Source organism: Malaclemys terrapin, chromosome 9 (assembly GCF_027887155.1).
Source record: "Malaclemys terrapin pileata isolate rMalTer1 chromosome 9, rMalTer1.hap1, whole genome shotgun sequence".
Lineage (NCBI taxonomy): Eukaryota > Metazoa > Chordata > Testudines > Emydidae > Malaclemys > Malaclemys terrapin.
In genome coordinates this window covers 38,656,157-38,717,104 of record NC_071513.1, presented here as the reverse complement: position 1 = coordinate 38,717,104, position 60,948 = coordinate 38,656,157, and the positions used below count along the sequence as shown (strand labels likewise).

General features: G+C 44.6%; 2 protein-coding genes across 4 annotated transcripts; both read right to left on the bottom strand.

Moving 5' to 3' along the window:
• Positions 1-425: 425 nt before the first annotated feature.
• On the bottom strand, positions 426-4,916 carry TMEM35A (transmembrane protein 35A). The gene is made up of 2 exons (XM_054040118.1): positions 4,797-4,916; positions 426-1,615 (listed from the first exon to the last, which is right to left on the bottom strand). The coding sequence occupies exons 1-2, from the start codon at positions 4,914-4,916 to the stop codon at positions 1,229-1,231; spliced, it is 507 nt and encodes a 168-aa protein (XP_053896093.1). The 3' UTR covers positions 426-1,228.
• Positions 4,917-4,926: 10 nt separating this feature from the next.
• On the bottom strand, positions 4,927-31,627 carry TRMT2B (tRNA methyltransferase 2 homolog B). Of its 3 annotated transcripts, none has more exons than XM_054040117.1 (13): positions 31,530-31,627; positions 30,396-30,624; positions 27,378-27,432; positions 26,498-26,629; positions 25,849-25,948; positions 23,579-23,649; positions 22,869-23,015; positions 22,354-22,448; positions 16,684-16,898; positions 16,410-16,511; positions 15,565-15,684; positions 13,499-13,598; positions 4,927-5,007 (listed from the first exon to the last, which is right to left on the bottom strand). In XM_054040117.1, exons 2-13 carry the CDS (start codon positions 30,599-30,601, stop codon positions 4,980-4,982), a joined length of 1,371 nt encoding a protein of 456 aa, XP_053896092.1. In that variant the 5' UTR covers positions 30,602-30,624; positions 31,530-31,627; the 3' UTR covers positions 4,927-4,979. The 3 variants fall into 3 exon arrangements, 2 of the variants coding, with proteins under 2 accessions (XP_053896092.1, XP_053896091.1); XM_054040116.1 differs by lacking the exon at positions 4,927-5,007 and adding an exon at positions 11,615-12,539; XR_008446225.1 differs by lacking the exon at positions 4,927-5,007 and having other exon boundaries at positions 13,508-13,598; positions 16,408-16,511.
• Positions 31,628-60,948: the final 29,321 nt, after the last annotated feature.

Here is a 60,948-nt window from a genome sequence, read left to right as displayed (position 1 = left end):
TCTGAATCTGTAAAAAGCAACAGAGGGTCCTGTGGCACCTTTAAGACTAACAGAAGTATTGGGAACATAAGCTTATATGCAAGTCTTGCATCTGAAGAAGTGAGGTTCTTACCCACGAAAGCTTATGTTCCCAATACTTCTGTTAGTCTTAAAGGTGCCACAGGACCCTCTGTTGCTTTTTAAATGGTTATAGTAAATTTAGAACACAATGATGTAGTTCAGATTGTTCTTTCCAATGTGCATTATCTAGCACTTTTCAGCACTACATTTTCCTTTCCTTGATAGAAATGGTCATACTCAACCAGGAAGGGACTTTTAGGCAGATGTCATTCTAGGAAGACATTCAACTCTGCCAAGACATTTTCCTTCAAACTTCAAAAAGTTTATTTTCATGAGTAATTAAAAAAAACCACACAAATACCAAGAAAAGTAACAAAATTTAAATGCATCTCCCAAATTTTCAGATATAACACAGAGAATCAGGCTCTTTGTGACAAGACTGCTCCCCTGCTTGCTCCGTGACCTCCTGTGTGAATGTGGAATGAGGATCCTGGGCACCCATAACAATAGCTGGCAATTCCGTAAAGTCTGGATGAGCAATTGGCAGGAAAGGGGATTTATTTATTTACTTATTTATTTTTGGAGGGAGACACTGACCATGGCTGCTCTTTTTGCCAGCAACAGGTACGTGGGTTTATTACTGGGCAAATACCAACCTTTGGACAGTTTTAATGCATAATCCTTACTCTCCACTGAGAGAGGTGGAAGGGATGCAACAACTGGCTCACGGGAAGCAGGAAAAACAGTTTCTCTGTCCAGTTCATTGCTCTAGTGTTAAACTCTGTGCAAAAGGGAAAACCCAGGCAGGTGAGGTATAAAGGGATCACAGATCTTTTTCCCCATAACCAGTCCACACAGAAGATTTGTCACAGAGGTGGTTCTGAGTAGGGGCTCCCTCCCATGAACACACATTCAACAAGGTACATTTTTCCTCCATGGACTAATTAAAAGACAATGTGTATGGATATGGTTAGGGAAGAGGGTAGTTCTATGGTGTTTGGGTTGCACAAGCCATCATGTGGTGATTGGCTGACAGAATGTGTTTCCTAAGCCCCCAATGCAACCTTTTAAACAAACAAACAAAACAAAAAATAATAAAAAAACTGAATTTTTTTTTTTTTTTTGGAGAGAGCTGCCTGGAGGGTCCATGTCCCTCAAATGCATTCCTCTAAGACACCTTTACTTTGCCTTTCTCAGGAGCTGCCTCGTGGGCAAGTGGCTGCTCATCACCATTCACCAACAGGATCCTCTTCTCAGGTGGCTGCTCCTCAGGCTGGCGAGTGATCAGTAGGCGGCAAGTGAGCAGGATCCCAAAGACAAGGGCATGGGCATAGCGCTTGAGTGGGTCACCCACTAACTGGTGAAAAAAGAGTACAGCGAGCACAAGCAGCAGGAGGAAAAAGTTGGCCACGTCCTTGGGGCGTCCAGGCACCAGTGTCATGACAATTCCACATGCCACCTCCAGGGCACCAATGCTCTTGCGGAGAAGGATTGAGCTGACTCCCATCTTCTTCAATATGGGAAGGGCCCGGACATAACTTTTGTAGGCTCGTTTCTGGAATCAAACAATTGTACATGTACAGCACTCATTAACGGAGAACAGTAAAGGGTGGAGAAGGATAGACTATATCTGACATTTCATCCCACAGGATTGCTCAATGTTTTATTGAGTTAACCTCATATATAAACTGTACATAAAGATCACTTCACTCATCACTGTTGTATAGATAGATATCTCTGGGGTGTTATACAGCAAATGTTTGGCATCCCCACTAGGGAATCTGTTGGAACAATATTCCCACTCACCCCAACTCTCAGTATCTACTTTCATGGTCTCTTCTTTCCTAACTGGAAAACATAATTATTTGAGATGGGAATACAAGGCAGTACCTGTTAGGCTAGGAACTGGCTAAGACACAGTGTAGTGGGCACACATTCTATATGTTCTTGGGAAATGAATTACTAAAATCTGAAGATGCTATTTATTGTTAAAATTAACAATGCAGAAAAGGGTTGTCAAAAAAAAAATCTCTCCCCCAAACTGACATGCCTTTTTAATTAAAAGGAAGATCCTAAATAATGCATCTTAGTCCCTGCAGAGCCAAGGGACAGAAAATAAAAACAAGATGCATGGTGAATCTCTAAGTGGCCTAGAAACTCCCAGGTTTCTAAACTTCACATACAGTGGAGACTTAGCTGAGGGCTGTACATCAAAGGTAGGATTTGCTAGATCAGTTTGTTTCTCTCCACATACCCTTTTATGATCTTTTCTTTCCTGTACAGAAAGCAGGTTGGCATTTGTCATCCTGGTTCTGAGGGTTATGCTGGATTTACAAACAGCCTTATTAATAACAACCTTGTTCCACCCCCCCACCGACTCCAATTTGCCAAGGGGAGAAAAGTAGGTATTGTACAAAACAATCTAACTTACCTCCCCACGAATATTCAAGCTCTTGCATTCTAGCATCACCCAGTGAGAATTTTTTTCTCTTTGAACACACTTTCAATTTTTCTGGGTTTTAAAGAAGCCCCTGGTTTACTAACAATGCCTAACACTATTTTCACTTCCACTGGAGTGTACCGGTCACCACAGATATTCCTGACATACTGGATTTACACCCCATTTTCATCTTTCTTAGGAGGAGAAAAATAGTAGACTTAGATATTCCAATCAGTTCTGATCTAATACGAGATCAGCAAAGCTGACCGGTAAGAATCAGTGACTTAGCCAATTTCTCTGTACAAATGCTCTCAATGTCATTATGGAAACGTGGTCAGAACATGCAGTCAGATGCATGCAGACAGCTTTGCTTTTTCAGCTTTGTAAAGTTGACACTCCCTCCCAAGAGCAGTTGGTGATGTGTTATATATATATATATATATATATATATATATATATATACACACACACACACACACACACACACACACACACACACACACACACACACACACACACACAAAGTCACAGCATTCTTGTTGCTATAAAGATGTTAGCATTTATGTTCCAAACCTACATTTTCAGGCTTTAAAAATATGCTTTGAAGCAAAGCTTCTTCCCAAAGCAGCAATCTTTGTAATCAGATGTATAAAAAATACTGGTTTAAAAATGAAATTTGGCAGTAGTATTCCCTAATCACTAGATATTTTTAATGCTGTAATGAACTGATTCATGAGTATGTTCTTTGGGTGGACTTAGAACTTCTCAGCTCAGTGTTAGGTCCTATGCTGTAAACTGTTAACAGAGGTTCTTCCCTTAGCTCAGTTGCAGGGGCCTGTGCTTTTTGGAGCATCAGGATCTGAGTTCGAACTCCATTTTCCCCATGGAGTTACAAGAAACCATGGGGTTCTATTGGGCCACGGCTATGTTGCAATACAGTATAGTACAGATAATGGTGATTGTGTCTAATCTGTGTGCCTCAGTTTCCTGATTTATAAAAGGGGGATAATTTTTACCTACCCACACAGAGCTGTTGTGTGGCCTAATTCACTAAGTCTGCAAAACAGAAAGGAGCAAAGAATTATAATCATAATGATCAAGGATTTTGTAGTGTGTTTAAATTTAAAATCTTGTTTGTTAAATCTTATTTATTTACATTTATTTATCATAGCTTGGGAGCTGTGGCTTCTGGATATTCTCTCCTTACTTTCACCCGGTCACACAAGTCATCTCTTCACACCCTCCCCCTACTGAGAGACCCATTCTGTGGGCACCGGCAAGGCCACTGAGACTCAAATGTTGTTTGGGAGGTAGGAGAAGGCAGCTGAGCAGGTGCACTGAAGAGAGAGAACAGAATGTGCTGGAAGCTTCCACCATTGTTTCCCGGGGATCCAAAGAACCTCAGTATGCAACACCTTCTAGCCATGTTAGTAAATAAGAAGAGAGAATGAAACATAAAACCACAGAAGAGGGAATTAAGCACAATTGCATTGACAGCCTGCAGCTCGCAGCAGGTCAATTTCTGCAGCAGGTTCGGCCCCAGCAGAAAGAGTGAAGGAAACTCACTGACTGACAGACATATGCGTATGCTGATCCCTGCTCTCCTTCCAACCCCTCTCCGGTGTTACAGAGAGGCAGGCAGGCTCATTGCTTGGTGCTGAGGAGAATGATAATATCTAGTCCTTCTCTAGCACCTTCTGCAAGGATCTCAAAGTGCTTTACAGTCATTAATTAGTCCTCACAACCCCTGCGAGATAGGGTCATTCAGTGTCATCACCTCCATTTTGAGGCACAGATAGTTTAAGGATCTTTGAGTATCTGGTTTTCAAAACAGGCACATTCCCCTTCTCCACCCCAAGTCCTTTTCTTGTAAGGGGAATGGAAATACTCCTTACTGTGTGACTGACTGGTCCTGGTCTCCCCCCCTTTCCACAGGGGCACCAGACTGGCTTTAGGTTTCATCCTCCTTGCACTGCCCTCCCTCTTTTTATTCATCAGAGATTACCTGCAAAATCAGCTCAAACAATACCAGACCAAGGGCTGTCGGCAAGATTTGATTCTCAGCAGCTGGGTTTTATCTTTTTCTTTGTTTAACACCAAAAAGGGAGGAGTATGAGCTTCCTGCTGCCCGCCCCCCCGATCCAGAATTCAAGGCTCCAAAGCATTGCTGCCTGTATATCCTCCAGCAGAAATTCCTTCTGCATGGCTGCTCCTGTTGCAAGGTTGTGGGGAAGAGAAGAACATGCAGCCCTGCTAGCAGTATGTCTCCCATCACTGCCACTGCTGCTGTACTCACCATCTCATTGTAGGCATCTTTGCTGAGCCTTGGGGTCAATTTGATCGTCCCCATGAAGACAAAGAAAAGCCCCAGAGCCACCGAGAGAGCCACAATGGTTACAGTTCTGGGAGATGCCATTGGGCCAGTGAGAGGATGTCCTAATGAGGCCTCTTGCTCTCTGTCCGTGCAGGAGGTGGTCAGTCACCATGGAAGGAGATCAGGAGCAAAGCTGCAGAGGCAGTGAGAATGACAGACACTGAGAGAGGGATTCTACCTCTTCCACCCAGCAACCTCTGGGTCCTAATGCCCCACCAGTCATGCTACCTCTTAGTTGCATTGTGCTGCCACTTGCCCTATAACAAAATAAATAATAGTAAATAAATATGATTTATAACAGGGTTACATTTATGTAGCACCTTGCCTCTCCAAAGATCCAAAAGTACTTTATAAATCACCCACCTCTGGGGTTGAGAGAATCAGCCAGGTGCATAGCACAATCCACCCCATTGGGAGGGTGAGGCTATTTTGGCTAACAGGACTGGAGCTGGAGCAAGCCCCTATTCTTAGGAAAGGCGCTCTATGATTGTTAATGCCCAGGCAGAGGAGTCTGCACTTCAGTTTGCAGAAGCTCATTCAAATGTTACAAACAGAAAATTGCATGGTGCTCAATTTATCTACATCAGAAGGATAAAAGACAGAGTCATCCCTGCTGGAATTTGAGTCTGTGCTTCCAGTGGAGTCTAGTGAAACTCAGCCCGCTAACTTGTACCCCCAGCTCAGAGACAAGATATATAGCTCTTTGCTCCATATGTTTAATACAAGGACTAAATACACAGATGAAGTGTCTCTCTAAATCCTTTATTACCCATTGATTTACATTCATCATCTCTTCTCCAATTTACAATGCAAACAATGTCACTTTCTTTTTGACAAAAACATACCCTGGCTGAGAGAAATTTATTCAAATCCTACCAAGAGAAGCCAAGTTATGGATTCCTAGGGGTGTTTCAAGCTCCTGGAGCCTGAATGGAGTCCAGCCACTGCCCCAATTTCAGGATCCCGAAGCATATGCTCAGGATGCTGACATTCTATCTGGCACCCCCCCCCCAAGTGTTGGAACCTGCTGTCCAGCTGTCTAGCCCTTTGGGTGCAACTGACGTTTCAGACTTCCCAGGACTCAAACATACCCCTGTGACGTTGCAGTCTATATGATTTTATAAAAATATTAATGAGTGAATATAATGTAACTGGGATATGCTTCATGAAAAAGGTCTCTTGTAAGGTATCATTACAAAGCTTATAATCTACTGAGTGTGATCATCCTATTTGTATAAATGTACCACTCTTGTATCTGAAACTAGAAATATGAAATATAACTCTGAGGGCCTATTGTCATTATGCAAAGTGTGGGCCATTAATGGTGGTTTGGAATCTTGATGACTCCCATTAACCAGTGACATGTGATCATGTCACCTGAACTGGAATCCATCTTTAACCTGGTGTCTTTCCATTGAGAAGGAGGGGGTGGGAACCCAGAGAAGGACAAAGGATTCCCGCCTTATGCAAAAGACATATAAAGGGGTAGAACAGAACAAAGCAGGAGGAGCCATCATGAAGAATCCCCTAGCTACCACCTGAGCTGGAATAAGAGCTGTACCAGGGGAAAGAATTATGCCCAGGCCTGGAAGGTGTCCAGTCTGAGAAAAAACTTACTGAAGCATTTCTAAGGGTGAGATTATCTGTATTCAGTTTGATTAGACATAGATTTGCGCGTTTTAGTTTATTTTGCTTGGTAACTTTGTTCTGTCTGTTACCACTTGGAACCACTTAAATCCTACTTTCTGTATTTAATAAAATCACCTTTTACTTATTAACTCAGAGTATGTATTAATACCTGGGGGAGCAAACAACTGTGCATATCTCTCTATCAGTGTTATAGAGGGCGAACAATTTTTGAGTTTACCCTGTATAAGTTTTATATAGGGTAAAATGGATTTATTTGGGTTTAGACCCCACTGGGAGTTGGGCATCTGAATGTTAAAGACCGGAACACTTCTGTTAGCTGCTTTCAGGTAAACCTGCAGCTTTGGGGCAAGTAATTCAGACCCTGGGTCTTTGTTGGAGCAGACGGGAGTGTCTGGCTCAGCAAGACAGAGTGCTGGGGTCCTGAGCTGGCAGGGAAAGCAGGGGCAGAAGTAGTCTGGGCACATCAGGTGGCAGCTTCAAGGGGGGGTTCTGTGATCTAACCCATCCCAACCCCTCTCCCAAAATTCCACCTCAAAAGGTGAGAAGCTTATGGTTTACAGTTTAACTCCCTGGGGTATGCAGTAGCTGTGCAGCAGTCAACACACACACACTTTGTTCAGTCTATCAACTTTATGCTCTTTATATATAGATCACACAAAACAATAAAGCATCCTAAATGCAGTGTCCGTCCTAGCTCGCTGTTCCCTTGGGGGATCATCTGTGTTCTGGCAGGCAGAGTCCTCCAGCCTCCTGCCTACCCTGCCCTGTAGCAGACTTTCTCATCTTAATCTGCTGCACGATGGCTCCCTCCCCCCAGTACTTCTCACCCCACCCAGTCCCTTTATGGACTCCTGCTGGGGTCACTTGCTTCTTTTGTTCCATCTTGTGATAATTTTCCATTACTCCCAAACCCCCTTCCTTTCAGACAAGAGGAGGAAGTGTCTTCTCCCAGGCAGAGCAAACCAATTGTCCCAAAGTGTTTTACTCTGAATAGAGGATAGTTGAGTGCTCATCAATCACCATTGTCTCTGGCCTGGCAGCGACATGACCCAACCCTTCTAACTCATGGTAGAGTCACATAGATATAGGCTTTCCATGACAGAGTAAATTCATGATACAATTTCATAAAATCATCCAAAACTCAGAAGTGGTACAGACAGAACCCCAATTCATCACAGTGCTACCCTGTATCAGTGGACTAGCAGAAAACAAAAAAAATTAGTCAGGTTTCCACTGCCTAAGAAGGGTGTCAGACACTATCTGCATCTGTAATAACTTGCCTTGCCCCCCCTTCTGAATGGGCCCCAGCCTGTTGTAAATGGACCCAACTCCTGGGGCCACTTGCTCCAAAGCCTGCTGCGTCTGGGTAGTGACTGGTCACTGTTCCTAGTTCTTGGTCTCTTAGGCCTTGGCTACAATCGGGACTTCACAGCGCTGCCACGGCAGCGCTGTGAAGCGCAAGTGTAGTCGCGCCGCCAGCTCTCGCAGCGCTGTATGCACTCCACCTCTCCGAGGGGAGGAGCTTGCAGCGCTGCAAGCAAGTGTGCAGTGCTGCAGGCTCTGATTACACGGGCGCTTTACAGTGCTGTACTCGCTGCGCTCGGGGAGGGGGGTGTTTTTTCACACCCCTGAGCGCAGCAAGTTGCAGTGCTGTACACCGCCAGTGTAGCCAAGGCCTTAGGCACACTCCGCGGTGTAGACCTTGTGTCTGACACCCTTCTTAGGCAGTGGAAACCTGTAGTTCCTCTGCCTAAACCATGGAATCACTGCACAGCCTTCCCAAGCCCCAGTGGCTTAGACATGTTTTTCCACAGAGTGCACCTGTCCGTGGGAAATTTGGTTTCCTAGTTGCCCCTTTAGAGATAATGTGGCAGTTCAGTAAGGAACACAGACTTAGCAAAGGAATTTCTTGTCCACAGACACTTTACTATTAAACAACCCTAGAGAGATACATATCTATGGAAAAAAAACTGAATTCAATTCCTCTGGTCTGAATCTGATCTCATCCCTCCTGTGAGTCATGGGACTGGTCCAAGTCATTAGGCCAGGCAGCCCTTCCTTCCTTCTTGGCTGGGCTCTTTGCATGTCACCGTCGCTCTAAAATAATGTCTGTCCCTCTTTTACCCATATGCTAACTATGGGGGAGTTCTGGGTTCCAGTCCTCTTTGGGGGTCCCTCCCTGTCAACATCAGCTTCTGTATAGAGAGTTATTCAAAAGTCAATAGCCCAACAAGTAGAAAACCATTGTTCAAGTCATTCAACACCAAGGGCTCTGCCATAATTTCTCAGCCATAGTGTTTCCACAGGGTATCACAATTTGACAAATGTATGTCCCCAATCTGTCACAACATCATCCTTTGAAGAATTGGGCAGAGCTATTAATCAGCAAAGCATAAGGGTATAATGGAGTGATACACAACGTCAGAGTGAGGAATGCAGTACAAATGCGAGAAAGGCCAGATTTCTGAATGGGACAGTGCGGCCTACTTTATAGTGAATGCAATAAGAAAATGGCAGCTTGCTGCTGACACCTTGCAGGGACAGTTCATGTTGCAGGGATCAGCAATATACAGGAGAGGAATTTATGTGCAGAGGGGAGATACTCTGAAATCTGTTTTCGCCTCATTTTGGTCCATATACATAGCCATTTCCAACAGCGGTCAGTGCTAGATTCTGCCCTTTGTAGTTGGGGTTTATATGAGAAATATCTTCCTGACCCTAGCAGGTGATCAGATTCTGCCATGAAGCATGAGGATTAATAGTCCCTGCAATTTTATCCTACTTAATGTCACCATAGACTTCTTTCATATTAATTATCTAATTGGTTCAATGTAGGGCTGTCAAGCGATTAAAAAAATTAATCACGCGATTAATCACACTGTTAAACAATAATAGAATACTATTTATTTACATCTTTTTGTACTTTTCTACATTTTCAAATATATTGATTTCAATTACAACACAGAATACAAAGTGTACAGTGCTCACTTTATACAGACACTCCCCAGATTACGCAAGACCCGACTTACACAAATTCGCACTTATGGAAAAAGTTCCAAAAACCAGAAATAGGATTTTCAAGTTGCGGAAATTTTTGCGTAACGTACAGGTATACCTTTCCGACTTATGCAAAATTCGAGTTACATAAGGCTTTCCGGAACGGAACGATTGCGTAAGTTGGGGGGCGTCTGTATTTATTTTTGATTACAAATATTTGCATTGTAAAAAACAAAAGAAATAGTATTTTTCAATTCACCTACTATAAGTACTGTAGTGCAATCCTTTTATCATTAAAGTTGAACTTACAAATGTAGAATTATGTACAATAAAAACTGCATTCAAAAATAAAACAATGTAAAACTTTAGAGCAGTGGTCCCCAACCTTTTTCGTGGGGCGGGCGCTGGACAACTAGCCGCCGAGGACCGTGGCCGCTGGACAAGCAGCTGCCGAAATGCCGCCGTGAAGTGGCGACGTCAAGAGATGTCGCCGCCGAAATGCCACCGTGAAGAAACATCATCAAGAGGCGTCGCCGCCAAAATGCCGGCGGTAGCACTTCTTGATGTTGCCGCTTCTTGGCGGCTGCTTTTCTGGCAGCCAGTAGGCAGGTGCACATGGATGCCTTGGCAGGCGCCATGGCACCCGCGGGCACTGCGCTGGGGACTCCTGCTTTAGAGCCTACAAGTCCTTGTTCAGACAATCTGCTCAGACAAACAAGTTTGTTTACATTTGCAGAAGATAATGCTGCCTGCTTCTTGTTTACAATGTCACTTGAAAGTGAGAACAGGCGTTTGCATGGCACTGTTGTAGCCGGTGCACAAGATATTTACATGCCAGATACACTAAAGATTCTTATGTCCCTTGATGCTTCAACCACTATTCCAGAGGACATGCATCCATGCGGACGATGCATTCTGCTCGATAACGATCCAAAGCAGTGCAGACTGATGCATGTTCATTTTCATCATCTGAGTCAGATGCCACCAGAAGAAGGTTGATTTTCTTTTTTGGTGGTTTGGGTTCTGTAATTTCCGCATCAGAGTGTTGCTCTTTTAAGACTTCTGAAAGCATGCTCCATGTCTCATCTCTCTCAGATTTTGGAAGACACTTCAGATTCTTAAATTTTGGGTTGAGTGCTCTAGCTATCTTTACAAATTTCACATTGGTATCTTCTTTGCTTTTTGTCAAATTTGCTGTGAAAGTGTTCTTAAAAACAAACAACATGTGCTGGGTTATCATTCGAGCAGGGCCGGCTCCAGGCACCAGTCTGGCAAGCAGGTGCTTGGGGCGGCTGCTCCGGAGAGGGGCGGCACGTCCAGGCATTCGGCGGCAATTCGACGGACGGTCCCTCACTCCTGCTGGGAGCAAAGGACCTGCTGCCGCAGATCGCGATCGCGGCTTTTTTTTTTTTTTTTTTTTTGGGCTGCTTGGGGCGGCCAAAACCCTGGAGCCAGCCCTGCATTCAAGACTGCTATAACATGAAATATATGGCAGAATGCGGGTAAAAAGAGAGCAGGAGACATACAATTCTCCCCCAAGGAGTTCAGTCACTAATTTAATTAACGCATTATTTTTTTAATGAGCATCATCAGTATGGAAGCATGTCCTCTGGAATGATGGCCAAAGCAAGAAGAGGCATATGAATCTTTAGCGCATCTGGCACGTAAATATCTTGCGACGCCAGGTACAACAGTACCATGCAAACGCCTGGTCTCACTTTCAGGTGACATTGTAATTAAGAAGTGGGTAGTATTATCTCCTGTAAATATAAAAAAAAAACTTGTTTCTCTTAGCAATAGGCTGAACAAGAAGTAGGACTGAGTGGACTTGTAGGCTCTAAAGTTTTACATTGTTTTGTTTGAGTGCAGTTATGTAACAAAAAATCCCTACATTTGTAAGTTGGACTTTCATGATAAAGAGATTGCACTACAATACTTGTATGAGGTGAATTGAAAAATACTATTTATTTTATCATTTTCACAGTGCAAATATTTATAATAAAAAATAATATAATGTGAGCACTGTACACTTCGTATTCTGTGTTGTAATTGAAATCGATATATTTGAAAATGAAGAAAAACATCCGAAAATATTTAATAAATTTCAGTTGGTATTCTATTGTTTAACAGTGCAATTAATTGCGATTTTTTTGAGTTAATCGCGTGAGTTAACTGTTAATAGCTCATCTTAATTAATTAGCCTCTTACAGTTGGTATGGCTACTTCCACTTTTTCATGTTCTCTGTATCTATCTATCTATCTATCTATCTACATCTTCTTACTATATGTTCCATTCTATGCATCTGATGAAGTGGGCTGTAGCCCACGAAAGCTTATGATCAAATAAATTTGTTAGTCTCGTGCCACAAGTACTCCTGTTCTTTTTGTGGATACAGACTAACACGGCTGCTACTCTGAAACCTTTGATTAATTGACAGCCCTAGTTCAATGATATCTAAATAACATGGCAATAGTACTGAAAGTACAAAGGATTTGACTTGTATTTAGTATATTTAAAGCAGTTTCACCAAATCCTGCCCATGAAAACCCAGAACAGTAGAGTAGTGGTTAAGAAGTGTCTAAACCATTTTGATAGCCTGGCAAAAGGGATAGGGTTTGAGTGGGAAAGAGAAACTACAATAGAGGATCTTTTCACACAGAAAATCTCAGTGCACACTGGCTTCATACTTCATAGGATATGCAAGGGACAGCACAGCGAGGCAGGCTGAGAATTCCCAAAAGAGTTTTAATTTACAACTTTCAAAAGAATAAATTAAATCAGAGCCATGACCATTCCAGCTTTCTGAATATTTGTAGTTCTTTCTCACCCTCAACTTTTAAAGCTATAAAGTCCTGTTTTTTTAGGAAAACACATAAACCAGGATGGCCTCTCAGCGAGTTAAGAGCATCACCAGCTCACAGTGAATAGTGTGGGGAAACATGTCAACCGGGAGAGCCAATAGAGGGGCAAAAGGCTTTCCCACAAGCTTCTTCCCAGAGTCTGGTGGGCAGCAAAACCTATAAAAAAAAGAAGGATCAAAAGGCATCAGTTTCCCCATTAATCCAGAGCTAGAGGAGCATTGTCCGTGTTTCTAAAATCCTTCCCCTCTCCATTTCCTTTTCTTTAGTAATACCTGACTCCTCCCCACCCATGAAGAATCAGAAGATGTATTAAAGATACTTATTATTTGGGAAAGAACAACCACTCAGACTGAAACTGGTTTGAGGTCTGGAACCTGCTCTCTTCAGTCCTGGACCAATTCCAATAAAGCATGGCTAATCTGAATGACCAGGGACAAATTTAAGATTTGATTTCTCACAAAACACCAGAGCTAGGAAAGGCTTTATATGGTTAGAAAATAATCCCAGATTTTGCATTATCTAACCATCTTCATTGTTCTTCTGTAGACCTTTCATTATCTGCTCTATGGCCCTGACACCTCAAAATACTTAACCATGTGATTAACTATAAGCATATGAATGGTCCCATTGACTTCATTTGCCAGATGGGAGCCTATTTTCTTTACGGTGAATATATTGGATACTGTAACCCAGATGAAGGCACGCTGCTTTTTTGATTCAGTGCCATTACAATAAGTTTTACATCATTTTCTATCCCTTTATGAATGCATTTAAGCATCACGCTCACTTTCCCCCCTCCCCTTTTTTTAAACAGCAGTTACCCACTAAGCCCACATCCTCACTGAATTCTTTACAGTGACACAGAAGTCTTTTATCACAATGTTTAACTTGTGAATAGACACACCAGTAGGCACACAGGTGTAGTAACTGCTGGCCATATGCTAGGTGGGCAGGCCTGAGCCCTACAAGACCAACCCCAGTAAGGTTCAGACCAAATTAAAACCTCCCCAAGCAATTTCACTCCTTTGTTGTGCTCTTTTCCTCTGGGCATGGCACTTCTCCCTCATAACAACAGAGACAAAACCAAAAAAAAAAAAAAAAAGGCTCCTTCTCACTCAAGGAAGTTCCTCATGGCTTCTCCTTCAGGCTTGCAGGAAACATAGATCAATGTACGGATGGCCTCGCAGTTTCGAATGGCCCGCACCACACGATAATCTGAGAGCAGAAAAACATCAGGCATTTACATAGAGAAACACCCCCAGAATAGCGATTTCTCTAAGGACTGGTCAACATTTTCCTATAAGGCCAACATCACAGAACTATATTTGGATGACCAAAACCAATCACCCTTAACAAGGAAAATAGAAAGGCAGCAGGTGGAACAGGGAGTGCTCAGGCGCAAGGGAGTTCAAATTGTTAGGATCCAAGGTGGCAGGTTAGTGTCACTGTTGCCAGGCAAACCACACTAGCAGGATCCAAGCTGGTTCAGGCAGAGCACTGACGTGAAGGAGCTTATCTCATCTTCCTAAGGAAGTGAAGGATGACAGATGAACTCTCTCACCAAATTGATGAGAAGCATGCACAAACTTCCATATCAAGACGGATTTAAAAGATTACAACTGTTTAAAGAGGAAAACTGATAAAAGGCATAGAAAAATAATGAATGGTATAGAAAACGTAGACAGGGCACTGCTACTCAATCTAGGGTTACCATTCGTCCGGATTCCGCCGGACATGTCCGGCTTTTAGAGTTAAAAATAGCGTCCGGGGGGAATTTGTAAATGTCCGGACTTCACCCCCCTCCATGCAGAGCGCGCGCGGCTGACAGGGCAGCCGGCCGGATGGTGCCACTTACATGGGGCTCCAACAGCCAGAGAGAGCCCCTCCTCCGCTTACCCTTCCTCTCCCCTGCAGCTGAGAGCACTCCCTCCCTCCCTGCATTCGCAGATCACCAGCCGGCCGTTCGCACCGGCAGTCTGGAGCTCCTCCCCCTGCTCCTCCTCCCCAGCCCGCTGGTCTGAGCGGCAGGGTAAGGGGCCAGGGGTCGGAGAAGGGGCAGGGAGGTTCTGGAGGGGGCAGTCAAGAGACAGGGAACGGGGGGGGGGGGTCGGGAGTTCAGGGGGGGGCCTTCTGGGGGGGGGTGTGGATAAGGTTTTGGGCAGTCAGGGTACAGGTAGGGGGTAGGGTCCGGGGGGGGCAGTTAGGGTGGGGGGGTCTCAGGAGGGGGCAGTTAGGGGACAAGGAACATGGAGGCTTAGGTAGGGGGTGGGGTTCTGGAGGGCAGTTAAGAGCAGGGGTCCCAGGAGGGGTGGTCAGGGGACAAGGAGCGGGAGGGGGGCTTGGGAGTTCTGAGGGGGGGCTGGCAGGGGGCAGGGGTGAGGAGAGGGATCGGAGCAGTCAGGGGACAGGGAGCAGAGGGGTTTAGATGGGTTGGGAGTTCTGGGGGGGGCTGTCAGGGGGTGGGGAGTGGTTGGATGGGGCGTGAGAGTCCCAGGGGTCTGTCTGGGGGTGTGGATAAGGGTTGGGGCAGTCAAGGGACACCGGTAGGGGGTAGGGTCCTAGGGGGCCAGTTAGGATGGGGGGAGGGTCTCAGGAGGGGGCAGTCAGGGGACAAGAGGCAGGGAGGCTTAGGTAGGGGGTAGAGTCCTGGGGGGCAGTTAGGGGCAGGGGTCCCAGGAGGGGTCAGTCAGGGGAGAAGGAGCGGGGGGAGGGTTGGGGGTTCTGAGGGGGCCGGGAAGTGGGAGGGGCAGGGGCGGGGCTAGGGCAGGACAGGGGCGGGGCTCTTCCCGTCCTCTTTTTTGCTTGCTGAAATATGGTAACCCTAACTCAATCTCTCTCAAAACTATAGCAAGAGGGACATTCAATGAAATTGAAAGGCATCATATTTTAATCCAATTAAAGGAAATACTCTTTCATACACAGTTAGCCTGTAGAACTCATTGCCACAACACATAATTGAGGCCAAGGTTATTCTGTAAGTGTCTACTGCAGAGTTTCTTGCACTTTCCTCTGAAACAGCTGGTGTTGGCCATTTTGATGCCAGCATGCTGAACTAAATGGGCTATGACAATATGACATTTCTTACGTTTCCATTTAAAGTTTTTTTTCTTTTCTGTATTTTTTCCCTTCAAAACAAGAGAGATATTGTCAGGTCTTAAAAAGAAAAAATACGTTCTCTTACGGAGTCCAGCCCGGGATGGGTTTACCACTGCAACAAGGAGCCGGTCATCCTCTCGCGACATCAGGAACTGCGGTAACACCGTCTCCGCCTTTCCACTGTGAAACTCACAGTTTGAGATCCCTGTGCAGAAAAATCATTCACCCAAATGCTCCCTGCAGGCAGAGAATCAACCCAACTGGAAGATGAAGAGAGAGTACCCCTCAGGCAGAGCAAACCTCAGGGTCTCTCATCCCAAGAGTGTGTCTCCCTGAGAAATGCATACCTGGCATAGGGATGCTTTCCATGTCAACATAGAACATCTTACGGATTTTCCCTGCCTGCACCCTCCCAGATCATCTCCTTCCCTTGCCACATTCCCCCAATTTTCATCTAAAGGTAAGTCTACATTGCTGACTTCCCATGCGGGGAGCCGCAAGTTCTTGCCCATACCCCCCCGTCATCTAGCCCTGAGGTGCGTGTGGAACCCAAGATGGCATGCTCATCTGGGCGTGTGGGTCAGAGCACATGTTAACCTTTGCCCATTTTATAATGTGGAGGTAGAAAAGGCACTGGGACCTGACATCAAGTCTAGATAGTCCTCCACTGCCATTCCCACAGCCATTCTCTCATCAACCTCCATTCTCTTTAGCCACCAAGACCATTTCATGCCCCTTTCGTCACAGAGTTAATAGAAAGGGGGGAGGAGCATTGTTGTGAAGTAGAAAAGGAAGGAGTGAGGTGGTTATAGCATGAAGCTTCTCCCTTTTACTGGAACATCTGCAGCCCATCTTGGGACTATTAGGAGCCCTCCACTTAGGAGATACTTTGTATTTTGCAGCAATGGATTTTAAACTCCTTCCTCACACCATTGAATGCTGCATTCCATCTGGCATCCTCTACAGCCTGCTCCACCACCTCGACACCAACAACCTTAGATGCTTGGTGAGCCAGAGAGAGACCAATGGCACCTGGAAAAAAAGAGAAAGAGAAAGGGAAAGAAATTCAAGGTTTTAACATGAAGAAATAGGGAGCAAGGGAGTGGTTAAATTCTGGAGAGACCACATGCTTCACACCCAAAATAAAAATGTGCCCTTGTCAAACACAGAATTGTGTCGACCCCACTGCATTGTCAGTTCTCACCAGTTCCACAGCAGACATCAAGAAGGACAGTGTTCTTATCAGCCCGGCTTAATTTCCCAACTGTCTGGTACAGAACTTCTGCCCCAGCTGTGTTGATTTGGAAAAAGGCATCTGGAGAGATGCGGAACTTCAAGCCCAGGACCTCCTCAAAGATATATGGTTCTCCATAGAGGAGCTGATAGGGGGATTGCTGGTGGGAACTTCGAGTCATGATGCTTGAAGGGGATATAAGAAGAGAATCCATTAGAGAACAGGATTTTCAACAAAGAGCCAGTTTATTTCACTTCCTTTTAGTACAGTGTTAAAATACAGGGAGAACAAACCTCTCACCCCCCAACATCCATTGATCTAGAACAAATCTCCATCTATAGCAATTCTCTGACTGATTTCTTCTCTAATCTAAAGCACCACCTTTGAGTTATTATTTTCTGTGAACCCTTCAGCAAGTTGAAGTGATCATTTACAAAAATTCTGTCACTTTCAAAATCTGGAATTAATTATTGTGGTCAAAACAGAAGACTGGGCGTGAGCTCTTCTATTTGTAATCTTGGAAAGTCACTTCAGCTTTGTTCTTTGGTTTCCCAATCTGTAAAACAGGGGTAAAAATATTTATTTACCTGCTTCTTAGGAGTTTTGCAAAGCATAATGTATTAATGTTTCCAGAGTGCTTTGAAATACTTAAATGAAGACATAGCCATCCTAAAATGGTGTCTGTAGAAGGGCTGCCCAAACAAATATCACTATTATTTGTCAGTCTCTAGGGCCTGGTCTACACTAGGAGGTTATGTCAAATTTAGCAGTGTTAAATCAAATTAACTCTGCACCCGTCCACACAACAAAGCTATTTAGTTCGACATAGAGGTCTCTTAAATTCGACTTCTGTACTCCTCCCCAACGAGGGGAGTAGCGCTAAATTCGACATGGCCATGTCGAATTAGGGTAGGTGTGGATGGAAATCGATGCTAATAGCTCCAGGAGCTATCCCACAGTGCACCACTCTGTTGACGCTCTGGACAGCAGTCCGAGCTCGGATGCTCTGACCAGCCACACAGGAAAAGCCCCGGGAAAATTTGAATTCCTTTCCTGTCTGGGCAATTTGAATCTCATTTCCTGTTTGGACATCGTGGCGAGCTCAGCAGCACTGGCAACGATGCAGAGCTCTCCAGCAGAGATGGCCATGCAATCTCAGAATAGAAAGAGGGCCCCAGCATGGACTGATCGGGAAGTCTTGGATCTGATCGCTGTGTGGGGCGATGAGTCCATGCTTTCGGAGCTGCGATCGAAAAGACGGAATGCAAAGATCTACGAGAAGATCTCCAAAGCCATGACAGAGAGAGGATACAGCCAGGATGCAACGCAGTGCCGCGTGAAAATCAAGGAGCTGACACAAGGGTACCAGAAGACCAAAGAGGCAAACGGACGCTCCGGATCCCAGCCCCAGACATGCCGTTTCTACGAGGCACTGCATTCCATCCTAGGTGCGGCCGCCACCACTACCCCATCACTGACCGTGAACTCTGAGGATGGGATATTGTCGACGCCCACTTCCTCGGAGATGTTAGCGGACGGGGAAGATGAGGAAGGAGATGAGGAGGACAAGGCAGTTGACAGCACTTACAACGCTGATTTCCCAGACAGCCAGGATCTCTTCATCACCCTCACCGAGATCCCCTACCAACTGTCCCCAGGTGTTAACCCGGACCCAGAATCAGGGGAAGGATCAGTCGGTAAGTGTTATAAACATGTAAAGATTTATTTTGAACAGAACATTAATATTAACAGTGAGTTTTTCATGATTACTTTGCCCTAGGTGCTTAAAGTTTTAGTCTTTGGCAGTGCAACTACTGCCAAAAAAAATCTAACAATGTCCGGTTTATCATGATTGGTTTGCCCTAGGCGCTCTACTGTTTAGTCCTTGCCAGTGCAGCTACAGTAAAATTCGGTCTATATGTCCGGGGATAGAGCTCAAATCCTCATGGGACATCTCCATGAAGCTCTCCTGGAGGTAATTGGAAAGCCTTTGCATGAGGTTCCTTGGGAGAGCGGCCTTGTTGTGTCCTCCGTAGTAGGAAATGTTCCAGCGCCAGGTTAGCAGCAAGTACTCCAGGATCATTGCCTTGCAGAGCATGGCAGTATACGGCCCTGGTCTTTGCAGGCTTTCATGAAGCATGCGTTCTTTGTCACTCTCTGAAATCCTCATCAGAGTGATGTCGTTCATGGTGACCTGCTTTGAATTAGGGGAACGTTAGTATTGGGACTGCTTGCCTGTTCCTTTACAGAACTGTAACCGGCGGTTTACAGCCATGCGGTGGAGGTGGGAGAGGGGCAGCATACGGGGATCTTTTCCGGGGACAGCCGCGAGGGGGTGAGACAGGGGCAGAGTTCATGCTTGCCGGATTGCTGGCAGCAGGAACTGGCCAACGCTAGGAGCATTGCTTTGAACATGAAAGTAGGGCAGTGCTATTATTAAAGTTTTAAGCTGCCACAAGTCTACGGCTTACCATGTCAGCCTGCTACCCAAATTCCGCTGTCCGGCCGCGCTTGTCTGATCGGCACTGCAAGACCCCAGGCACTGAATGCGAAGGTCAAAAATTCGACCTTGTCCTGAGTGTGCATGTGATAGGTGCTGTGCATGGTCTTGTTCACAGAGAAAGACTATGTTCTTTGTTCACCAAAAAATTTATCTGTCTGAGGAATTCACTCCCTTTTTCCCATCCCACAGCTGAGACTGTCTCCCGACTTACCCTGGCATCCCCCTCGCAGAGGCTGGCGCAGATTAGGCGGAGAAAGAAAAGGACACGGGACGACATGTTCTCAGAACTTATGGGCTGCTCCCGAGCCGATGCGGCCCAGCAGACCCAGTGGAGGGAGAACATGTCGCAATACCAGCGAGCACACGGCGAACGGGAGGAGAGGTGGCGGCAGGAAGACCAGCAGGCGACTCAAATGCTGCTTGGACTAATGAGGGAGCAAACGGACACGCTCCGGCACCTTGTGGATGTTCTGCAGGACCAGAGGCAGGAGGACAGAGCCCCGCTGCAGTCTATCTGTAACCACCCTCCCCCGCCACAAAGTCCTATACCCAAAGTACCAAGAAGGAGGAGCGGCAGAGTCTGTGAAAACTGTCACTCCACCCCTCCAGACTGCTCAAGTACCAGAAGGCTGTCATTCCCCAAAATTTGATAAGTCCTTTCCTTCCCGCCTCACCCAAGCCCCCATCCCAGTTTCATCCCCTAACTGTGTAGTTGCTAATAAAAAATACGTTTCTGTTAATTACTGTTTCCATCATGTTTTTTTTAGAGGACAGTCTGTTTGAAGGGGGGGAAGGGGGTTGGTAATTGGACAGGACAGTCACCTTTACTAGGGTACAGACACGAGGGGGGGGGGGCTATGTGACTTTGTGGCGGGGGAGGGCGGTTAGAGATCTTATGCAGCGGTCCTTATCCTGGATCACAGAGCCACGCAGCAGGGGATCTGTAACCATCCTCCCCCTGTCAGAAAGTCACATAGCCCCCACACAAAGAGTCCCGAACAGGAGGGGTGGCAGGCTCCGTTGAAACAACCAATCCACCAGCGCGGACCACTCTAGAAGCAGGAGCATGTCATTCCTCGAGTTTAGAAACGTCCTTTGCATCACTACACTACACTCGCTCCCCACAACAGTCTGCGTCCCAGTTTCAACACTTTACGGCGAAAACAGTAATAAAGAACACGGTGTTAATTAACAAATTTCCAGTGATTTTATTTTTAAACGTGTGTTGGAAGGGGGGGGGAAGGGGGTGAACGGGGTATGAAATTGGAGAGGATAGTGAACATTCACTGGGTAAAGAAACAGGGGCAGGTTCAGCTTCTCTGTAAACAAATATAATAGTCACAGGTTACCCTGCTCACTCAGGAACCTAGCTTTCAAAGCCTCCCGGATGCACAGCGCGTCCCGCTGGGCTCTTCTAATCGCACGGCTGTCTGGCTGGGCGTAATCAGCGGCCAGGCTATTCGCCTCAACCTCCCACCCCGCCATAAAGGTCTCCCCCTTGCTCTCACAGAGATTGTGGAGCACACAGCAAGCTGCAATAACAATGGGGACATTGGTTTTGCTGAGATCAAGCGAGTCAGTAAGCTTCTCCATCTCCCCTTGAGATGTCCAAAAGCACACTCCACCACCATTCTGCACTTGCTCAGACGATAGTTGAAGAGTTCTTTTTCACTGTCCAGGGCGCCTGTATAGGGCTTCATGAGCCACGGCATTAGCGGGTAGGATCACCATAGGCATCTCCACATCCCCAACAGTTATTTTGTGGTCCGGGAAGTAAATACCTTCCTGCAGCCGCCTAAACAGACCAGAGTTCCTGAAAACACGAGCGTCATGAACCTTGCCCGGCCATCTGACATTGATGTTTGTAAAACGTCCCCTATGGTCCACCAGTGCTTGCAGCATCATTGAAAAGTAGCCCTTTCGGTTAATGTACTGGCTGGCCTGGTGGTCCGGTCCCAGGATAGGGATGTGAGTTCCATCTATAGCCCCACCGCAGTTTGGGAATCCCATCGCGGCGAAGCCATCTATGATGACCTCCACGTTTCCCAGGGTCACTACCTTTGACAGCAGTACCTCAACGATTGCGTTGGCTACTTGCATCACAATAACCCCCATGGTAGATTTGCCCACACCAAAGTGGTTCGCGACTGACCGGTAGCTGTCTGGCGTTGCAAGCTTCCAGAGGGCTATGGCCACTCGCTTCTGGACAGTCAGGGCTGCTCACATCCGGGTGTCCTTGCGCTTCAGGGCAGGAGACAGCAACTCACAAAGTTCCATGAAAGTTCCCTTCCGCATGCGAAAGTTTCGCAGCCACTGTGATTCATCCCAGACCTGCAGCACTATGCGGTCCCACCAGTCCGTGCTTGTTTCCCGTGCCCAGAATCGCTGTTCCACAGCATCAACATGACCCATTGCCACCATGTTGTCCACGGCGCGGGGTCCCGTGCTTTGTGACAGGTCTGTGCCACTCTCAGACTTCATGTCCTCACCGCGCTGCCGTAGCTTCCTCGCCCGATTTCTCAGCATCTGCCTCTGGAAAAGGTGGATGATAAGGTGCGAGGTGTTGACAATGGCCATAACTGCAGTGATGGTCGCAGTGGGCTCCATGCTCGCAGTGCTGTGGCGTCTGCGCTGTCACTCACCAGAAAAGTGCGCGAACTGATTGCCCGCCGGCACTTTCAGGGAGGGAGGGCGGGAGTGACGGTTGGATGACGACAGTTACCCAAAACCACGCTCAACACATTTTTTTCCTCAGCAGGCATTGGGGGCTCGACCCAGAATTCCAATGGGCAGCGGGGACTGCGGGAACTGTGGGATAGCTGCCCGCAGTGCACCGCTTCCAATGTCGATGCTTGCCCCGTTAGTGTGGACTCACACAGTTGAATTACTGTCCTTAGTGTGGATACACACGTTCGACTTTGTAATATCGATTCCACATATTCGATTTAAGTACAATCGAACTACTCTTGTAGTGTAGACATAAGAATTGTCCTGATGGGAGAGTAGTTGGATTGCAGGTTTGAGGATATGGGTAAGAAATAGGGGGTAGCAGTGGAGTTTCATTTTCAGTATTCCTGTTGCCTCTCCCTCCACTTTCTGACACGATGCAAGTTTTATCAGATGTCGAAAAAATTTACCTCTCTTGGAAATAGAGTGAGGTCAGGTTGCAGACTGCTCCAGGCCCACAAGTAAAAAAGTCCTTAAGCAATGCTTTCTGAGTACACAGTTCCTCCTGCCAAGAGCAAAAGAAAAAGATCCATCTGGTTATGCTGATTTTTATAATACCTATCCTCAGCTATACACCATAGCTATCTCATATGAACGAGCAGGTCTGGCACTGCCATGGTTATATCTACCATAAACATGGTAGACCTTGTACTGGCATTACTGTAAAATGGCATTTGGTTGGTTTCTGATATCAGCACTGCTATAACTCTCATGAGCAGCATAGTTTTGATATTATCTTTGATATGCTCCCACAGGGTTAGTAGTTCTTGTATTGATACTGCCAATATTCCCTTTCTTCTATAAGCCCCATCAACTAGATGTTCTGGTACTGCCACCACTTTGATTCACATTGCTTGGTACTGGCAACGTCCCTGGGTTCAGAACAGTGGTGGAGGGTAGCTGTCATTGTCACTAACATATTCACCTGACTGAGATCCTGGGGGTGGAAGGTGATGATGGCCATGGTGTGTCCACTGCTATTGGTGCGTACTATGAGCTCGCGCCAGTGGCCACCCTGGTGAAACAGGAGGCAGGGATCCAGTGGGGACTGATGAAGAAATTCCTCATAGTACTAAGTATAAATAAAGTACAGATGAATACCACTGATATTAGATTAAAGAGAATTCCTATAGTCCTATACATAGTATCATAATTCTAACCTTATTAGAAAGTTTACACTGCACATGTACAAAACTAATTTTTCTATTGCTTATAACTTCACTTAAATGTATCTATAAAAAGCTATCTTGAAGATTAGTTCCCAATGAAAACAAGCCACTTCGAAAGTTTCAACTTGTAAAATTCAGCTATTTGAGCATTACTGTCCTGGAATCTTAACATTTCCTCTGCCCTGCAGAAAGAGAGTGACTTTACAGGAATTCAGCCGTAGGGCAGTTTTAAGGCTCCAGGATTCAATGCATGTGCAAGAATGGCCAAATTAACTGCACTCAGTTTTCAGAAATATTTACTTTTTAGTCAGGACCGAGCTTGGACAATTTTCATTTTGTTACAAAGCATGTGAATATGGATTTATCGTGAAAACTCAGCGTAATCTCAACTATAGCGTTTCCTACCAAATAAACATTGTCACGTCCTTTCTTTACTCTGTCTACATGCACACATGCTCTTTATTACCTGGGCCACTTGTTTGTGTTTTTCGGGTATGTTTTCCAGGTGGTTGGCTCGCACACAGACAATATTCCTTGCTGTGGAAAGACAGATGGGTGTTTAATCTCTCATTGTGGTCTTGTAACAGTACCCTGAAACAGGGAATAGTAAATCGTTGTACTAATGCCAGGTACTGCACAGTAGATAGATAGGAAGGTCTATCCCTAGATCTCTGGGAACTCCACTACACTGGAATAACAGACACACTTGTGTCTCAATTCCCCCTACTCCATCTAATTTGAGTCAGGGTCTAAGGCAGCCTCCACGAAGTATCAGGTTTGTCCTTGCCCAATTATGTAATTTCAGTATTTTGCAAGAAATGTTTAATGCTTTGACAGCTTCTTTAAATCCATTTTAATGCAACTGCTTCCTTTGAGCAAGATGTTTTTAATAATAGCTATCAAAACCAATTCACTCTGCTTCTGCTAACTGGGAAGTAATGGAATGGGCCCAGAGCGGTGACACAGTTTAGACTGACATGGCATTGCTCAGACAGGCTTATAGTGGGATGACCAAACCCTGTAGTTCAGCAATCAGAAGGCAAAGCCAAATGAACCCATGAGATTTATTTCCAAATGAAAATGCTCACGATCACTGTCCCCAGTGCATGAGTCTGCATCAGGCACATGTGTAGCATGGCACCATTGCTAGAAAAGGGCTGAAAATATAAAGGAAAATAGACTGGGTTTGGTTGGCTGAGGCTGTGCTCCCTCTTTAATCTAGCCTCTCACCCATGATCCACTTGCATCTAAGCTACCTCAGAGCTCTGGTTTTTGGCTATATCCAGGGCCCCCTATATTCCATGGCTGTGAACTTTGCCATGGAATTCACCCCTTGCCACAGAATTTTGATCTGGAATTTAAGTTTTCTGTTAAAAAAAATTGTGGCTAGTTCTCATAGTTACAAAGAAAAGCTTAAAAACTTGAACTGAGGGCTAGTCTACACGGTGGAGTAATGCACCCTACAAGGGTGTGATTTCTGAAGCACACTAATGTGTTGTGCATTAATTGTTTGATGTAGACCCTGCTGGTGTGTATTAAAGGTTCCTTAGTATGCTTTAATTTAGTGCTGTTCCTAATGATGTTTGGGACAGTACTACGTTTAAAGCACACTAGGGATCCATTAAAAGAAGAACAGGAGTACTTGTGGCACCTTAGAGACTAACAAATTTATTAGAGCATAAGCTTTCGTGGACTACAGCCCACTTCTTCGGATGCATATAGAATGGAACATATATTGAGGAGATATATATACACACATACAGAGAGCATAAACAGGTGGGAGTTGTCTTACCAACTCTGAGAGGCCAATTAATTAAGAGAAAAAAAAAAAAACTTTTGAAGTGATAATCAAGATAGCCCAGTACAGACAGTTTGATAAGAAGTGTGAGAATACTTACAAGGGGAGATAGATTCAATGTTTGTAATGGCTCAGCCATTCCCAGTCCTTATTCAAACCGGAGTTGATTGTGTCTAGTTTGCATATCAATTCCAGCTCAGCAGTCTAATAGGGATCCATTAGTGCTCACCAGCAGGGTCTACACAAATCAATTAATGCACCAACACACTAGTGTGCTTTAGAAATCATACCCTCATAGGGCGCATTACCCCACCACATAGAGAAGCCCTGGGTACAAACAAAACATCAGTGCCTTCCTGAGCCTGCAGACAGCTGGAAACAACATCTCAGACAGGTATGAACTGGACCATTCAATTTATGAAGTGTTAATCATGGCCAAATATGACAATTGAAATGTCAACGTTGCTAATGATTTTACTACCAAACTTTTAGAAGGAAGAGCCAGCTAATGTGCTTATCCCACAATCCCAAATGGTCTCCCATGACTGCTCAGGTGCCCAAGCCACAACTGCCACCTACCCAACTGCCAAAACCTCCAGCTTCCCCCTTGATGTGCTTCTGTAACATGGTTAGCCTTAGTCAATACACACATCTGCAGAGCTGAAAATGTGGGCTCAGCATAAAATCAGTATAACAATATAAACAGAAAGAACAGGGGCTACTATCTTGATTGTGGTGTTTACTTCCGAATTTATTAGAAACCTATTTTTTTTCCAATTTATCCATAGCCACCACAGAACTGCTAACATTTCCACCAAAGTTACGCAGAATTCAGGGACCTTGCTACACGATTAGATCCAAAGTAGAAGGCCGTGACTATGCCTATGAACCAGTATGATCTAAGTAGCTTTCAGCCTTGTGCTTTGTCGTGCACTGACCTCTGCCAGTTCCCACATAGAGCCCCACAGTTTTCGGGTTCCCATCAGGTCCTTTGTTCACAGAAAATGTGGATTTGTTTCGGTAGCCATTAATGACGGGCTGGGGGAGAGAAGAGGAAAGGGTAAAGCCAGGAAGCAAGAAATGATGGGGGATGGGAATCAATTCTAGGCATTTTATTAGCAGCATGAGACGTAGCACATGACTGTCAAAGAGTATACCATGGAAGGGTGTGTAAGTACCTAGACCCCAGAGTGTTTGCCAGGGGAGCAGTTTAGCCACCCCCTCTTTTCCAGTCGTGCTCTGTGAATACAGGGCAGGAGGTTTATTGGGGACTGGGATCCCTGGGATACTTAAGGTGGTGGAGTGATGGGGGTGATGATTGGAGCTTTTCATGGGCTATAGCCAGTGGATGCACACAGGAGGCTGGGTTGGATCCAGGGCAGGGGTTTCTAGTGGGTAGAACTGCCTCACAGCCCAGGGCTCTCATTAGATGTAGAGTAGACAGTTTGGCAGGAGCTGGACTCACTGTGGTTGTTCTGAGTGCGTAGCAGTTTTCCCCACCATGGCACTCAGCAGAAGCAGGGGAAGAGATTTGTCAGGGCTTACCTCTCCTGACATTCCCATGAAAGATTTCTCTCCAGTACTCACAGAGGGGACAACAGAATGGAGGGGACAGCAAAGCCCATCTGGCCTTTGTGTGATTTCCAGCTTGTCTGTACCAAGCTCCCTCAGACAAGAAGCCAGTGTCTGCAACACCTTCTTCTGACTCTCAGACTTCACCTGCAGAAAAGTTCCAAGGCACTAACATTTACACTGGAGGAAGCTTGCTCATCACAACTGGAGAGAGAGTGCACCCCACTGAGCCGGAGAAAATACTGTAACCAAGCCACAGCCCTATAAGAGCTTCATACTTGTCCTTAAGTTATACTCCCTGGCCACTCAGAGCTTCACAGCAACAGCAGGGAGAGAACCTGGATCCTCATGTTCTTAAAGCACAGGCCTCTACCACTTGAGCTAATGGAGAGTCTCAATATAACACCATAGGGCCTATAACACACTGGTTCTGATTCCATCTAGTAGAGGAAGTAGTACACGCATATACTTCTATCCAGTTAATATAGTATAAATCTATCTATGAGGTTACTCTAAAACAGGGGTAGACAACATTTGGCACGCGGCTCGCCAGGGTAAGCACCCAGGGAAGCCGCGGCCGGCACATCCCTCGCCCGCACCACTTCTTGCCGCCCCCATTGGCCCGGGACAGCGAATCGCGGCGAGTGGGGGCTGCGATCGGCCGAACCTGCCGCGTCAGCAGGTAAATAAACTGGCCCGGCCCGCCAGGGTGCTTACCCTGGCGAGCCGCGTGCCAAACGTTCCCAACCCCTGCTCTAAAAGAATGAAACTGAAAGTAAATGGGATCTGAACAGTACTAGAGGATTACAAGAGGATGAAAGATTCTAAGGAAGTTTCCTGGAGGAGGTGGGGAGGGAATGGTTGGTGGAGGAAACTCCTTGTGAGCACATCTTACCTTCAGCTGTTCTTCATAGGGGAATCTCCACAATGGAGTTGCCACATTGGTTAGCCTGAAAAGCACAAGACAGCTGTAAACCCAAGAATCACCTGCTTCCCAAACACAGCCAATCTCAGGCCCAGGTAACACATGGAGTGGCATGGTGCACTGCACCACACACCTAAATAAATTGATTCCTGGTTACCTCATGGCCAAAGCAGGTAATTCTTACACACACTTCAGAAACTTGTAAAACCAGCTGTGCCCCAATTTTAAATCCCAAGTGGTCGTCTTCACTATTCCTCTTTGGTGACTTATACTTTGAGCAAAGGAACCTTAAATGATTGTTCCCCTTCGCCCCAGAGGATTGGTCCAGACTTTTGCATAGCACTGGCTAGTGAAAGCCAGTTGTCCTGCAGATCCTGGCTACCATTTTGAGTCACACTGAGTTGACAGTGCCAGAAGAAATGCTTCCTCTCAAACAGACCAGGAGAGGTCCACCTGAGCCCAGCATGAGGACTGACTCCAGGTTGTGAGGTAGGGGAACAGAGTGGTCATCTAATATTGTGTTTGGGGGAAAAGACTTTTAAAATGTTATGCTTATAAGAAGCACACGGGATCTTTTTCAGGGGAAAAGGCAATACGCCGCATTTATTGGAAATACAATTAGTATATGCATTCAATCTCTCTCTCTCTCCCCCCCACTTCCTCCCTGCTGCCAGTCAATGTTACAGCTACCGTCCAGAGTCTGGATCAATCTAGTGGCCAGCTAGGTTGATCACAGGTAGGTAGGAGCTGGGTTCTATCGGTCGCGACACGATGGTCCGAAGAAGTCTTGGCAGGACAAACCCAAAGTTTCATGGCAAAACACCCTGTTTATATAGTGATTTTTCTTCATTGAGACCAATGAGTTTTGCACCGTCATGCTGTAATCAATTGTTGTTTGATGAGTGCTTGTTTTCTTACATTGTTTTTCACATTTTTTATTTTGTTCTTTCATTAGTCTCTCAGGGAGTTACCCCATGCTGGTTTTGATCACAGCTATTTTGTCCCCATTGATAGGTGCCTATCTCATTTTTAGAGTTGTCAATCTGCCCCCCTCTGACATTTCAATAGGAGCATTACAATCTCTGGGCGCCTTTACGTCCATCCTCAATTCCTCCCCAGAACATCTGGTCCAGTAATGGCCTTCACACTTATCTTCTAACTCACACATTCCTCATTCACACACAAAACAGGATTGATTTACACAGAGCATTTGAACAGGAACATCAAATTGCAATGCAAAAAAAAACCAATAATTGCATTCATAGAATCATAGAAGATTAGGGTTGGAAGAGACCTCAGGGGGTCATCTAGTCAACCCCCCTGCGCTTTTACTTATTTTAGAATGCTAAACCTACAACAAAGTGGTGACCCTAAAAGGTCTGTTACTGCCTTGAAATCAGCTTCAGACACAAAATTCTGGCTGATGCATGTCTACCAATGGCACACTAGGCCACTCCTTTCTGCTTTCAGAAAGGGTGGCTGGCAGGCCGGATATGGTCAAATCATACATCAACACATTTAATACATGCTACATTATTATTCTTTAGAATTATACAAAATACAAACATAAAATCCTACTACTACACAGTCAGGGAGAGAGAAGGAGTAGAGAGATCATGTTGCCTTCTTAACAGTCCTTATTTTGAAAACCCTCCATGGGCTTCCTCCAGCCTACCTCACAGACCTCGTCTCACTGCCCTAATTGCTCTGTCCCCTCTGACAATGGTCTCACTTCTGTCCCATCCCCCAATATTACCCTTATTAATCAGATTTTGTCATTTGAGATATCCATCCTGTATCTTCCACCAGCTCATCTTTCCATCTATTGTTACCTCTCTTCGGCAAACATCTTAACAGTGTAGTCAGTTGCACTGCTATACATATTGGAAGGGAAAATCTGAACTGCTCATACACATTGATTAACCACTCAGGCAACAGAATTCTACACGTTACCGGACAGCTCATAATTAACCTGTGAAACTCTCTGCAACGTGGTATTATTGAGGCAGAGCAATTAAGAGGACTCCCCCCAAAAAAGGATTACATTAAAAATAAGGCTATGAATGAAAAAAGTATATAAACCAATGTATTTCACGATATACACCAACCACTTGCTCTCTGGATTTAGCATGATCTTACTCTACAGACAGGTATATCATAATTTTCCCTTATTGGGCTTCTTACACCTTTGTCTGAAACATCTGGTATTGATCACTGTTAGAGAGACAGGATGGCAAACTAGATGGACTTCTGGCTTATCCAATATGGCAAGTCTTATGTACCTATGATTTTGTTCCCCCTTACCTGTGCCTCTTAATTTCTCTCTTGTTCTGTTATTATTTGTCAGATTGTGCTCTAGGGAAACCATCTCAATGTTTCTTTATCCTGCCCCAAGAGGGTTAGGAGAAGGGAGAGCTGAGAACAGCTGACATGAGGCAAGTACTTGCTGTCTGAGCTGCTCTAGGGTTGGCATGCAGCCATCTTATCAGGTGATGAAGCCAGTGCTTCAAGCTGTCAACAGAGTAGGCAGAAGCATCAGTGGATTACACTGGGAGGGCCAATTGCACTTGGTGCAGTTGCTGCACCAGAGTTCGCTGTCTACACTAGCACTTCAGCAGTGCAGAGTCACATGTTGAAATATAGCAGCAGTGTGCTATACCTCTGAAGGTGGGAACATCTGCATCACTGGGAGTGACTGTGTGGTGTGTTAAATGCAAAATGGTTATGCTGGGGACTTGCCAGGGTAGTTGACGTTATAACTTTCTTTTTTGCATGGGCAAGGTCTTTGTTAAACTTAGCTGCTTTGGTTGTGTAGATGAACCCTAGACACTGATCTGTGCCCACTTGAACCCTTCCCACTCCAGAGAGTGAGTGGTTAGTTCTTATTGATATAATTTGGTTCCATTACAGTTATGAACACCTGATCTGCAGTCAAAAAAGGTGCAGATTCCTTGGGCTCGCACAACATATGCTGCAAAAGTTCTATACCTCTCTTTCCAGAAGGACTCCAGGCCTGGCAAGCTGCAACCCTGTCTAGGCTTTTTCTCCTTCATCCACCTTTTCCTCGTTGCTTCATTCCTCCCTGCCACCTGTCTGCAGTCCTCATCTGGTACAGAGCTCAAAGAAGCCTGTTTCAGACTCACTGGCCAGCAAGCGCGCAGGCGTATCAGTCTCAGTGAGCAGGAGAGAGCCATCCCAGAAGGCAGGGGCTGAAACACTGGAACCAACACCACACAGTGACTCCATTATTAACATTCCAGATAGTGGGGAACTTTATAGAAACACAAACTACACAACAATGATGTGAAATAGACAAAAGCTGGAAGAAGCATTGCTCTGGCTACCACCTTCTGCTTTACCCACTGTGCTGTATCTAGATACATTACAGTACTCAGTGCAATTAAAAGGCAGCAAGTTTAAAACCAATCAAAGGAATTAAAAAAATACAAGGCATAATTAGTCTGGGGAACTCATTACCACATATTATTCAGGCTAATAACTTAGAAGGACTAAATATTTACAGAAATAATAAAAATATCAAAAGTTACACACACAAAAAAAGCAATGGAAAGAAGACATCAGTTCAGCCTGCCATGTCTGAATTGCCCTAACAAACATACGGAGTTGTGACACCCCTCCTGGAGACGGAGCAGCATCTCAAGGAGCAGGGAGAACTGCAGGTGAAGTCCTGAAGCTTGAGCTGCTAGACTTACATGCAAAGTGTCTCTATTTAGGATGGAGAAAGACTCCCCTCCCCCACACAATATTTTTCACCCAGTCCCCTATGGAGTATCTCCAATGTGTGTCAGTGTTCAATGGTGCACTCCTACGTGTCTCTCCAGGTTTCTCTCTCTATTTAATATCTTCCAAATGCTGACGGGTCTATAGGGAGGCAGCACTGAGGAGATTAGGGCAAGGGGAACCAGAGACCCAGAGAGAAAATACTGGGAGAGGAGAGACTGGAAGTGGGCATAGAGGAGAGAAGGAAACATCCTCCCCTCCTGACTCCCTCTCTTGAGGTTAGCGGTATTTGCAAAGTTGAAAATGTGTGCACATTTTACACACGGTGCTTAGTTAAAGGAGCACCATCAACGATTAAAGCCCCGGATCCTCAGGCCTCACCTTTGTTGCCAACACCTCAGCAAACTGCTTCCAAATCGAATCAGCCTCTCGTGTTAGGCGCTTTATTTCCCCACTTGCAACGATTGTGACACTAGATGGTGTAGTTGCTTCCTGGTTCCCAGGCACCAGCTCGGTAACGGCACCTACACATGACATGGCAGCTCACTCAGCCTTCGGCTGCTCCTTAAAGGGATAGCACTCTGTACAGCAGAGCTGCTCTGAGACGAAAATGTTGCTGATTGTTAAATGTGCTACGCGAGTCGCTTCCTTTCTACTCTTATGGCTTTGGCTACCATTTATATAGCACCTTAATTCCTGTAGGGTTACCATACGCCCGGATTTTCCCGGACATGTCCGGCTTTTGGGGGCTCAAATCCCCGTCCGGGGGGAAATCCCCAAAAGCCGGGCATGTCCGGGAAAATCGGGAGGGCTCGGTCGGGGCCTCTTTGGCGGGGGCCGGTGCGGGGCCGGGCCGGGCCGGGGGGCCGGGGGTATGGTGCCAGGCCGGGAGCCGGGCCGGGCGCGCGGTGCCGGGCCGGGGTCCAGGGGCGCAGTGCCGGGCCACGGGCCGGGCCGGGCACGTGAGGCCGGGAGCCGGGGTCGCGGGGCCGGGCCCGCAGGGCCGGGAGCCGGTCCGGGGTCGCGGGGCCGGGCCGGCGGGGCCGGGAGCCGGTCCGGGCCGGCGGGGCCGGGGGGCCGGGCCGGGAGCCGGGCCGGGGGCGCGGGGCCGGGGGCGCGGGGCCGGGCCGCCGGGGGGTGCGCCGGGCCGCCAGGGGCCGGCAGTGCTGGGTGGGCCGGGGGTGGTCAACCGGGGCCGGCACCCCAGGGCCCGAGCCGACCCAGGCTGGAGCCGCCGGGGGGCCAGCCTGGGCCGCGCCTCCTTCCCCCACGCTCCCCCTTACCTGCTTCAGGCTTCCCAGGAAGCAGGGGAGGGGGCGGAGACTTTGGGGAGGGGGCGGAGTTGGGGCGTGGGCGGGGCTGGGGGCAGGGCCGGGGCCCCGTGGAGTGTCCTCCATTTGGAGGCACAAAATATGGTAACCCTAGGAAATTCCTGAATGATTCATGGCCTTCCACAGACTCTGTGCATACAGCTCCACCGAAAGGCAGCCACTTCTGGGTTAGAAAGTGGTGGAGCAATGTATGTATGTGTGTGGGGCACGTTTGGCCAAGCAGGACAAGTCAAACCTCGGTGCCGGTGAAAACTTTGGTTTTAAGGTTCCACCTCACAAAATAATCTGCTGTTTGAATGCCAACCCTGTGCCACCCTAATGATATCACTGTTATGGGGGAAGATAAAGCAGTTGCCTCCAGCAGTTTTGAAGACTTCCTCATTGCCATGGAGAGTAGAGCCACTGCCTGAATCACCTTCACCGCTGACAGAAGCAGAAAGCTGCAGGTCATGCAGGAGTTCTGTGCCACAGCCTGCTTTCCCTCAGGGTAGAGTAATGTGAACAGGACAAACCACCATTTGAGGCTCTGGTGACACAGCACATCACTCAGGAACAGGGAGCAAGTCTGCTCCATGAATCTCTCCTCAAATGATGAAAGCCACATAAACCACCTGGCTTGAGGGAAGCCAGGTCATTGTGATAGAACACTCATGGGGCAGGAGTGCTCAGCAGTTCTAGAACCGCCGCTCAAAGGCCCCAGTTGGGGCCAGAACTTGGAGGCGGCAGTTGGAGGTCCGAGATGGCGAGTCTCAACTGGAGGATGCTGAAGGCGGCCATGGAGCACTATCTCTCTGCTGGTTCCCAGACTGCGGACGAGGTGTTGAGGCCAGAGGAGCAGCTGGGAGAGGTGAGTGCCGGGCACATGGAGCGGGTGAGGCTGGGTGGGGAAACTGGTCTGGAGGCATGAGGCTTTTCTGTGGGATTGGCCAGAGGTGAGGCTGGGGGAGATTGGAGCAGGGGTTGTGAGGATGGTGGAGAAGCTGGAGTAGAGGGGTGGGACTCCAGACTGGAAGACAGAGGGCATAGTGGATCGAAGTTGAGCAGGTGAGCAGTGCAGGAGGCTGCCATGGAGTATGGTCTCTCTGCCAGTTACCAGATGATGGCTGAGCTTGCGGGGGGGATGGGGGGAGAGAGAGAGGAGAAGGGGTGAGGATTTCGCCTTCCAGGGGTGGGGCTGAGGTAGGAGGAGGCGGTAAATTTGAGTCCAATGGGAATGAAAATGTGATACACACCCTGGACATACTGATTAAAGAAGTTGGACAGTGATGCATGCAGGGAGGGCACGTCCTTCCTTCCCACCCCAGCCCACAGTTTCCTGAATGTAATGATAAAAATCTTTACAAATGTGTCTTTGCTTCTTGGGTTGCTCTGAGTTTTTTGTTGGTGTCACCTGGATCGTTACAGATTAGATTTTAAATAAAGATTTAGGGCTAGATACTCAGTATCACTTTATCCCAGCCTCTGGCTTTCACCCACAGTTGCAATGTATTTCTTCCCACTGATCTCAGTGGGCTTTGTATCAGGCCTTTAGACATTTCAGTTACTGATGTGAGGGTAGTCAGCACACAGACGTCTTAGTGACCTCAACTACACCTGCAAATTCTGTGCTCAGAAATAGAGACCAGCCTTTAAATCTCTCACCCTTAGAAAGCTGTGCCATTTGTTCTCTGCTAGAAACTAATGTTTGAGTTACTAAACTTAAAGGGTTGTTTATGATAATTGCAATGCAAATGGATTATTAAAATGTCAGCCTGAAATCCCATGACTGTGTTCTCTTTCTAGATCAGTCACAGACGACAGTTACTAGGCATAGGACCTACTCAGCTCTTGGATATGCCACTTGGTGCCAAGCTCCCCTTGTTACCAGGCTCCAATACATTGTTCTATAGAACAACCCTGGGTGAAAAGGTAAAAAATTGAATATAGAGGGGGAAAAACACATTTCATTTTCTATACTCCTCACTCCTGCCACTAAATATGCAGAGTATGTTGGAGAATAACATAAGAACATAAGAATGGCCCTAGTGGGTCAGACCAAGGGTCCATCTAGCCTAGTATCCTGTCTTCCAATAGTGGCCAATGCCAGGTGCCCCAGAGGGAATAAACAGAACAGATAATCATCAAGTGATCCATCCCCTGTCACCCATTCCCAGCTTCTGGCAAACAGAGGCTAGGGACACCATCCCTGCCCATCCTGGCTACAGTAATAGCCATTGATGGACCTATCCTCCATGAACTTATCTAGTTCTTTTTTGAATCCTGTTATGGTCTTGGCCTTCACAACATCCTCTGGCAAGGAGATCCACAGGTTGACTGTGTGTTGTGTGAAGAAATACTGCCTTTTATTTGTTTTAAACCTGCTGCCTATTAATTTCATTTGGTGAGTCCTAGTTCTTGTGTTATGAGAAGTAGTAAACAACACTTTCTTATCTACTTTCTCTACACCAGTCATGGTTTTATAGACAATCATATCTCCCCTTAGCCGTCCCTTTTCCAAGCCGAAAAGTCCCAGTCTTATTAATCTCTCCTCATATGTAAGCCATTCCATATCCCTAATAATTTTTGTTGCCCTTTTCTGAACCTTCTCCAAGTCCAATATATCTTTTTTGAGATGGGGCGACCACATCTGCACACGGTATTCAAGATTTGGACATACCATGGATTTATATAGAGGCAACATGATATTTTCTGTCCTGTTATCTATCCCTTTCTTGCATTCTGTTCGCTTTTTTGACTGCCGCTGCACATTGAGTGGATGTTTTCAGAGAACTATCCACAAGGACTCCAAGATCTCTTTCTTGAGTGGTAACAGCTAATTTAGACTCCATCATTTTATCCATATAGTTGGGATTATGCTTTCCCATGTGCATTACTTTGCATTTATCAACATTAAATTTCATCTGCCATTTTGTTGCTCAGTCACCCTGTTTTGAGACATCCTTTTGTAGCTCTTCACCATCTGCCTGGGTTTTAACTATCTTTAGTAATTTTGTATCATCTGCAAATTTTGCCACTTCACTGTTTATCCCTTTTTCCAGATCATTTATGAATAAGTTGAATAGGACTGTTCCCAGTACAGACCCCTGGGGAACACCACTATTTACCTCTCCCCATTCTGAAAGCTGACCATTTATTCCAACCCTTTGTTTCCTACCCTGTTTCCCCGAAAATAAGACAGTGTCTTATATTAATTTTTGCTCCCAAAGATGCGCTAGGTCTTATTTTCAGGGGATGTCTTATTTTTCAGAAATGAAAAATGCCTTATTATCGGGGAGGTCTTATTATCGGGGGGATGCCTTATATTACAACGAGAGGCAAAACTGTAAGTAGGCCTTATTTTCGGAGGATGTCTTATTTTCGGGGAAACAGGGTATCTTTTAACCCTCTTATCCCATGACAGCTTACTTTGCTTAAAAGCCTTTGGTCAGGGACTGGTCAAAGGCTTTCTGAAAATCTAAGTACACTATATCCACTGGATCCCCCTTGTCCACATGCTTGTTGGGCCCCTCAAAGAATTCTAGTAGATTGGTGAGGCATGATTTCCCTTTACAAAAACCACGTTGACTCTTCCCCAATACATTATGTTCATCTATATGTCTGACAATATTGTTCTTTATTATAGTTTCAACCAGTTTGCCCGGTACTGAAGTCAGGCTTACAGGCCTGTAATTGCTGGGATCACCTCTTGAGCCCTTTTTAAAAATTGGCATCACATTAGCTATCCTCCAGTCATCTGGTACAGAAGCTGATTTAAATGATAGGTTATAGACTACAGTTAGTAGTTCTGCAGTTTCACATTTGAGTTCCTTCAGAATTCCTGGGTGAATACTATCTGGTCCTCGTGACTTATTACTGTTTAGTTTATCAATTTGTTCCAAAACCTCCTCTAATGATACCTCAATCTGGGACAGTTCCTCAGATCTTTCACCTAAAAAGAATAGCTCAGGTTTGGGAATCTCCCTCACATCCTCAGCCGTGAAGACTGATGCAAAGAATTAATTTTGTTTCTCCGCAAAGGCCTTATTGTCCTTGAGTGCTCTAACAGACAATGTCCTGGCATTTTTAAGCAGAATTACTGCTCTTGTGTACTTACTCATAAGGAAAAAATACTGCAAGTAATCAAAGAAAGCCATCAAATCCATGCCACTGGGAAAAGGAAGGAATTCCAAGTACTAGTACTATCTGGTACCCAAAAGACAGCAGGGTTTTTATCATTATCTAGCCATTTAGAGGCACTGATCAAATAATAATGCTCTATGATCATGCCCCTTGTAGAGAAAGGCAACTGGCTATGCATTATGGACAGTGCTTTGGCTGGAATTTTCCATTGAGCCTAAGGAATTTGGGTACTTAATTCCCTTAGGATCCTTTGAAAATCCCACCTCATGCATATAGGGATACATCTCAATTACAGGATATACCTCAAATCTGTAATAGGGGAACAGCACTTCCAATTCCATGTACTGTCTTCTAGGCCAGTGTCAGTGTCATGTGTGTTCATGGAAAGCTCAGAAGATGTTGTCTATCTGCACAGGTTGGGAGTGCATGTATTCTCCTTTCTGGAACTGCCATCCATGAATCAACCACCAGGGTGCTGAAATCTGTAGGGTTCATGATAAGCTACCCAAAGTTCCCCAGCAGGCATTTGAAATAAGTAGAAGCCCTGGTAGAATTGTTCAGCTCAAAGTTTTCCCACCCCAGGATTTGATTCAGGATATCTTAAGTCTGGTGGAGGGGATTTGTCAGCTTGCTACATATGTTAGATCTTTTGTTCTCAACAGTATTCACAGTACTGAATTGCACGTCTGCACAGGAACCAACCTCAGTGGACCTGAGCTACACAGGGACTCTCACATTTCATGCAGGTGGCAGATGGCTTTGGGGCCTCTCTGCCCTGGTGGCGGTCAAGAACAATCTTCAGCTAGGACCTGATTTCTCAGTTCTAATAGCACATGTTGTAATCACCATGAATACATCCACTCGGGATGTGGAGACCACACAGAGGGACTTCAGACCAGGAACAGCAACTACACACAAATGTTCTAGACATGAGAGCAGGCCTACTAAGCACTTTGAGAGACTTGGTGTCCCAAAAGGTGGTCTTGTTTCCAATGGAAAATCAGGAAGAAGCAGGGAGGCACCAGGTCCTGCAGATGTGAGAATGGGTTTTGCCTCATAAGATATTTCTGGTCACTACTTAACCAGCAGGGAAAGAGAACAGTCACAGACTGACCAAGGCAGTTGCTAACAGACCCTGCCATGAGTGATACCTGGATCTGAAAGTGATTAATCTTCCCCTTGTAGGGAGATGCTGGAAGTAGACCTCTTTGTCATTTACCTAATCAAGAAGCTACCAGTTTGCTGCTTATGATACTGAGATGATCACTCAGACCCAAGACACTTCACTCCATCCCAACCCAGGAGACTTCTCCCTGTCATCCTGCTTCCTGACAGGGGAAAGCTCAGGAGGCATGAGGTTTCTGAACAAGTGTTGCAAGCTCTAGCAAGCCTTCTAGCAGAAAGACCTGAACTGAAAAAGATTTTCAGCATGGAACACTCAGGTGCTCCTTTAAATTCCCCAGTAAATCACTGCTTGACTAACTTCTTCATATGTCTGATTTAAAGATAAATCGGTTTCTCCAGGTGGATCTGTTTGCCACACATCTGAACTCTAACACTAAAATATTCAAACCTGATGGCCTAAATTTAGGCACCTAAATCCATATTTCAGAAGCCAAATTAGTGGCATAATTGTCAGAGGTTCTAACACTCTGCAACTTCCATTGATTTCAGTTATGATCCTGTTTCTTGTCCAGTTCCATTTATTCTGGTCAGATGACTGACTGACTCAGCAGAGGAGTGCCCCACTGGTTGAAGCCATTAAATGTTTCCAGTTCTTTGCCATCTACATAGTTCTTGGCTTTGGTGCACATTGTGTTTCTCTTAGGTCTCTTGGCTCCTCAGAATGCCCAGCTCTTTCAGTGCTTTTAGCTGAAGCCTTCACTGAGTTATCTGTTGTTTTTGTCTGTCATATTTTGCACATATCAACAACACCAGCACAGTGTGTGTCATTGGCCTGGTCATCTTCCTCACACAGAAATTTTCTTTCTACTCTTTAGTTTCATCTTCTCTTGTATATATAACTTGCTCAGGATTCAGGAGTCCTTTGTAAATTCACTCACTGTCTTGGAGACATTTCACTAAGTTCTCAAGGTGAGGTCAGAACACCTCAGTGCACTCTAACTGAGACTGCATTCTATTTTCATGGCAGCAAAGTGAGCTCGCTAATTTTCAGTACTCCAATTAATGTGTAACTCAGGATAGCCTCGGCCTTACATGCCACAAAGTAAATCAAAAGTCTCTCATTGAATGCAGTCAGAAATAGACTCTTATCAAGACTGGCTTCTTGGTTTAAGGGAAAGGAAAGATCCTTCCTCTGCTCTTCTTGCTTCACCCAGAACTATCATTTGATAAAAGCAGTGTTGCCAACATCAAAGCTGGAGTTTTTGCCAGTCAGGTGAGAAAAGTACTTAGTTTATTTGAAAGTAGGTACAAAAACTACAAAACCAAAATCTAGTGCTATTTAGAAAAGAAGTAAAACTAACAGCTGATTACATCCTCCTCTTTGAGCACATGGAATATCATCTCAGCATCATCAGAATTGTCCTCTGTTAGATTAGAATTACTTATGCCACTGACATTGCTATTACTTTTTTTGCTTAAAAATCATACATCTGTTCTAAATGGACAATCATCTCTCATGTTGGAGTGAATGATTTGCAACATATTCCACAGTTACTGAGGGAAACTCTGATCATTAAAATGGCATTTAGTTAATCTGCCATCATCTTATTTTGAATCTTGCATGTTACCAAATTCATTGTAGAAAAGACTCTCAATTACAACATTACTTATTGTCAGGGATAGTATGTTCAGTGCATACTGTAAAATTTCATCAAAAGGACGTCTGCTAAGTGGATCTTTGTAGTCTTTCACTTTGCATCAGAAAGTGGCAGCATCAGTTGGGATTGGTCCAGTTGTCGCAGTCCAATCTATTAATATCAAATTACACCACTGGTTCTCCAGGTCTGACATTTCACACTGGGCAAAATGTAATTCTAATGGCAGTTCTTAGAAAGTCACTTGACTAATTTGGTTCAAACAATGAGACAGAGAAGTGTTTGATTTTGTGAAGTACAGTGAGTGCTGGAGGAAGTCCCTTCAAAACTTCTGCCACAACTACTTGCTGAAAATTGGAACACCTTTCTTTCAAAGTAGTCTTGAAAGCAGGATCAAAGCTCAGTGCTTGTAATTCAATGTGAAATTCAAAATTAAGTCAACCTTGTCAAGAGGGAGGTAAATGGAAACAAAATCTAGGTTGACATGCAGTCTGACATGCACTGGGTGAAAGATGCATTTCAACAGAGAAAAGGCAAATGCTTTAAACTTTTTCAATAAAGAGAATTATCTACTTCTGTTTTCTGGAAAAGCAAATTATTGAGCAGAAACTCAGATAAGACTGACCTCGGAAACAGGAGATACAGCCTATTACTCTCATCACTATCCATGTCACTGAGTATTCGAGCTATTCAACAATGCTCACGAGAACTTGCGAATTGGAAATATGTTTTGATTTCAATCCAAAAATCAAGGATTCTGACTATGGCTTCAGAACCAGACAGTCGTCTTGTCTGAGAAAACTGAACAAACACTGCAGGAGTTTCGCCATCATTGATAAGAGTGTATATTTATTGGTATGCTTCATGAGGCGTTGTGCTCACTTTAAACCAAGAATATGTTTCCCTCATGAAAAGTCAATACAAGACGGAATTTCTTTGATTGCTTTGCAAGCACTGAGATGAACTGTGTGACAAACACACTGAACAATACCAAGTTTGGACACTTTTTCTGCACTTTTGGTGAAGAGTGACTGACTGGATTCACATATATTGGCACCATCTGTGTCAATTCCAATACAATTTTCAGTGTTTATATTAATTTTCCTCAAATTACTATCAAGAGCAGAGAAGATATCATCTGCTGTTGTTGAGATGACTGGAACCAAACTTAAGAAACCAGTAATGATCTTCTGTAAGGAATTGCTATAGTAACACACACACACACTCTTTTAAACTGCAACATCAATATATTCATCTACTAGAAGAGAAAAGTTTGAATTTCCAATATCCTTATACAGTCCATCAGCAAAACAAAGACAAATCACATTTTTGATGAGTGCAGTGCTTAGATATAATTTCTTCAGGCATGTTTGTCCTCAACAAAATCAACCACGTGATCAACTGCCCTAATAGATAAAAGACATGCAATATGGCAGCAGTTATTATTTCAGTTCTTTCACTGACTCCTTCTTAGCAGTAAATTTTGAATCTTCCAGTCTTGGCTGTGATGGCCCTGATGTAATGGGGATCATAGTACTTTTATGCTTGGAACTTTTGATAGCATGCTTTCTTATGTCATTTAGCTGTGGTCACAGCTCTGTTCTCCATGCAGTAAAGTAAGCTGAATCCTCATTACTTGGACTTTGCTTCAACCATAATTTCATTTCATTCATCTTTTCCCATTCAACTCTGTACTTCCTCTTGTATTTGGCATATTTCCCCATAGTCAAGGATAATGAATAGGGCCCTACCAAATACATGGTCCGTTTTGGTCAATTTCACGGTCATAGGATTTAAAAAATAGTAAATTTCATTATTTCAGCCATATAAATGTGAAATTTCATGGTGTTATAATTGTAGGGGTTCTGATCCAAAAAGGAACTGGGGGGGGGTTGCAAGATTATTGTAGGGGGGGTTGTGGTGGTGCTACCCTTAATTCTGTGCTGTTGCTGGCAGTGGCTCTGCCTTCAGAGCTGGGCTCCTGGCCAGCAGCTGCCACTCTCCAACTGCCCAGCTCTGAAGGCAGGTAGCCACCAGCAGCAGCACAGAAGTAAAGATGGCATGGTATGGTATTGCCATCCTTGCTTATGTGCTGCTGCCTGCAGAGCTGGGCCCTCAGTCAGCAGCTGCCACTCTCTGGCCACCCAGCTCTGAAGGCAGCAGCGCAGAAGTAAGGGTGGCATGATATGGTATTGCCACCCTTACTTCTGCACATCTGCTGGTGGGGCACTGCCTTCAGAGCTTGGCGCCCGGCCAACAGCTGCCACGCTCCAGCCACCCAGCTCTAAAGGCAGTGTGACAATACTGCGATCCCTCTAAAATGACCTTGTGACCCCCCTGCAACTCCCTTTTGGGTCAGGACCCCAGTTTGAGAAATGCTGGTCTCCCCTGTGAAATCTGTATAGTATAGGGTAAAAGCACACAAAAGAGCAGATTTCACAGCGGGAGACCAGATTTCACTGTCCGTGAAACGTTTTTCATGGCCATGAATTTGGTAGGGCCCTAATTATGAACTAAAACAATGGTTCTCAAACTTCATTGCACCGTGACCCCCTTCTGACAAAAGAAAATTACCACATGACCCCAGGAGAGGGGACCGAAGACTGAGCCTGCCCGAGCCCCACTGCCCAAGTCCCGCCACCACGGGCAGGCCGGAGCGGCGCCAGGGTTTTTGGCGCCCTACACGGGATTCCTTCCGCGCTCCCAGTCGTCGTCGGCAATTCTGCGGCAGGGGGGTCCTTCCGCGTTCCCGGTCTTCGGGGCACTTCGGCAGTGGGTCCGGGAGCGAGTGAAGGACCCGCCGCAGAATTGCCGCTGAAGACCCGGAGCGTGGAAGGACACCCCCCTGCCGCTGAATTGCCACTGAGGGCAGCAAAATGCCGCCCCCCCCAAATCCTGGCGCCCTAGGTGACTGCCTAGGTCGCCTAAATGGAAGCGCTGGCCCTGCGGGCAGTGGTGGGGACAGGGCAAAGTGAAGCCCAAGGGCTTCTGCCCTGGGTGGAGGGCATGTAACCTTATCCCTGGGCAGTGGGGCTTGGGCTTCAGACTTGCTGGGGCCCAGGGCCAACACCAGCTTTGGTGAACCCATTAAAATGTGGTGAAGACCCTCTTTGGGGTCCTGACCCACAGTTTGACTCTCCCTGAACTAAAAAATTAACATTAAGAAAACTACAGTAGTATGTAAACATTTGGCATTACTATCACATGTGACAACAGTTGCTAAATATGGCAACTATAGTGCTCATGTGCCATGTAGACAAGCCCCAAGATTCAGAGAAAATTTCTAGTAAGGCTTAGTTCTTTTTCATGCCGTTTTTAGCTGATATATTAGTTCCAGTCATTTGTGTGTTTTAAATAAATGTATCTGAATGAAATTCCAAGCTGTTCTCCACCCATAAAATATTTTCCCCCCCAAAATCAGTAAGTATGGAATCATTTTCTTTAAGAATGATGATTAGGACATTATTATTAAATCTGTGTTCAGCTCCCAGTTAGGCAGGCTAAATTTGGCATGACTAGTAAACCTGGTAACAGTTGTTGCTAGTCTTAGAAGTAATGCTAGATTTCAAAGCTGCTACTGTTGCTAGATTTAGCAGAATTGTCAAAAGCATAAGATCTAGATACAGCATTACTAAATTCAGCTGTAGTAGCGGCTTCCAAATCTAGTTGCTTCTAGGTGTTTAGTGTAGCATTACAAAGCAGCTAGACCTTTTTAGCTGGTCTGCTGGGTCCTGATTGGCCTCTTCTGGCTCCCACCTCTTCTAATTGCTGGAGAACCAAGTTTCACTAGTTTCATCAGCTACTGACCCAAGGAGGCCTTTCTAGGAAACCACTGGAGGTCCAAACTCACTGCCCTTCTCTTCTTAAAGGACCACTTCGTGGACCTGGGTATTGCAACCAACAGAGTGTCAGTAAGGCAGTAAATGCCTGTTGTACCCCATCACAGAAGATTTAATAACTGCCCACTGCATGGTTTCTTGTACCTTCCTCTGAAGCAGCTGGCACTAGCCCCTTGGGAGACCGAATACTCGACTAAATGGACCCATGGTCTGACCTGGAAGGGAAATTCCTAGGTTCTTACATGTGGTAATATTTTCTAGTTTACTATTGCATTGCAATATTTTTTTGGCATGGAATTTACTGTAATTAATTTATATGATAAGGTAAATCCCTTTCTGGAAACTGGTCTCTTTACTCTTTTATATGTCTTAACATCTTATATCCTATTACACATACACAAAAATGATCTTGAAAGAACATTATTAAGGTTGAAATATCAAGCACACGAAATTTAAGAAATGCCAGAATAATAGTTACCTATGCCAGCCAGCCCCAGTTCTCCCCCCACCCACATCTCAGCTCCTGGTCAGAATTGTTACAGTAACTATTGTTATAGCTCCTTGTCAGATCTCCTTTCTTCTCCCCTTTTTATGTTTTCTCCTACTGGTTTCCAGCCCCAGTCTCCTTCTCCAGTCAGTCCCAGTCTCCCCTGCTCCCTGCCCGCCTCCAGAACCACATCTGATGTCAGTGTTCTTCACCCTGTCTCAGCCAATTAGCTCCATCCATGTTCCTCTGTGTTTCCCCCACTGTCTCCCGGGACCAGTCTCCTTGTACAACCAGCCCCAGTCTCAACCATATACACCTCTACCCCGATATAACATGACCCAATATAACACAAATTTGGATATAATGCTGTAAAGCAGGGCTCCGGAGTGGGCGGGGGGGAGGGGACTGCACACTCCAGTGGATCAAAGCAAGTTCGATATAATGTGGTTTCACCCATAACATGGTAAGATTTTCTGGCTCCCAAAGACAGCGTTATATCAAGGTAGAGGTGTATTGTTTTGGAACGATATATTGAAAACTGAAGAAAAAGAACATCTAAAGAATTTTGCCTGTAGTTTTTCTGAATGACTACAGAATTTTATATTAACTCAAAATAGCTGAATAAAATCTTAGGGATTTTCAAACCAGGTTTCCATTTTTGCAAGTCCAGTCCTGCATCTACCATGAACAGCATCCACAATTTTGCAACTGCAGAGAAAGACATGAAGAATTTCCAGAGAAAGACATGAACAGATTGCAAATACAGAACTTGGGCACAATTCACTACAGGGGCAAAATTGTGTCTATAGACATACATTTTTAAATGTTCATAGAGCAACTGAAATTCTCTATAAATATCCAAAATAATTAGTTCTCAGTACTGCAGCCAGTAGAGCAGTCATCCAAAAGCCAACAAATTTAAAATTAAGACACAAGTTATTCTCACGTTAAGAGTACCACAAATACAGCACTCTTTCGTTTGGGTAAAAAAATCATACCTAGTGCAACTGCTGAAAGCAGGAATTAATCCAGCCCCCTGTTTGAAATTGTTGGTCAGTGTGTTTAGGAACTGTGAAACTTCTTTATCTCTTTTTCAGATAGGTAATATTCTGTTAATACTTTTGAATATATATTTTTACAGCTTTATCAACCTCCTAGTGGCTTTGATCTTGGTGATCCTTACTGTCGCTTAATGACAACAAAATATAGAAGTCTACATGATCCACATTTGCGTTCCTATTACAAGCGCAAAAATAATCTACGGAGATTAAAGAAAGGAGGTTATGTCACCAACGATAACAAAGTAGGTTAAATAAGATGTTATGAATATTTATGTCAATGGGATTTTCAAAGCACTCTGTTCTGGCCTAACTCTGTTCCTACTGAAGGTAAGGGCAGCTTTACTTTGGATTTCCATGGAAACAGAGTGAGGCCAACACTAAGCACTTTTGAAATTCCCACCCATATTATTACTTTAGAGTTTATCTTGCCTTCCTAGAAAACACATGTAGCTGGCATCAGTGGTGGGTAAATGGTCATACAGCCAACACAATGAGCCACCACGATGCAAGGCAGAAGTATGTTACTTGGAGAAGAAGTGTCATGCCCCTTTAGCCATCGATGGTGGCAAACACACTAGCCAGCTAGGTGTTGGACATTCTTCATTTTCTGCTGGGGTGCTGCGTATGGGTCAATGTGCATCTCTTTTATCGCTGTCTATGGACAGATTCTGTCTGGTTATTTCATTAGAGAGAAGAGGCTCTGTCTCAGGTTCATCCGAATCAGTGGGGTATCGCATGAAACAAGTTTCTCCTTTTAATTTTTCAACTGTGGAAATCCAGCTCAAGAGGCCACTTGGGTTCTAAAGACTGTTTTAGATCATGGAATTTCACTGGCTTGATCAAGAAGTGCAGTCAGAGTTAGGTCCCTAACCAGGCCGGGCTTTTAGGTTAAGATGGGGAAGTCCTTTCTCCCCTTTCCCAGTTTCATCCAGAACTGCCCCCTGGAAGAAGGAGCCAGCCCTTTTTACCCCTTGGCCCTGACTGGCTTTTGCCTACTCTGACCCTTCTAGCCATTGGGGGACCGGTTCTCATTGGTTCTATAAGCACATGATCCTGGGTGGCCTCTCTAGGCAGCTGTTGCCAGTTTAAATTCTCCACTCTTTTCCTCCAGAAGAACATCTTCCAGCATGATGTGCCAAGGCAACAGGGCCTGCGGCGGGGGGCATCAAACTCCTGGTACACCACGTCACAGGCTCCCTATTCCTTCTCCCCGCCTGCACACATAAATGCCACAGAAGGCAGGACTGAGACCACTGTGTCTTGGTGGAGCCTTGCCATACAATACTGTGCTGCTGCTATTTTCCTTCGTAGTGTGTCCCAAGTGAAAATACATTTAATCATTTGCTCAGGCAGTCTTTTGAAATCAATGGAAGTTAAGCATGTGCCTAAAGTTAACCACATGTGCTTTGCTGAATCAGACCTGGATTCTGGGTTCCCGATCATAATTATAGGGAAGTGCAAGAAATAGAGTTAATACCACAGTAATCTAGTTGCAAAGGTAAACCTGAAACTTTTTAACGATGAACCCTGGAGGTAAAAATCTGAAATAGAGAATTAAGAAAGATTAAGAAAGCAATAATCAATTACTTCCGAAAAAACCTATCTAACTCTATCAGTAAGAACAATGTAGAGTTATAGGGTCATATTCAGTCCACTGAAGTCAATGGAGTTGCCCCCTCTTGCCCCAGGTCTGAATTTAACCCTTAAAAAGTAAATGGACAAATGAAAATTAAGGCCTGAAATTTTAGTCACTTCCTTTAAGGCCAATTTGCACTATGAGAGCAATGTAAAGGGGAGAAGTCAGACCTAAGAAAGCAAAATGGGCAAGTATGGGTAAAATGGCCAACAGCCAGCGCTCAGTATTATTGACAGACAATTCTCGAAGCTCGTACTGATATTAATTGTTGCCTACTTGAACATGACATATTTCTTGTGCCTTTACCTTGTTGATATATGGAAGTAATGTTCACATCCCAAAGGCCGAGGGTTCTAAAGCAATCTTGACTATTAAAGGAAAGATGATGTTCCCCAGAGTAATCACATGCACTTTTACCTTTCCAAGAAAGCTGCACAAAAGATTTGTTTTTAGATAAAGAGTCTGTGAATAATTCTCATTTTTCTTTTAAATAAGAAAATACCATAAATAAAGTCCCTTTCCTGTGTGCAGTTTTGGTACCAATTCGATAGCCCCCTTTTCCAACACAGCAAACTTCATCTTATAACAGTCTCATGAGAAGGATCCCTGACCAGGGCCACAGCTAAAGAAGAAGCTGCCATGTCAGACAGACCTAACAGATTTTCTTTTAAGTGCTATAAAAATATAAAGATTTAGCAAAAACCTAATCCTGTGCAAAAAGAGGGTTTTGGTTCCATGATTGCACCATCCAGCAGAGAGATATGAAGTTAGGGATGTTTAGATGGAGAAAAGTTTTACACTCTTCGTTTAGAAGGCTGGATCCAAAGGACCTGCACGCATGATCTCTCACAGGTCACTATTTTGAAATAATTCTGTGGCTTGCATAGCAGCAGCTTCTACAGTGGGAAATTGGCAGAGGTAGTATGTTCAGAGAACCATAGTTATTGATAAGCAACCTATGGATCTCTGTAAAGATAGTAATATGGACTGTACATGAATGTATTTTGATCCATGACTATATATAGCAAATAACTATTTTCGATGCAACATCTTTTTCTTTTTAGGTTGTGTGTTCACTAAAGGAATTCAATGAATACCGGCAGTATCTGACCACCCTCAAGTTAGAGTTTGAAAAAAATTATATGAGAGAACAAGTAAGTTAATTAAAAGTAGTTAAAATTCTGTTTTGTTTCAAAAACAAACACAAAATAGCAGTCAGCTAAAAAAGTTATAGTGACTGCAGAGCCTCCCACTGGGGTTTACCCAATCCTGAATTAGAAAGTCAGTGGGACTGTTACCAAAGTTTTGAGAACACACTCTTCTGTGCCTACTATATGGCCTATAAAGCTGATGTCTGAGCATGGTTAGTGAGTCCACTGTTTTTGGCAACAACCATCTGGGTTGAAAGACAATGGTGTAAGCAGCAATTCAGTTACCGCAAATCATGCTGCAGCACTGCAAGTGTCAACACAGTCCAATTCTTGAGCAATAGTCCATACCACGCATAGAGCAGGCATACGGCACAGGACCAGAGGATGAAGCTGGTGCACCCCTAGTGCCTGAGGCCCACTGTGCTTTCCTCTTCGCTTTCTTCTTTTTCAGCCACCTCTCTTCAGCCCTGGTTAGTCCCCTGCTAACAACTTGAAATGGGAGGGATCTTAGCAGCTGATTGAGAGACAACATTCTAGGAGTTGATTGTACAGCTGATGTTTTAAGGGTGAAATGCAAAGCTTACAATACTACTGCGTACTCCCCAGTTTCCTCCCAGACATGTCTGATGTGCTCAAAGGCACAATATAACCCTCAGGGAGCAGGTAACTATTTTCTAAAACAAAGAAATGGAAAAGCTAAAGACCAGACCTCTCAAAAGTCTACACTGTCAAATTTGGCAGTTTGGGCTTGTCTCCACTTACCGGTGGATCGATGCTGTTGTGATCGATCCACCAGGGTCAATTTAGTGAAGACGATCGCTCTCCCATCGACTCGGGTACTCAACTGGAATGAGAAGCATAAGGTAAGGTAAGCATAAGGAGAGTTTCTCCCATCGACCCAGTGTGGTGTAGACACCTCAATAAGTTGACCTAAGCTACATTGACTCCAGCTACATTATTCACGTAACTGGCATTGCGTAACTTAGGTCAACTTGACCCCGTAGTGTAGACGTGAGTGAGTCACTCAAAGAGGGAGTTTCCCTTCTCAGCATGCTGCAGACGTTTTCAAAAAGGGGATGTAGGTAGCTCCAAACTGCTCCAAATGCTCAGGTAGGGCAAGGAACCCGGGATGGGGTGGGAGGACAGGGAACAAAGGGGCAGGACAAAGCTGTGGTTAAAGGTGTGGTTGCTCATTCCAAAGGGGAACATGCCACATAATTGCAGTAGCCTACTGTCACCAGGGTTTCCACACCATGGCACCCCCTAGGCCTGGGTAGGCCCCAGCACTCAAGGTGTTCCAGCATGCCAGTCCAAGCTTAAGAGGCTCAGCCCTCCAGCAGAGCCCCAGTTAGTCTTCCCTTTCTGGGGGTTGACAAGAAAAGAAGTAAACACAAACAAATCATCCCAGAGACATGGTAAATCTCTCAGAGGGCTTCTGCAAAACAATGATCCCAACTAGACTCACTGGCTAGCATAAAGAAATGGTCCCATCACAGGTGGACTTGCAACAGGGCTTCCCTCACCAGGCAGCAGGTAGCTAAAGAGTTCTTGCCTTTAGTTAGTTAGTCAGTTAGTCAGTCAGCTCTCCTTGCTGATCTGCCAGTGATTGAACTGGGTTTCTCCCTTTTAAGCTCCTCTCTCCAAGTCTGACATGTCTCCCAGGTGTGGTGGAGCAGGCCCACCTGAGCCACATTAGCTCGTTAACTCTGTTGCCCAGCGTGGAGTTTGTATACCCCATCATACCTACAAACTGCATGTCCCGCCTTTCCATGTCATTTTGGTGTAAAGGGGAGGGTTTGACCCTCAGCAGATTCTTTTCTGTTAAGTATTTTAAGTTTCAATGCAGAGAGACAGACTGGTGCCTGGTGAAAGCATTTCTAGTAAATCAAGCCCTAAAATCCATTCTTGATTTTCAGAAAATGCTTGAAAAACAAGTGACAAAACTACGGGATCCCATTCTGCTTCCAGAAGGTGCGGACACCTCTCACTTCAGAGAGTGGCTGCTCCGAGAAGAAAGAGAAAATTTACAAGAACGAGAAAGACAGATGAGGAACAGGTATAAGACACATAATAATTTATAATTTGGGAGTGTCTGTGGGGGCCTGCATGGAACTCCTTGCAAGGCTGGGGCCTTATTTTTATTGAGTCTAAATTATGAAAGATCTAAATGTATTAGAATTGTTAATTTACTGGGTATAAATTATGTTAGACATTTGTGAAGTCAATTGTAAATTCTTCAGTTGGCTTAAGCAAACAGAAACTCAGGCAAAGACGATAGCAGGGACTGAGCAGAAAATTGACTGAGTAAGATGACTCCAGCTGATTCTTACCAATGATTTACATTTTCTATTTAAAGATATGTAGACATGATTAATAAAGAACTGGAAAAAATTAAGTGCATCGCGGAAGAAAGACATCTCCTTCAACAGGCTGAGGAAGAGAAAAGGCAACACGAAAAAAAGAAAAAGAAACAACCTATTCTTCATATAAAAATGGAGGAGGTTAGAAACAAGAAATTGAAAGACACTATACAATTTATATATACACAACACACATCTTAATGAGACAATTGACAAATAATTAAAATTGCCAGCAGCTAATGAGTTTACAAGCAAGTCCACAAAGAATTTTAAAAAGTTGATGAATATGGACCCACTCCTGCAAACACTTATGCATGTGCTTTACATCAAGTGTCTGAGCGGTCCCACTGAGGTCAGTAGGGTTGCTGACATGCCTAGTAATAAACATGTGCCTAAGAGTTTACAGGATCCAGGTATATGTAAGTAAAAAAGAACCTGTAAATATTTAAGCCTGATAGGCAGAGTTACATATCAATACTTTATGGCCCTGATTTCTAGATAATGTTTCCCCTTTAGGCCTGCTTTTTACAGGCTCAAATCCTACCATTAGTTGTGTACCTGACATGAAGTCCTGGCTCCTTTAAGTCAATGGTAAAACTCCCATTGAATTCAATGAGGCAGGATTTCATCCCTGATTTCCAGTCACAAGCAGGTGTTTACAAGACTAAATAGCGGGATCGGTGCTTATGACAATTTGTAGGGACAAAGTGAATACAAGTAGAATGTTTCTGGATGCAAAATTCTGACTGCAAGCAGGGAAATTAAGCTGCATTGAAGAGGGGTAACCACAGGGCTTTGTGGTGCAAGTGTCAGAACATGTAGCTTTGCAAGGCAGTGATTCTAAACAGATCATGGCTGAAAGAAAAGTCATGAAAAATGCTTGTCATTCTGCTATCCCACCAGCCCACTGTCAATTCAATAATCTTTCTGCCATTTGTAGAATTTAATATGTTGGAAAAATAATTTTATAGGTACCAAATTTATCGCTGTGGTTACATCATTGACTGCAGTGATCTGACACTAGGAATGAATTTGGCCCAAAGTGTTTAAAATATACCAATAAGGAACAGAAAATTATTAAATGAAGCAGCAGAAAAGTTGTACGTGCAAAATAAAATACACATATAATTATCACCTTTTGGCATGATATGATAAATCTGTGATCCTTAGGAATGGAAACAAAAAGAGATGTTACTTCTGCTGAAAATTGGGGAGGATGTGAAACGAGAAGCAAGAATTGAGGAACTGCGAAGGAAAAGAAGAGAAGAGAAAGCTAAAAAGGTATATTAAGTAGCTATTTCTTTAAAACTCACATGCCACAGAAGAGAGAAGCTAATGATTAAGACCATAAGTACAGTATCTAGATAAGTGTAGTCAGTAATGCTATCCAAAATAAAAATCTCTTCTAGATTCTGATCATAGTTGAGAATTTTAAGTTTCTTGAGTGGGACACACAGCTCCTCTGGAAATAGTTTGAATTGCTTGTTCTGGTTATGTTTTTAAATAAGGGGAGATTGGAGAATGAGAAGACAAGGTTAAGTAAAAGTTTTTATCCAAGTAAAAGGAACCATGTGGTGTTAAAATACAAACTTTTTAAAATAATCTAATTAGGACATCCCAGTCCTCCTTTGGATTCCAGTCCTGAAAAGCCAAACACATGATTAACCTCTCGCACAGTGAGAAGTTCCACTTACTTCAGCTGTTTAGTGCACCACAGTCACCTCTTGGTTTTCTGTAATTGTCACTGGCAATCCGCGATGGCAGGGATGTCAGGACTTTGTAACCTAAGGGCAATTTTCTTATTTTCTATTTGACACTCGTCAATTAGCTCTCAGATTTCTGTTCTTCTGGGGTCTCTGCTGTGTTCTTTGATGTCCAGAAGGAGGCATTGGTGTATAACACATTTCTTTGTTTCTTTTCTCATAGGAGCATTTTAAATTTAATTCATTTCCAAGGGTTAGCCTACACTAGAATTGCTACAGTGGTGCAGCCAAACGGATGTAACTGCGCCGCTGTAGTGCTGCTAGTGCAGATGCTCTATGCTGATGGGAGAGAACTCTCTGTTCATAGAATATCAGGGTTGGAAGGGACCTCAGAAGGTCATCTAGTCCAACCCCCTGCTCAAAGCAGGACCAACCCCAACTAAATCATCCCAGCCAGGACTTTGTCAAGCCTGATCTTAAAAACCACTAAGGAAGGAGATTCCACCACCTCTCTAGGTAACCCATTCCAGTGCTTCACCACCCTCCTAGTGAAAAAGATTTTGCTAATATCCAACCTAAACCTCCCCCACTGCAACTTGAGACCATTACTCCTTGTTCTTTCGTCTGTTACCACTGAGAACAGTCTAGATCCATCCTCTTTGGAACCCCCTTTCAGGTAGTTGAAAGCAGCAATCAAATCCCCCCCTCATTCTTCTCTTCTGCAGACTAAACAATCCCAGTTCCCTCAGCTTCTCCTCATATGTCATGTGCTCCAGCCCCCTAATCATTTTTGTTGCCCTCCGCTGGACTCTTTCCAATTTTTCCACATCCTTCTTGTAGTGTGGGGCCCAAAACTGGACACAGTACTCCAGATGAGGCCTCACCAATGTCGAATAGAGGGGAACGATCACGTCCCTCGATCTGCTGGCAATGCCCCTACTTATACAGCCCAAAATTACATTAGCCTTCTTGGCAACAAGAGCACACTGTTGACTCATATCCAGCTTCTCATCCACTGTAACCCCTAGGTCCTTTTCTGCAGAACTGCTGCCTAGCCATTCGGTCCCTAGTCTGTAGCAGTGCATGGGATTCTTCTATCCTAAGTGCAGGACTCTGCACTTGTCCTTGTTGAACCTCATCAGGTTTCTTTTGGCCCAATCCTCTAATTTGTCTAGGTCCCTCTGTATCCTATCCCTACCCTCCAGCGTATCTACCACTCCTCCAAGTTTAGTGTCATCTGCAAGCTTGTTGAGAGCGCAGTCCACACCATCCTCCAGACCATTAATGAAGATATTGAACAAAACCGGCCCCAGGACTGACCCTTGGAGCACTCCACTTGATACTGGCTGCCAACTAGACATGGAGCCATTGATCACTACCCGTTGAGCCCGATGATCTAGCCAGCTTTCTATCCACCTTATAGTCCATTCATCCAGCCCATACTTCTTTAACTTGCTGGCAAGAATACTGTGGAAGACCCTATCAAAAGCTATGCTAAAGTCAAGGAATAACACATCCATTGCTTTCCCCTCATCCACAGAGCCAGTTATCTCATCATAGAAGGCAATTAGGTTAGTCAGGCATGACTTCCCCTTGGTGAATCCATGCTGACTATTCCTGATCACTTTCCTCTCCTCTAAGTGCTTCAGAATTGATTCCTTGAGGACCTTCTCCATGATTTTTCCAGGGACTGAGGTGAGGCTGACTGGCCTGTAGTTCCCTGGATCCTCCTCCTTCCCTTTTTTAAAGATGGGCACTAGATTAGCCCATCTTTAAAAATTAGCATAATTACTCCACCTCCCTGAGGAGCAGAAGCTATGTCAGGTGGAGACTTCTCCCACTGACATAGCGCTGGCCACACCAGCACTTAGGTCAGTGTTACTTACGTCACTCATGGGGGGTGGCTTATTTACACCCCTGAGTGACATAAGTTATACTGAAGTAAGCACTAGTGTGTACAAGCCCCAAAGATTTTTGAATTAACTAGAGTGACCACCTTTCCCGATATTATCAGGACCATCCCGATATTAGGGGCTATGTCTTATATACGCAACTATCTCCCCCCCCCCCCCCCATCTCCCTAAAAAAAGTGTGCTGATTTTTTGCAAGTGCTATCTGGTCACCCTTAGAACAGACGTGGGCAAACTATGTCCCGCGGGCCACATCTGGCCCACGGGACCATCCTGGTCCGGCTCCCGAGCTCCCAGCAGGGGAGCCTAGTCCCCGGCCCCTCCCCCGCCGACTCCCTCCCCTGCAGCCACGCCGCCGCGTGGGCCGCTTGCTGGCCTGCTGCTTCCGCTGGACAGCATGGGGAGTACAGCTGGCTCTGGCCAGGTGTCATGGCTGTGAGCTCCTGCTGCTGGTAAGGGGGCGGGGAGCGGGGGGCGGGAGGTCAGGGAGGAGGGGGGGTCAGGGGATGCGGAACAGGGAGGGTTGGGAGTGGGAGTCCTGGGGGGGCCTGTCAGGGGGCGGGCATGTGAATAGGGGTCGGGAGGGCAGTCAGGGGACAGGTAGCAGGGGGGAGTGGATAAGGAGGTGAGATCCCAGGGGGCAGTTAGAGACACGGGGTTCCAGGAGGACGTGGTCAGGGGACAAAGAGCGGAGGGCGGTTGGATAGTGGATGGGAATCCCGAGGGGGCTGTCGGGGCAGGGGTGTGGATAGGGGTTTCGGCAGTCAGGGGACAGGGAGGTTGGATAGGGAGTGGGGGTCCTGGGAGGGGGCAGTCAGGGGACAAGGAGCGGGGGGGTTGGATGGGTTGGGCGTTCTGAGGGGGGCAGTCAGGAGGTGGGAAGTGGAAGGGGGCCAGGCTGTTTGGGGAGGCACAGCCTTCCCTACCCGGCCCTCCATACAGTTGCACAACCCCGATGTGGCCCTCGGGCCAAAATATTTGCCCATCCCTGCCCTAGAAGGTCACCACAGTATTAATGAGAGTTCCCTCCTTTAAGGCAATTTCTTTTAATATTTCAAAGCTATACACATATTAGAAGCATATATCTTTCAGTATTTCTTTTCCTTCTTATGTCATACAGTTCCTATCATTTTCAGAATGCAACAACCATTCAAACAGAAATACCAACAAAATTACATCATCTACATTTCACTTCAGAGCTTTCAGGGGTACAATAGAATAAGAGACATCAAATTAAAGGAACAAGACAGTTTATCTACAGGTAGAGACTATCTGATTCAGAAAGGTGGAGGAAACTAGTTTCCATCCTGTATTGAAAGAAAATGTGGTTTAGATCTGGGGGGCACCAGTAAGTTTGACTTAATTAACCTTCAATTTCTTTGGTCTAAACAACAAGCTATTTCTAACCAGTTTTAAAGTAGTAATTCCCAATCTCAGCTCTGTAACTAACTTGATTAACTCTAAATACACAATAGACACCCATAAGAAAACATACCTACAGGCTTGTTTAATCTTTGGAACTAATTTTTAGAATGAGACAGAGAAAGGAACTCCAACCATATGTAAATTAATATGAGATTTTTGACACAGTGACTAACAAACATTCCAGTTTCTGTTCCACTGAGAATTCAGACTCTGATTTCAACCTATCTAGGTTTTTTATAGACTGTATGTCCCACATGCTGATATTGGAGTTAGCCTTCTATTGTCCAAGTCTCTAAGTGGAGTTAGCATTGGATGGGCACTGTGGGGAGCTAAAAAAAAAAAAGTATATACAATTTTTTGTTATGTCATTAATGAATGTGACAGATAACAGATTTTTAATTTAAAAACTAGATGGGGCTGTAGGTACACTTCTACCCTGATATAACGCAACCCGATATAACATGAATTCGGATATAATGCGGTAAAGCAGTGCTCCGGGGGCGTGGGGGCGGAGCTGCGCACTCCGGAGTATCAAAGCAAGTTCGATACAACGCTGTTTCACCTATAACGCAGTAAGATTTTTTGGCTCCCGAGGACAGCGTTATAATCGGGGTAGAGGTGTATTAAAATTTGTTAATACGTTCAAGGACCATTTGGCGTCTATACATATCACAGTGATAACTAATAGATTGATAAAATATTATAAAAGTTTGAACAGAAACTTTTATCAAAATATCATTGCACTAAAGAACATTTTTTTGCTCTATGCAACGACAATCTTGTGTTAAATACCTCTAACGTTTTTCTTAAAATATTGTAGAAACGAACAGTGCTAGAGAAAAAAATGGCATACCACTTGAGAAAATTGCAGGAGCATGCTTATCAAAGGGTAGAATTTGAAAATCATGTAAAGTGCCTGAAGAAGCTGTTATCTGAAGACCCAAAGATTAAAAATCAAGGTATATATTAACATAATATAATATGGACAGTATTTAGAACTGCTTTTTGCCTCTGCCTTGACTCCTAGATCTGCAAATATGGTTACTTTACTATCACTTCTAAAATGTCACCTTTCTCTGGAGTTTCTTGCAAAGGAATTCCTGAATTAGTGGAAAGAATTGAAGAGTGACTGGAGCTACTGCTCCTCTTACGAGTTCCCAACCCTGCACGAGGGGGGTAAAAGCAGGTAGTCCAGTAAATGCTGTTTTCTAGAAGATTCCTACCCCGTGCACTAGGGACATGTTTATGCCAAAGGTGTAGGACATATATACAGTCAGCTGGGAGAACATGGGTAAGATAAACATTTTATTTCAAAGAGACAAATGAAGTAAAGGACAAAATGACACATGAAGTATTGTAAATGGCACAAACTGAGAAGTGGTGTGGTGGAAGCAAACTCTTTATTGCTACTCAGTTATGAAGGTCTACATAACTTGCACCTGGCTCCTCTATTTGTCAGGAGTATGTTTCTGACAAAAAAAAACTCTTTTTAGCATTCCCCATAATCTCACCTCCTCTATAGAACAAGACCTTTGCAGTTATTTATTGATGGGTTTGTTTTTCCCCCCCAGGAGATGGTGCAACGAGTCTCTCTCGGCACCCTTCACTTCTTAACAAAAAGGAAATTTCAAAGTCATCACTCTCTTCAGTAACATCTCAACCTACCTCTGATGCGGTCATGAGCAAGACCAGAGGCTCCTTAAAGGTAGGAAGCCACCTCCCAGACAGGTCTCAAACATAAAATTAAAGCTCACATCATGTTGAAGTATGTAGACATGTTTCATATCTAAAAGATATGTTATTTATTCATAGATTCAGAATGAAAGGCCAGTAGGGATACAATCATCTAGACGGACCTCCTGTGTATCACAGGATATTAAACTTCACAAGTTACCTCTGTTTTGGACTCAATAGCTTCTTTTTGATTATAGCATAACTTGAACGTGACTAAAGCATATCTTCCAAAAAGACATCCAGTCCTGATTTTCAGACATCAACAGATTGAGATTCCAACACATCCTTGGTGGTTGTTCCAATGATTAATTATTCTCACTGTTTAAAATTTGTGCCTAATTTCTAATTTGAATTTGTCTGGCTTCAGCTTCCAGCCATTAGTTCTTGTGACACCTTTCTCTGATAGATTAAAGAGCCCTATATTACATGTTTTTTCCCTGAAGATACTTATGCCTTAATCAAGTCACATTTCAATCTTTTTTGATAAGTGAAACATATTGAACTCTTTAAATCTCTCATTGGAAGGCATTTTCTCCAGTCAAATATTTTTTGTGGCTTTTTGCTTCACCCTTTCATATTTTTCAAGATTCTTTTTAAAACATGGACAGCAGAACTGGATGCAGTAATCCAGTATCAATCTTACCAATGCCATATATGGAGGAAAAAATTACCTCTTTACTCCTACTCACTACACCCCAGTTTATATATCCAAGGATCGCATTAACCCTTTTTGCCACAGCATTGCGCTGGGATTTCATATTGAATTGCTTGTCCGCTATGACCTCTAAATCATAGAACTATGGAGTTAGAAGGGACCACCCAAGGGTCATCTAGTCTAACCTCGGCCAAGATGCAGGACTTGTTGTGTCTAAACCATCCAAGACAGATGGCTCTCCAGTCTCTTTTTGAAAACCTCCAGCAAAGGAGCCTCCACAACCTCCTTAGGCAGTCTGTTACATTGTCCTACTGTTCGGAAGTTTTTCCTAGATTTAATCTAAATCTGTTTTGCTGTAGTTTGAACCAGTTGCCTCTTGTCCTGCCCTCGGTGACAAGAGAGAACAACTTTTCGCTGTCTGTTTTCTGACAGCCGGTCAAGTATTTGAAGACAGCTTTCATGTTCCACCTTAATCTCCTCTTTTCCAAACTAAACATACCCAGTTCCTTCAGACTTTGCTCATATGGCCTGCCTTCCAGCCCTTTAATCATCTTTGTTACTCATCTCTGGATCCTTTCCAGTTTCTCTACTTTCTTTCTAGACATTGGTGACCAAAATTGGACATCGTACTCCAGCTTGGGCCTAACCAGCGCTGAGTAGAAGGGTATTATCACCTCCCATTACTTGTATGCTATGCATCTCTGTTAATGCAACCTAAAATTGCATTTGCTTTTTTTGCAACAGCATTGCATTGTTGAGGTTGTGATCTACCACAACTCCCAGATCCTTCTGAGTAGTGCTGCTGCCAAGCCAGTTATCCCCCATTCTGTATTTGTGCATTTGGTTTTTCTTCCCTAAGTGTAGCACCTTACATTTGTCTTTGTTAAATTTCATTTTGTTGTCTATAGTCCAGTGCTCCAATTTATCAAGATCCCTTTGAATTTTAGCTCTGTCCTCCATCGGGTTGGCCACCCCCTAGCTTTGTGTCATCCGAAAATTTGATCAGTATGCTCTCTCTTCCTGTATCCAGGTAATTAATAAAGATGGTAAACAACACTGGACCCAGAACAGATCCCTGTGGAATCCCACTTGAGACCTCCTTTGAATCTGACATCATTCCATTATTAGTTACTCTTTGTTTGCAGTTGTTGAAAATCCTTTTCAGAGTCACTGATTTTCAGGGTAGTATGGAGTACCCCTATTCTGTAGGTATAGACTGCATTCCTTGTTCCTAGATGTATGTTCGCCTTTGGCTGCATTAAAACACATTTTGTTTAAATGGGTTCAAGTTACTAAATGATCCAGATCACTCAATGTGACTGTCCTCTCCTCGTTATTTACAACTTCACCAATTTTTGGGTCATCCACAAATTTTTATCAGCACTGATTTTATATTTTCTTCCAGATGGTGGATGATGTTGAACAGCATAGGGCCCAGTTCCCATTGCTGTGAAACCCTACTAGAAATACCCCATTCCGTGATGTTTCCCCATTGACAACTACTTTTTGAGATTTGTCAGTTAGCCAGTTTAGTCCATTTAATGTGTGCTTGATGATATTGTATATTGTACAGTGCTAATTTTTTAATCAGAATGTTATGTGGAACTAAGTTACACACCTTAGAAAAATTCAAGTTTAAGTATAGTATATCTATGCAGTTACCTTTAACAAAGAAACCTGTAATCTCCTCAAAGAATGAGATCAGGTTTCTCGATAACATTCAGAGGATTTCCATTTTTGGGACTTGAGCTGCCAGTATTTGACAGATTAAAACTGTCATACTTTAGCTTTCAAGATGTTTTGATAGGTGCTTTGAAAATGAGGTTTCCCTAAGTGATTTTGGAGCACAAGCACTATTGATTTTCAATTGGTGAGTGCTCCTAAGGGACTTAGGTGCTTTTGAAAATTCCACTCTTTGTGCTTTACATTCTTTGTAAAAGGGAATTCGACATTATGCTCTAAGGGCCCGTGAATCCTGTTTCTACATGACTGATGTAAGGAAGGGGAAAAAAGTTATGAAATTCATATTAACATCATCATTGATAGTCATCATCATTGTTTCTTTTACATATTTTATTTTGCAGAAAGATTTATACTCTGGTATCAATGAGAAACTTTTGGACAAAAAGCCAAGTAGGGAACATGAACTGGGTAAGCATTAAGCTATCTCAGCTACAGCATAATGTTTAATATTCCTGTGCTATTATACGTGGAGCTGTTAAAGCTATAGTGAAGGCTGCACAAATCTTTCTATTACATCTCCAGTTTTATAATTTCCCCAAACTTCTGCTTTTGTAGTGTAATGCTTCCAGCATTTGCTTGTGTTAGAGGGTACTTTTTCATTTTAAACTTTCAACAAAGGGTTCCCCTGTTTGCTAGGACAACATGAATGGAAGGTAATAAACTTGCCATTTGTTACTATTTAAAAACATTCAATCTTTTCTGAAATGTGGTATCTCAAGCTGGAAAACATGTATCATATATCTACATGCCTGGCACTGCTGTCTGTAAAATTGAGCTTTTTGTTAATACCTAACATTACACAAAAAGAACAGGAGTACTTGTGGCACCTTAGAGACTAACAGATTTATCAGAGCATAAGCTTTCATGGACTACAGCCCATTTCTTCAGATACATCCGAAGAAGTGGGCTGTAGTCCACGAAAGCTTATGCTCTAATAAATCTGTTAGTCTCTAAGGTGCCACAAGTACTCCTGTTCTTTTTGCGGATACAGACTAACATGGCTGCTACTCTGAAACCTAACATTACACAGTGCTTTGAGATATGCAAGTGAAAAAGGAATACCAGTATGCAAATACAAAACATTATTATTAGCCACATTTTAAAAACTGGGTAATTCAACATGGAGAAGTTCAGTACCTTGACTGGGAAGTGCAGGTGAGCAGGGGTTGAGACAAGTATCAGAAATGGGTTCTTATCGAGGGTCTGACACTGCCTTGGTGGGCTGTTTTATTAGCACTTTGTACTCATGTTTGGTAGGATTAGTTTCTTATACATGAATGGAATATCTAGTAAAATACATATAGTCTGTGGCTTGGTGTGCCATGAATGATGTAGGCTGTTAGCTTTGGTTATCCTGTTTGTAAACAGGGCTACTCCTGCATACCCACATCCACAATCCGTTTTGAAAAAAAAAAAAAAAAAGGAAGAACACCGTAAATGCCTGCTTCCATATGTAGGTGCATGATAATTCTATTCAAAATGCGATGTCTCAACACTCTATTAGCTCTGTACATGTATGCTGAAAAAGGTGGAATGTGATCTCATTTGTGATGTGTGTGTGTGTCGCAAGGTGCCTGGCTCCTTTAAGAGGGCAGAGGCCTCGTTCACCTGTGACTAGAGAGCAGTAGTTAAGAGCTGCTGGTGAAGAGAGAACTGGTGAGAGCTATTGAGAGGTGAGAGATCTCTCTGCAGTGTTCAGCTGACCAGGCCCCCTTTACCTGCAAGTCTTACCCCTGCTGAGCTCCCTCTCATGGGAACTTCCCTCCAGAATTGACCTGGGCTTTTTCCTGGGCTTGGCCTGCCCTGACTGAACTGGTTCTCCCCCTTCACTTAGGGTCCTCTATACAAGCCTCCTGCACAGCAGGG

Excerpts from the sequence above, each read along its gene's own strand:
- TRMT2B (XM_054040116.1), bottom strand. The coding sequence starts at position 30,601 with ATGGCTCTCTCCTGCTCACTGAGACTGATACGCCTGCGCGCTTGCTGG. Across the intron at positions 23,650-25,848 it reads CTATGTGGGAACTGGCAGAG|CAAGGAATATTGTCTGTGTG; the intron begins GTCAGTGCACGA and ends GTCTTTCCACAG. Across the intron at positions 16,512-16,683 it reads TGATGTCTGCTGTGGAACTG|GTGCCATTGGTCTCTCTCTG; the intron begins GTGAGAACTGAC and ends CTTTTTTTCCAG.
- TMEM35A (XM_054040118.1), bottom strand. The coding sequence starts at position 4,916 with ATGGCATCTCCCAGAACTGTAACCATTGTGGCTCTCTCGGTGGCTCTG. Across the intron at positions 1,616-4,796 it reads AAGATGCCTACAATGAGATG|AAACGAGCCTACAAAAGTTA; the intron begins GTGAGTACAGCA and ends GTTTGATTCCAG.